Genomic DNA, 72,089 nt, shown 5'->3' on the forward strand with positions numbered 1-72,089 from the left:
ACTGGTGGCTCATCTGCAGACAAGAAAATAGTTTTGGTTGATTTAGATGGTGTGGATTTCAAATTTCTTGGCTCCTCTGAAGTGCTCCCTTTCTCATTAATAGATGCAACTCCTTGTAGTTTTTCTGTCAATATTCGCAAAGCCTCTCTAGTTTCTGCCAAACTATCCATTGTTTGCTTCTGAGTATTTTGGATGTCTTGGAAAAATTCCTTTGCCATGTCATCTGGATCAGCCATACTTTTCCCTTCCTTGGATTTTTAACTTTTACTTTCAACTGGAGGTTTGATCAAAATTTCTTTATTCTTTTCTCGCTGCAAATATCTTTTTTCTCTTTCACTTAGTTGCATGCAACCATAAATTTTGACATGCAGCTGATTAGAAGCAACATGCAACCACCAAATTCACCAAGAACTAACATGCATATGATTAGAAGTAGAATGCAAACATAAATTTTGACATGCAAGATTTGGGTAGTTATCAAAACTGACATGCAAGATCTAGGTAGTTGTCAAAACTAACATGCAAGATCTGGGTAGTTGTCAAAACTGACATGCAAGATCTGGGTAGTTGTCAAAACTGACATGCAAACTTCTACAACCACCAAATTCACCAAGAACTAACATGAAAATGATTAGAAGTAGAATTTAACCATAAATTTTAATATGCAACTGATTAGAAGAAACATGCAACCATAAATTATGACATGCAAAATCTGGGTAGTTGTCAAAACTGACATGCAAGATCTGGGTAGTTGTCAAAACTGACCTGCAACTTCTACAAACCCTCAGGCTGGCAAGATCATGGCTCTGATACCACTGAAATGTCCCTTTTCTGATTTTTTTATGATATTTCCAACCTTTAATCATATCTTTAAGATCAAACAACTAATATCACAAAGATCCTCCAAATTTCTCAAGAAACCCCAAATCGGGTATGCCAGAAATGGTGCCAAAAGCTTCACAGCTTCACCTATTATTAATAAATATGAAAATGGAATTTTTATAGAAATTTCAGCAGCATAAAAGCCTACAAAATTAAATTTTCAGATCTATATAGCCTTTACACAGCAGCTCACAAATGTAGGACAAAAACTATGCTCATCGGGCTCCCGAAATTAACACAAAAATGCTCGAAAACACCACAAAAACACTAATAAACTATCTCAGAAGTTTAATCATGTCACAATACATATATTCAGCTGTATTTTAACATCTTAAAGTCTGAAATAAAGCAGCAACCAAAACTGATATGAAATGCTCAACTGAAAACACCAAACTCATGCAAAAAACACACCCGAAAACTCATAAATCTACACTGTTCAGCACAAAGACAAACTCTGTATGAGCATGCACATGGAATGGCTTCAAACTCCCATCCTTAGCCTTCCTGGAAACCTGCAAACTCCCATTCTTGGGTCTCCCTGGAAATCTGCAAACTCCCGTTCTTGGGTCTCCTTCTCCACAGGTTTGGCAGCCTCTGAAGAATAACAAAGAAATCAGCAAAGTCAAGTTCTCCTCCCTGCCCGAAATGCCTCCAAACCCCTTAAAAGAGGCCATAACCATAACTCACATCCAAGAGAGGTTAATGAAACATATTTTAATAATAATTTCATTTATTAGTCCAACGGTTTCCAAAGATTAACCCCCCTTTTTCCGAAACTTCACTTTCTTGGGCCTGCCTGTCTTAGCAAAGATTATTATTTTTTTATTATTTGAAAAGGGGACATGACACAACACCACATATTAAATAACTTCTAAGGTAAAGGTGTTCTCCTTTTGAGGTACAAAGGGTGCACACATTTTTCATTAACTAAGCACTAAAACTAAAAACCCAAATTAACACAAGTTTCACCTAGTATAAGGTGCATAGGTATGCACCTTTACTAAGGCTCAAACATCCCTAAGGATAGTAAAGGGTGTGCACTTAGTGCACCCCATGAGGTGTGCTACGTGTGCACCCTTTTCTTTTTACACTTGGCTTACCTTTGTGTTATAAGGGTGCACACCTAGTGCACCCACTAGGTGTACACCCTTTGTATTGAGGTTTTGGTGTAGGGAGGTGCAATAGATTTTTAGGTGTTTTTAACAAGTTTGTGTAGGATTAATGTTTCTGGGTTATATTCTTTAGTAATTAGAGTTTATGTATGTTAATTTTTCTTCAGGTTTGTATAGATTCAATGGCTTCCTCCTCATCCTCCCTCACTATAAAGATGGCCCCAAAACTAATAGTCTTTAAATTGCAAGGTGTTCTAGCAAAATCATGCTTCCAAGATGAATATTCAAAAATCTAGGACACTAAACTTGGCCATATTGATTGGAATGCCTTCCTAGTTTTATGAAACAAACCAATCAAGAGGTCTCCAATGATATCTTCTCTTATCAGATCAGGGCTAGTCAACATAGAGTCACACCTGGTATCAATACAATCTTTAGAATTGATCATAGCATTGGTAGAGAACTATGTCTAAGAAGAAAGGGTTGTGAAAAGTAAAACTAGAGAGATCATGCTAGATCTGAGACCTAAGAATATAGAGAAGGCATTCCATCTTTTGAGAGTAGATCAATATATCAGATTAGCATATCATCAGGAAAAAAGGTGGTATAGAGAACATGGAGAGGAAGCATCAGAAATCATCCAATCCTCATATGTCATTGGTAAAACTCCTCTTGGAGACAAAGTAGACAAAGTAGACATGACAAGGGGCTGTATAAAAGATGATATAGGATATTCTATAATACCTTTGAGAAGAATCATGGGGTTACCGAAATTAGGACACTTGAATATATGGATGGTAAACTTCATTGAGACCAACATAACAACAAAGATGCCGATTGATTGAGCTTCAATTCTTAGTGAGAATTTGGATGAGCAACTGGTGGTGGTCAGGAACAATCAAAAGTTCAATATGGCATCCTATTTGGTGTACTTGTTAGCTGTAATAGCAACAAACTATCTAGGATTGTTCAAAAAGGGAAACATTCAAGATTCAAATGCATGGCCTTATGTGGTATACCCCTAGTTGGTAAAGAAAAAGCTTTTAGAGCATAGTAAGGAGTATAGAATAGTGAATGATGACTTTATTTTCATAATTATTTGATTCATTGAGGGGGATTATGCAAAAAGGATGTGAGATGAGACATTGACAAAGATTACAAAAATAAACACCTACTACATCTTATTATTTGAGGGTAGCAAGTACAATCATCAATCCCAAGAAGCTCCCTAGGTATCTGTGTGAGAGACTCATATTGTTGGAGAGTGCATCACAACTCTTGTCTGCATATGAGAGAGTAAGGAAGCAAACACAAGAAAACTTGGGTATGGCCCATCACTATAGGACCATTTAGTGTTATAGGAAAATAGGATATTGTGACTTTTGAGTCTAAGTGGAATCAATATCCCTTGAAGGAATATAACTCTCCTCATCCCTATTTTGATAACATTGGTAGAGTCTAGTACTTGGTAGGAAAATAGTACCAACATGAAGATGCCATAGAGGACCATTGGATGAATGTAGTGGATGACTACAAAATATGAATAAGGGATTATTGTAGGATGACTCTCTATTTGACAGGCAGTGCCTTGAAGATAAAGGTCCCTTTAAAGATAGTACAAAAAGATATTGAAGAGGTACTAGATCCATTGTACAATAGAAATAAGATATTTGATTGACCTATCATGAATGCAAAGATTGATGAAGAGGAAAATTCAAATATTAATCATAGGGTGAAGCATGACATCCAATTGACCAAGGATTAGATCAAAAGACCATTCAAGCTACATTCAATTCCTCAAAATGTAGTATTCCAAGCTACAACCCACCTAGTGAAAGGTAGAGGAGCAAAGGTGATAGTGCCCACTTTAGTAGATTAGTCCCTGATGAAGCCAAAAATAGTGCACCAACTTGATAGAGAAGTTGGATACTTTAGGTCTCATAAGGGTAAAGGAAAGAGGAAAAGAATTCCCCCCCAACAAGCCAAGCCTGTAGAAAAGGCAACTCAAGCACCACAATTACAAGGGGTAGAGAATGTAAAAAGGGCAAAAAGTGTAGAAGTTATCCAGACTCAAGATAATCCTCAAGTACCACCACCAAAACAAGGCTAAGGAGTTGAAATAGAAACACAAGAAGTTTCTCCACTTGGACAGAGGTAGAAGCCTCCCAATTGGCTACCAAGAGAAGAAAGATAAAAAATCTAGTTAAAAGGAGACAAAAGGTAATAAGAAAGGTTATTCCTTTTCCATCAATTCCAAAAGTTATTCTAGAAGAAGAAGAAGCAAATGATGAAGATGAAGAAGATAACCTTCCCTTGAGTTAGAGGACTCATCTTGCTAGGGATATAGAGTTAGAATGTAGAAGAAGCTCCACTATTACTCCACCATCCATTCCTATACAACCTATTCAGTCTACAACTTTGAAGGATGAGTTGCAATAATGGATTGATGAGCAAGAAGATGAAGGGGCTGGTGTCTTTCATATGTCAGATTTTGATTTCATCTAGTAGGCACTGAGTTGGTAGGCGATACAAAAAGGGATACTCCAACAAATCAGTCTCCACAAGAGGATTGAAGTCAATTTTTTCCTTAATCACAAGGACCCAAGAGTGTTCCACCATATCAAATAAAGATTTATCTTACTTGGATAAAGGTTTAGCTACTCCTCTCCCTCTGGGTAATGAACAATAGGTCCAAGCTGAATAGGAAGAAGATCCACAATAAATACCCACCAATGAAGTGTCAGAGGAAGGGAAAATATATGAAGAACCTCAACAAACTTCCCAAGATATAGAGGTGAGGATTGTGGACTCGACAGGGACAAAGATGCATGATGTGGATCTCTCACAAAAGGAGAAGACTCTAGAGAGGAGTGATAAGGGAAAAAGCCTAGCAGAAAAAACTCCTTCTTCTTCTAAAGGTAAATCTCTAAGGGTAAGTACTCCAAGATGGTTGAGGAAAGAAGTGATGGTTAGAAAAAAAAAGGCAGTAGTATTCTATTGAGGAAGAGGGAATGGGAGAATTAATTGAAGCTCTTAAGAAGCCCGAGCCACCTGTAGGTGATGCACAAACCATGGCCTTTGTTACAAGTGATCCAAATTAGGACTTGTTCACCCATGTTGCTATTTCTCCTTCACATACATTTATTGAAGACTTTACTCCAAAAGATTACCAAATTAGGGAGGTTGTGTTTGAAAAACCCATTATGGATACTGCCAAATTAATGGCTACAATGAGAATCAAAGAAGTGTTTAGGCACTTAGAATAGGATGAGTCTGAATTGATGACCCTTTGGTGGTAGAATGAAATCCTAAGGGTATAACTAAATGAAGTAGTTGGTCCATTGGATATTGAAAATCCCAAGGAGACTCTAAATGTGACACTTGAGAAGAGGAATAAGGAGACTATACAACTTGATCCATTTTTGAAGGCTTGTCAGAAATAGCAGGAAAGTTTTGAAGAGAAAGGTTTGTAGATCATACAAGGAAATCTTAAATTTCTACACCATATGAAAAATAATGCAAATAAGCTATTTTCTATATTGAACCAAATTTTGGGTTAATGGATCAAGTACATACTTGGGGCAAAGACTTGCAAGCGTTATAGTCAATAAAGGGTCAAAGTTATTAGATGTTGATGGATGTATATATAGCAGATGCATTAGATAAAATAGATGATTGGATAGAGAAGATTGTGGATGGAAATAAAGTAATGGAAACATTACACGTGAATATTCAAAAGCTTAAGGATCAAACCCAAGAGCAAATTTTGGAGGTAGAGAGACATTACAATGATGCTTCTTTAACATTTTTAAAGATGATTCAAGGAATAAATTGATGACTGTAGAAGCAGTTGTTGAATAATTTTGGAAGACTTTTGAAGAAGCTTCCAATGATGATGACATTAGATAGCCATTTTAGACTGAAGGGGCATTGCTAGATTTGGATGTGAAATTGGGAGATTTTACAAAGACCCCCATCAAGGTGGGAAACTATAGGCAAAAAGTGAAGAACAAATATGAATCTTTAGATTTTCTAGATGCAACCCAAGTCACTAAGATTATAGAAAAATTCAAGATAAAATACCCAGACATAGCTTTGGTATGAAGGGGAACAAAACCCAAAAGTTAGAATTTTAGTTTTGACACTTGGTAAAATTTTGCATTTTTTGGACCTGCTTCTGAGGTGTGCAAGCTTCCAAGCTTCCAAGTTGTGCTACATGCATTACTTCTGAGGTGCACTTCTTTTGAGGTGTCCCAAAAGTATTTGAAGAAGTCAGAGGTGTGTTGATAGTTAACAACTAGTTCCAAATCTAGAACTTTCCATTCACTAGAAATGCATTATGATGATAGATTAACTCCTACAAATATCTAGTAAAGGTTGAACTTCTATTTTTGGCACCTCCAAAGACTCCTATATCATCTAATAGCTTTCTTCTTCTTATTTTCTCATGATTTCTTTGTTTTAAGATATGTAAAGGCTCATGCACCCATTAAATGATATAAACAAGGGCAGAGTCCTACTTAGTACTAGTTAGAGAGTCAATTTGTATATAAATAGATTTGTTTAATTAGTTTAGAAATATATTTTTGCGTAAAGAGATCTCTTACTCTCAACACAAATTGAGGAGAAGATTTCTTATAAATTCAGGAATGTAATATGTATTCCAAGCTATTATTTTGATGCAATAATATATACTATTGGTGCTCTCATTTAGTGTAGTTATTCTTTCCTAAATGTGTTATATTTTGTGAATGTATGTTCATGGAATGTAATGGAGCCAATAGTTTTATTGATTTATTTTGATTGAGTGATATTTTAATTCTAGTGTTTGCTAAGAGTTTTCAGATTCTACTAATATACTTAGTTTGAGAAGAGATCACCTAATTGTTCATGCATAGCTTTTTGTCTCACATGAATACACTTTCTGTGGCCTTGCGATTTGATGAAAAGTGAAACATATTACAATTACTAAATTCCCATCGATGATTACATCAATGGATTTGAGGAAGCTCTACTCCTATTTTCATTGGTTACCTATCGATCTTTCCAAAGGCTTAATTTGTTGACGTGTTGTTTCCATAGCATATGCCTCATTAGGGATTTACTTTTTGAGTCATTTTCTTAAACTTCTTGTTACCCTATCTTCATTATTTGATTCTACAAACACTTGGTTAAATTAGGAATTCATATAGTTGCATTGTTAGATTGCATTCTTTAAAAAAATATAAAATACAAAAATATATTTCATTTTGTGTGGTTTTTTCTTTTGAGATAGTAAGTAGATTCAAAGTCTTATCCAAAGTCACTCAGAATGAGAAAAGGCCTCCCTGTGAACAAATACATTTATCTTCAACTGAGCGAATTCTAGTAGGTCAAAAGATCACCCAGAACCTTGGAGTTGATCCCAGATCGACTTTTCAAGAGAGGAGTTTGGAAGGATTCCTACTATTAAGCATCATGCGAAATGATAGCTCAACACTCATCATTTCCTTGTTTTTAGCCTCACATCTTAAAATTATAAATTATCTTTTAATCCAGCAAACAAGCAAACAATGCATTTCACACCATTCACCACCTTGACCTCAGGTTAGTCTTAACTCTCTGTGAAGATGAGATGGCCTATCTTTTGTCTGCATGGTGTCGCACTATTGTAGCTTAGGATATCTTAACTATTTTTCTATATGCAATGTCATGATAACCATCTGGCTTTAACTACTTCATGCTATCATGCAATTGCATTTCTTCCTTGATGTTAACCCTGCGATGGTGTAGTTAAGGATCTCACTACTTTGCAGCCTTAACTCTGGTTTTCCTTTGACCCAATGTGATAGTGTGAACAAAGGGGATTGCCACTTCGCAGCTCTAACCTAGGGTAATCGTTAACTCCTTGTGATGCAACAAAAACCACTGAACCTTAATAGAAGATGAGGCTCTTTGCACTATCACAACCCAACCTCTTAACTCATCATCTAACCATATGAGAGTCTGAAAAAAGCATTTCACATCATCATTACCTAATCTAGAGTTTTCCTTAACCATGCATGAAGATGTAAATCCTCTTAGTTTGACTACAACTCTTCATTGTCATAGCATCACAACTAAAATCACTAAAGTTTTTCGATGGAGTTATATTAATTTAATTGATTTGCTTTCATTTGGTGAACAACTTCCTTTGAAACTGACTGTCCCCTCTGACACTTGTGAAGATGTGATGAAGAGGCTCATATGCACCTAGCCCACCAAGACACGTGTTCACATGTTGCTTCCTTGCAACTCAAAACTAGAATTTAGCATTTAACCCTATGAAGCCATGAACAAGCCATTCGCAATGTCACCACCTTGATCTTGGGTTAAACTTGACCAAATGCAAAGATGCAAAAACAAATAGATAGACTATTGTTGTTAACTTTGCACAATCACAACTTGAATCTATTTAAACTTGAAGGGGCCAGTGATCAGGTGATGTATTGTTAGTCACAACTTCATGACTTGAAACTGGATGCTAGCTTTCTAAATTATGAAGTTGCACTAATTGTACTCCTGATCGTTTCACATCCTTGCAACCCATCTCATGGTTAAGCCATAAACTAAAGAAACAACGAAAAAAATGCCTTCAAATAAAAGAATTATGGATATAAAGGAAAAGTCAAAGTTTTTTCATACCCATATTAGGTTTGCATGACAATTAATGGATAGTTTAATGAACATGGTCATCGTTGTCACCCTGAATATTCAAATTTTTTGAAGGGGGGTAATAATGGCTAACAAGAACCTAGAGAAAGGTTGAGTTATTTGGTATATAAAAGGAGCACTAAGACCAAGTAATACATTGATATGATAGTGTATTATTTATCTACTTAAAGTCTATAATGAAAGATTACTTAAGAAAAGACTGGAATAAGATCAAGTAAGAAAAGTGTCCGCCAAGCCTTGTTGAGCAAATAGTGCAAGCCAAGTAGAAAATCAATAGGTGTCAAGCAAAGAAGAAAAATAATGGAAGCCAAGTGAAAGTTAGTATATATTGAGTAAATTTTATTGAGCATCAGTAAACCTTAGTGTTTGCTGAGTGAACTAGTGTTGGCCAAGTGATAGAATAGTTTAGATGCCAAGTGACAACAATCAATGTTAAATCAAAGATTTGATGAATCTAAGCTAACTAATTTGATTTCTTGAATTATGTGAGGAATGTCAAAGATTTCTATGATGAGATGGTGGCATAGAATTCAAGATAAACCATTTTGAGGTGAATTCAAGGAAGATTGTAGAGGAAGTTTCTAGAGAAACAAAAATGGACAAGTGGGTAGATTCAATGAATCTTACCTAACCCTAAAATGGATGATTGTGGTTAAGAGAAAAAAGATCTAAATTCTCTATTTATAGAGATAGTTTTCCAAAAGAAAAGGTTGTCATGTTAAAAAACCTAAGGAAGACAAGAAGTCTAGGGTGTTGCTTCATCTAGTGGCCGAACAAAAGAGACTATAGTTGGCATACAAAGAAAGAAGGCTTAAGGGGATGAATGCTTGAAGGGTGAATAGGATATCAGAGATGAAGAGTATGAATTCCAAGGAGAATGGAAGACTAAACTAGAGATCTGTAATCTTCAAGTCACTAGTAAGTTTTTATTACATCAAGTCCTATTGTTGCTTTCTAATAACTATACTAGTGTGGGTAAAATCCTTTGGAATAAGGTTGACCTAACAGTCATTTGTAAATCCTTTAACTGGGTGACATTGTAATGGAATGTGAATGTGCTAATGGTATTTCATGTTTACATTTTTGTAAAGTTATTTTGACCTAGGATAGTATCTTACTAAGTTAAGGTATTGTATGATTTAATGGATGCATGCATGTTATGGTTTTATGAATATGGATTTGTTAAGCACTGAATTTTTTAATTTGTACATATAAACCTTAGATAATTGATTCACCCCCCTCTTAGTTATTTTAAAGAATTCAAACACACATGAACATTAATAAAACATAATTAAAATATCGAGACATAAACATCAGTCATTATCAAATAAGTTACATAAATAAGAACCATTTCTTTTTTTTCTTTTTCTTTTACTCATCCTTCCCTATATTGTTGTAGAGGCATATCCATGTCATCATTAACATTTATTCTCACCCTAGACATGATCTCACTATTCTTTACAAAGGTGGGTCCTCTACAATGATAAATAAAAGGGTTAAATTTTAAAAAATTGAGACTTTAAAGAGTTTAAAGAACATAAGTGTAGCACTCTTTACTTTGTCCATCCATATGATCTTTCCCAATGGATTGAACCTCAACATGCTCATTAGGAACAACCTCTACATCCCATACAACGTCAATACAAGATATTTTCTGAATCCCAACACATATTATAGTTAAATTTGTATTAATACACCAAATTCAATTCAAAATATTTACTTGATTAATAATTTAGAAATCAAAATTCAAATAGAAAATATATACCTTGGGTACTACAATGCACATTTGAATTAACACTGCCATGATGCTCGAATGATGTATCACGATTGATAGGCTGCAATCTAATGTGAATAATTAGTGCATTTATCAACAATATATCCATATAAATACAAGACAAATATTAAGAAATGTTAATCATTCATTTTAATACATATAAATATATTCACTTGAAAGTTTTAAATAAATATATAATCATTATTTTCTTACTTAAAAAAATATAACGACTTAGATTTTTGAGAAATGTTAATAATTCATTTTAATACATATAAATAAATTTTCTTTAAAGTTTTAATTAAATATATAATCATTGTTTCCTTACTTTAAAAAATATAATGACTTATATTTTTGGAACTTAGTATCAAATACATCTATTGCTAAAGTATTCAATTTGAAATTAAAATCAATTGACTTATTTACCTAATTGATAGATCTGGTAGAAGAACCTCGTGCACTCATTGCTTGGAGTCATTCAGCCATGACTATATAGCCTCGTTTGTAGGCTATTTTCTTGTCCTCTTTAGAAGTTGTTTTAACTCCAATGCCTACATTTTTGCTTAGTATTATAAATTTTTGTAGTCAATTTCATCAAGACCAATTTTTTTACAATTTATAAATGTTTTCATATGGCTTTTCATTTACTTATACTTACAATTCATGCAACAAGTTTTGAATATCCACCCGAGTCAAACTTGTGCTGCCTGTGCTTTTGTTTTCTTGCTTCAATTGCCTTTGATGTGTTAGGCAACCTAGGTGAAGTTTGAAATATTTTAGATCACAAACTATTAAGAGTAATTACTACATAATTTTATTTTTAATATTATGACATACCTTCTTTCCTTAGGTGGTACTATTTCTCCACCATGTCTTGAACTTTTCTTTGTGGCATCCTTTTAAGATTCTCCCACTCAATAATAGGAATATGGGGGGGAGGGGTGCTCATAATAAGGGTTGCATTCCATTTGGGTCCTATAGTTGTACCTAATATACTTCAAAGCTTGGCCCACTTTCTCAAGGAGCCAATGTTTTTGAAAGACATTAGGTCCAAAAAGTGTTGTCATAGCATCAATGAGTTTATCTTTTAACTCTTTAGTTTGTAAATTCCAACTTTTAAGAAAAAAGAAAAAAATTGTTAGATTCATAAATGAATTGAAGCTATCTTTTTATTTACTTGAAGAAATGGATCAAAGGAAATCTAATCTAACAATGAAATCAAAATATGATACCCTATGCATTGGTCAGCCCAAATATGCACAAACATTCATCATTAAGATTTTCATAAAATAGATTATTCCCTACAAAATAATAATGGGATCAGTATTTATTGCAAGGGACTGCACAAGAGGTTATTGCATTTGATTATAAGTATAAGATTGTATATTAAAAGAAAGGATCAATCTTTAAAGTACCTAGAAGTTGGGCTACTTGTAGGGGAAGTCCATATTCATTGCTCACAAGAAATTGATCATAATTCTTTATTGTTCCCATACATCTAACATAGGTACATCTAGGAATGTCCTCATTGCCTCCTGCTAAAAATGAATCCAATATTACAAAATGCCCCCTAAGAAATAATAGTTCAAGTGAAATAGACACATGAAAAATAAGAGAGAAAAAGAGGAATCTACTTACCAATAGGTGTTTCCATCACATTTGTGGCCATGCTATGTGTTGTCAACATTGCAATTGACATTACCTCTATAGTTTTTTCCCTTGTAGCAAGCAATGTATTGAACATAGGAACAATGCTAGGTGCTGAAAAATAAGATTGCTAGAGCATAAAAACACAAGATTGTTAGAGCTATTAAAAAAATATCGTTCAAGAAAAACACAAGTGTAGGATAGAACATGTGATGTACTTTAACCACCTAAAGTATTCACATCTGGGACATGAACTTTTAATCTATTATACATCCTGTGTAAAAATAACACATGCATTATATTAAATGACAAAAATAAATGAGTATACTATAACAACCATTATTGTAACTTTTGTTATAATCAAAAACTACATTAATACTTACTATATAAGTCTAAACTAGGTGCATCAGCTCATCCTCTCTCATCTGTAGTTGAGAATTATGAGGTTGAATTGATGCCAACTGAGTTAACTCTCTTGGTAGTACAAAAATGACCTTTTGTAGTGCAGCCATAGGATCAACGACTGAAACAAAATCAATAATGAATAAATCCTACTCATCCTACAACTCCTCCTAGACTACTTGTTCCTTTCCCTTTTCTTGATCAACACTCATTTGTGAGAAAAATAATATTAGCACATTATTTAAAATTAATATAAAATAGTAGCAAAGAATTAAACATAATAAAAAATATGCATTAACATATTTCTTGTATCTAATTTGTACAATAACAATGAGTTTTACCTGTCAGGAAGAAGAAGTCCCATGAGAACCATCATCGCTGTGTGTATCGTGTGACTATTGATCCATACTATAACCATGTATTTAAAAAAAAATATTGAGACATGTTAAAACACGTGTTATTATTCTAAGTTAGCAATTTTTTTAAAAAAAATTAATGATCTGTTGGATCCATTGATTGGAGTTGATTTTAAATGTTCATAGTACATACCACCTTGCCCATGATAGTGGCTTTGTTTGCATCTATGTGATTCAAATTGTAATAATTAAGAATCTCTTTGCCTCCACATATTAATTTTATCATACATACAAATACATCATTTCCCTCATGCACCTCAAATATGCAATTGGGTCACTACTTAGTTGATGCACGTCAAGTACCATTTATAAAACCTGTAATATTCCCTAATGCTTTTGGATTTCCATCAATGTATATTGCTACTATTTTACTTTGTTCACTAGCTTTTTGTTATATATAATTTGTCATGAGTGCATACCGATGCATACTTCTTTTTATATCTAACAATCTGCATCCAACTACTATAATCATAGTAAGGTTCAACATACTCCATCAATTCAACAACCTTGTTGTAAGAGACCTTTATGCCATCCATGGAAAATATTCCCAAACCATGTGATGAGGATGGTGCTATGTGATATATCCTCTCTCTAACACAAAAATTAGTTTTTATTGCAAGAAGTTCATCGGAGACCCATTGTTTTAGTAGATGTTTATACCTAAAGGGCACATCAAAGCCACCTTCACTCTCATCATCATAAGAACATGCCCTCCTTGAGCAAGGAAAAATTTCATGCACTTATTGAATTTATTTCTAATATTTTGACCCTGAGTCAATCTCCTTGATTTAGACATACTAAATGTTGCACTTTCTTCTTCCATTCTTACATTTTCTTCACTCAAGGAAGACAAATCTAAAAAATACCTATTCCTTGGTACTCATACTCTAGGAAATAAGAGAGATAGGTGGAAATGAGAGAGATATTTTACAAATGGTAAAAGACAAAAATATCTATGGGGTGTATTGACTTATACCTGATGATCCACGAGATTGTGTGGGATGCTTGTGAAAGGGCTTCAAGTTTTTGCATATGTAAATTGATTTTCTTATGTTAGCTAAAAAATCCATGATACATATACTCAAAATTACATAGAACATTAGAAACACATATGAATTATAAACATTAAAAGGTACATCAAAAGTTAATCAAATTAATCATTGATCTATCAAGAAATTAACATTGAATAACATAGGTATTGATCACATAACTGCACATTTCATTCATGTCATTAATAATCAAACCTCCCTTTAATGTTATCTAATCAAACCCCCCATCATTGATATTATTCTTCATCCATCTCACCATTAGGATCAATGTCATCATCAACATCATCACCACCACTATCGTGGTCATCGTCATTGTCGTCATCATCATGATCATGATCATCATTCTGATCAGTAGAAAAGTCATTTGCATCAGGTGCATCATCAACTAACTCTCGATCATGATCCACTTCTTCCTCTTTGTCAATATCTTCTTCTATCACATTATACTTTATCAACCTTCCTCTTGGATCATGTCTAACAATAAATTACCAACCCAGTTTATGTGGAACCTTTGAGTAAAATACTTGCTCACATTGGCTTGGAAGAACATAGGGCTCATCCCCAACTGGCTCATAAATCCTTGTATTAATCATTAGAAATCTATTCTCATGCTCAATAATAGTTCTACTAGGATAATTTTGATCAAGTCATACTTTATACCATTTGATGATGAAGAGAACTAATTTGAAGGAATTAAAGTCACAGTCAAGTATATCAACCAAAATCTCATAGTATCAATTTTGAGACTCTCATGGATGTAAGTCATTTCTAGAAGAAATAATGGTAACCTGGAAGACTACACTTATCCCAGAATCACAAGTTCTCTTCATGTCATCCAACTTTTTGATGCAAAATTTATAAGCATTGCATAACATATCCTTGTGGTGTTTCACCTACAATAATGTTAGAAATGCTTTAGAATAATTGAGAGGGGTGGGGGGGTGAATCGGTTATTCAAGGTCCAAATGTCCAATTCAAACTTTTTCATCAAGTAAAGTGAGCCTATTAAACTATTCATTCATCCAAGCTTAAAATTTTATACTTAGCAAATTACTGTAAATCAACATGCAAGCATAACACATGAAAGATCAACACATAACACACTAATTTATGTGGAAACCCAATTTGGAAAAAACCAGCAATAACATGCTACTCAATTCTCACTCTTCTGAAGTGATGCCCTTGAAAGGCCTACCCTATTAAAGGCGACAACATCACACTGTTAAATGTGACCTAGTTAAAGGATTTAACCACCATGCTAGAAGTGGGCCTGGTAAGAGCACTTTAGAACATTCACTTGGAATGTCACCCTGTTAAAAGATTTACAAATGGCTATTAGACCAACCTAAGTCCATAGGATTTTTACCCTAACTGATACAATTGCTAGAGAGTAATAATAAGAGGTTTTGACCTGATTACAACATATAACTTATCTTGCAGATTTTAGATCACTCTTCAGCTCACAACATTGCCTAGCTTTTAGTCTCTGCAGCTTTGACAGCTTGTCCTCCTTTCAAGTTTTGTCTCCTTAAGTCTCCATGATCGATATACCAGTGCAATCCTCTCTTTCTAAACATTTATTGAAGTAGATTCTTACTGCTCTATTCTTCCTTCTCCTTGATGTCTTCTCCTTCACACCCTTCAACTACTTTAAAATTTTGGTAGACCAGAAACTCTTACTTCTTGGTCTATGACTCCTTAAATAGAAGTCTAGAATTTCTTTTCTCACTTGATTCTTCCCTCCTATAATTTTATTTTTAATGGATTAGGTAGGATTCATTGAATCTAACCAACATCTTGTTCCTTCTAGAAAAATCTTCAAGAATTCTCTTGAATTCACTCAAAAATGGTTTCCATAAAATTTTGTGCTTCCAACTCATCATCCTAGCTTATCCTCCAATTGGTTCACAAAATTCAAGTTAACAAACTTGTTGGCTTAGATTTGGTGAATCTTTGACTTTTGCACTAATACAATAGCTTAGCACTGTTAAAATTTTGGTGCTCGGCACATACTGTGTTACTCAGCACCAACTATGTTTTACTGATGCTCGACACCTACTATGGATTCACTTGGCATCCACTAAGATTTTCTAATGCTTGGCACTTGTTATTTTGCTCGACACTTGAACATGCTTGGCTCCTTCTTTATCACTTGACACATGCTAGATTTTTCATTTTCTTGGCTCTAACTGAAAAATTTGCTCAGCTCCAACTAGCTTTCTCAACACTCACTAATGAACTTTGTTAAGCTTTGTAGTCAACCTTGTTCCAACTTATTTCTCTAGTGTTTCTATGTATGGACAACCTCTATATCTTCAAGTATATTATCAATACATCATTTTATCATTGTCTTAACTAATCCTTACACTTCATTACAAAACCATAACTCAACCTTTCCCTTAGGTTCTTTTGTTACATATTGCTGATTAAATCCTCTTCATTAATCAACTAAGTGATAGTACTTGAATCTTATAAGCAATTTTCATTCGAGCAAATAGCAGGTTTGACATCAATGGCAAAAAAATGATTGAAAACCATTCTTTATCGACAATCTCCCTCTTTGCAATCAATCTTATTCTTGCAATGATCTTTTCAATAAGATTTTCAACAATATCTCTCTTTAGCATTGACGGCAAACCAAACTGAGCAACCATCAAACCAAACTATTCAACCAAGTTATCAAAATGCTAACTAGGTTAGAACATTAAGTCAAATACCAAAAAGAAATATGTGATATCATTAGTTTTCACATCTCCCTTTCTGATATGCTATCCTAATTATTTTACTTTTGCTTCTCCCTCTTAGTTGTTGTATCCTTTTTCTTTCCTTTATGCTATGTTTTCCTAAACATATTTTTTCTCCCTCATTTCAGTGCCTTACCACTGTTCACTTTGATCTTTTAGATTTGACATTCTATTTCTTGCTACTTCTCCCTTTATCCAATAGAATGTTGTTGATTAGTTTCTTGCTACTTCTTCCTCAACTGTCTTGTCACTTCTCCCTCAACTATTGATCAATTTTATGTTACTTCTCTCTCTCTCTCTCTTTGAAAACAATGTCAAAGAAATATTATCTCAGCATCTTAACATGCTATTGTAGCATATGCAAGTACTCCAATTTCTCCCTTTGTCACCTTGCTTGTGACTAATTTGGAACTTCAACACTTTAATTACTTCAAGAAAAATCCTGAAGTAAGTATCCTCTGCATCAATGTAATATTTCAACAATCAACTCATTTGATGCAAGGCAATCTTTGTTGTTATTTAAGTAGCCTTGGCTAGGGGTATCACCCCTAACTTACCTCTAAGATACTCAAAAGCATCTTTAGGTAATGCTTTTGTGAACATTTCAGCAATCTGTTCTTTTGAATTGACATATTCCATCCTTGTTTGTCTTCCACCAGTTCTCTTAAATAGTGATACTTAATTGCAATATGTTTTGTTTTAGCATGCATCATAGGATTCTTTGATATATTGATGGAACTTGTGTTATTACAATAGAGTATCACAAGTTTAGCTACTTCTTCCTTCATACCTTGCAACAAATGTTTGATCCATTCAATATTAGTGCAATTTATAGCAGCTACAACATATTCAGCTTCTACTATGGATTGTGAGATACAACTTTGCTTTTTTCTGGTCCAAGTAATCAATCTCTTCTATAAGAAAAGTGCTCCTTCACTGGTTCTTTTTCTGTCATCAATATTACCTCCCCAATCTACATCAGTGTAGGATCTCAACTCAAACCTTTAACTCCTCTTGTAGTATAAACCAAAGTCATCAGTTCCTTTTAAGTACCTCAGTATTCTCTTTACTACCATTAGATGATTCTCTCTTGGATTTGCAAAAAATCTTGCCACCATTCCAACTACTAATGCAATGTCTAGTCTACTCTGCACAAGATATTGCAACTTTCCAATCATTGATCTATACATTTTCTTATTCACTTCAACTAACTCATCATTCTTAGATAGCTTATGTCCTATTACCATTGGTGTGCTAACTAGTTTTGAGTCTTCTAATCCAAATATCTTGAGTATCTCCTTGATATATTTTGATTGGATCATAAATATGCCATGCTTTAGTTGATGCACTTGCAATCCAATAAAGAATTTGATTTATCCAAACATTGACATCTCAAACTCATGTTTCATTTGATCAGCAAAATCTTTGCATAGAGCATATTTTCCTCCAAATATTATATCATCAACAAAGACTTCAAATATTTACCTTTTTCTGCTTTGATATATAGGTTGCTGTTGTTATCTGTCCTCTCAAATCCTATCTTCACAAGGTATTTTTGTAGTCTCTCATACCATGCTCTAGGTCCTTGCTTTAAACCATAGAGTGCCTTATGTAGTTTACAAACCATATCCTTGTTGTTGTCATCAACAATCCCTGTGGTTGTTTTATGTAGACTTCCTCTTCTAGTATACCATTCAGAAAAGTAGACTTTACATTCATCTGATAGAATTTGAAACCTTTATAGGCAACATATGCAAGTAGTGTTCTTACTCCTTACATCCTTGCAACAAGGGAAAATATTTCCCTATAATCAAGTCCTTCTACTTGTGCATAGCCTTTACAAACTATTCAGGATTTGTTTCTTGTTATCTTACCATTCTCATCAAATTTTTTCCTAAACATCCATTTTGTACCAATTACATTCTTATTAGCTAGTCCAGGAACTAGGGTCTAGGTTTTGTTCTTTTTAATCTTGTCTATCTCTTCTTCCATAGCTTTATGCTAATTATCATCTTGTAGTGCATCTTTTGCTATTTTGGGCTCAATCTTGCTTAGTAGACATGATTCATTCCTTAGTCTATTCCTTGTCATTGGTCTAACATCCTTGTCATCAATGATTTGTTCTGTAGGGTGATATCTTCTCACATACTTGGCTAATCTTGGTTTTTTCCTTCTTTTCATGTTTAGTTCTTTAGCTTTAGAGTCACTTTGCCCATCACTGTCTGGTATTTTATTATCTCTCCCACGTGTACTATTTTTAGAATCAGAATGTACATTATCTTCATTTTGCAACTCAACTTCTAAATGCAGCTCAACATTCACTGGCTGTGACTCCACTGATACTAAGATTTTTTGTTGAATCCCAACTTGATTGGTAGCATCATCTTCAGTTGGTATTCCTTCATAGAAGTATACAAAAGATCTATAATCTTCTAATTTCCTAAATTCATCAACTTGGACTTCTGCATGCTCATCAAAATTTACATTTGCACTCTCCACAATCTTGTTAATGTTAGTGTTCAAACACTTATATGCCTTACTTCTAGTGGAGTATCCAAGGAATATGTCTTCATCACTCTTTGCATCAAAATTGCTATTTCTAGTATCTTTAAGAGTATAGCATTTACAAAAAAATACTTTAAAATGTTTTACATTAGGTGAGTGACCATACCATAATTCAAAAGGTGTTGCATTTGTTCCTTTCTTGACTTGAACTCGATTCAAGGTGTAGACTGCAGTACTTACAACTTCTCTCCAGTACTTTAGAGAAACTTTTTTCTCCATCATTAATGTTCTGGTAGAGTTTATCACTGATCTATTCCTTCTCTCAGCAATACCATTTTGAGGTGGAGTTCTTGGTGTTGATGTTTGTCTCTTGATTCCTTTATCATTGCAAAATATCTCAAATTCTTTTGATGTAAACTCTCCTCCTTTGTCTAATCTCAAGCACTTTAGACTCTTTCCTATTTCCTTTTGAACTTTGGCCAAATACCACTTAAACATTTGAAATGCATCAAATTTTTGCTTTAAAAACATGGTGGTCATCATCCTGGAGTAGTCATCTACAAATAACATTATATATCTATCTCCTTGGTAATTTTGTACTTCTATTAGACCACATAAGTCTGTATGGACTAGTTCTAGTACTTCTTTGGAAGTGTATGTTTTGCTTTTGAAACTAGATTTAGTCATCTTTCCTAGTTGAAATTGTTTGCACATTGTATTTTTAGGTTTCTTCAGCTTAGGTAAACCTTTGACTTTCTTCTTTTTGCTGATGCTAATTAGATTGTCAAAGTTAACATAACATAGTCTTTTATGCCATAGCCATACATCATCAAGTCTAACAACAAGATAGGTTGCATCTTCAATATCTAGGTAAAATAAGTTACTCCTAGTTTGTGCACATTTTCCTATCATATTTTCATTAGTGTCATAGATTTTGGCAGCTTTGTTTCCAAATTCTACTTTGCAACCTACATTGCCTAACTGTGATACACTCAACAAATTGTAGTTCAATCTTTCAAAATAGTATGCATTATCACATGAGATTTTCTCTATAAGTTTAATAAAACCCTTTCTTTTGATTTGACATGGAGCATCATTACCAAATCTAACACTATTTCCATCATAATGAGTAAAGGTAATAAACTTACTTTTGTCTCCTATCATGTGATGTGAGCATCCATTGTCTATGATCCACTTATCTTTTTTGTTCACACAGGTTATTAGTGTTGTTGCTTCATCTTCATCTAACTCATCCTTCATGGCCACATAGACTACCTCATCATCATTCTCATCAGAATCTTCTTCAACAATGTAGCATCTTTTGCCTTTGTCCTTGTAATCTCTACTATCATCTTCTCTTCTATTCTTGTACTTGTTTCCTTCTTTGTAGTTCTTTTTTTGTGTACACCTTGTAGCAATATGTCCTTCATTGCAATTAAAAAAAATGATAAGCAAATTACCTTTGATTTTACCTTTGCCTCTATGAAATCTTCTAGCCAATAATGCTTCCAATTGTTCCACATCTTCCTCATATGTACTGCTGTCATTGGATGCATGTTTTCCTTTTCTACTCTTCTTTGATTTCATCTCTTCAGTGTCTCTCAATGTTAGCTTGGCCTTGAAAGAAGATTCAAGATTCTAAGGTCTGTAGTTATCAAAATTGGACAATTCAAATGTAGTAAGTCTTCCCACTATTCCCTCAAAGGTTAGTGTGTTTCCAATTGACCACCCAAAATTCTTATTGCACTTACCACTTCTTTCATTCTAGTAGCATATTGTGTAGCATTTTCACCTTCCTCCATTTTCATGTCATCAAACTTTCCCCTAAGGCTTTCTCTTTTTGCTCTTTGAACATTTTGAACTCCTCCATAGATATCTGACAGGGCTTTCCACATCTTGAATGTAGTGTTACATCCTTTGATGTCATCAAATTCAGCATAGTTGACTATAGAGGAAATCTTTAGCATTGCCTGATTGTGCTCCTTCCTTTTGTTCAAATCATCTATAGAAAGGGGTCTAATTGGATCTACATGTTCCACTCCAATTAAGGTTTTTGCATAATCACCTATTGATCCAAGGTGTAGTTTCATTAGGCTTTTCCATGTAGAAAAGTTATCTTTGTTGAGCTTGGGAACTTCTCTCTTGGACATCTTGATCTTCTTGCTTCTAGTACCTTTAAACTAAATCAGTAGATGGCTTCGATACCAATTGTTAGAAATGCTTTAGAATAAATGAGAGGGGGGGGGGGGGGGGTGTGAATCAGTTATTCAAGGTCCAAATATCCAATTCAAAATTTTTCATCAAGTAAAGTGAGCCTATTAAACTATTCATTCATCCAAGCTTAAACTTTTTTACTTAGCGAGTTACTGCAAATCAACATGCAAGCATAAAAAATGAAAGATCAACACATAACACAACGATTTATGTGGAAGACTAGGAAAAACCACCATTAACATGCTACTCAATTCTCACTCTTCTAAAGTGATGCCCTGTGAAAGGCCTACCCTATTAAAGGCTACACCACACTCTTAAATATGACCTAGTTAAAGGATTTAACCATCTTATTAGAATTGGGCCTAGTTAGAGGACTTTAGAACATTCATTTAGAATGTCACCCTGTTAAAGGATTTACAAATGGTTTTAAAACCAACCTAAGTCCATAGGATTTTTACCCTAACTAATACAATTGCTAGAGAGTAACAATAAGGGGTTTTGACTTGATTATAGCATATAACTTATCTTGTAGATTTTAGATCACTCTTTAGCTCACAAAATTTCTTGGCTTCAGTCTCTGTAGCTCTGACAACTTGTCCTCCTTTCAAGCTTTGTCTCCATAAGTCTCCATGCTCAATATACCAGTGCAATCCTCTCTTTCTGACCACTTATCAAAGTAGAGTCTCAGTGCTATGTTCTTCTTTCTCCTTCACACCCTTCAACCACTTCATAATTTTGGCACACCAACAATTCTTGCTTCTTGGTCTGTGACTCCTTAAATAGAAGTCTAGAATTGCTTTTCCTGCTCGATTCTCCCCTCCTTTAATTTTAGTTCAAATGGATTAGGTAGGATTCATTGAATCTAACCCACATCTTGTTCCTTCTAGAAACATCTTCAAGAATCCTCTTGAATTCACTGAAAAATGGTTTACATAAAATTCTGTGCTTCTAGCTCATCATCTCTATCCTCCAACTGGTTCACAAAATTCAAGGTAAAAAATTTCTCAATTCAGATTTGGCAAATATTTGAATTTTCCAATAATGTAGTACCTTGACACTATTGAAATTCTAGTGCTCAACACATACTGTGTCACTTGACACCAACTACATTTTACTAATGCTTGGCACCTACTATGGATTCACTTGAAATCCACTAAGATTTTTTGATGCTTGACACTTGTTACTTTTCTTGGCACTTGAACATGTTCAACTCCTTCTGTATCACTCGGCACATACTATATTTTTCATTTGCTTTGCTCTAATTGAAAAATCTACTCGACTCCAACTAGCTTGCTCAACACTCACTAATGAACTTAGTTAAGCTTTGTAGTCAGCCTTGTTCCAACTTATTTCTCCAGTGTTTCTAAGTATGGCCAACCTCTATATCTTCAAGTATATTATCAATACATCATTTTATCATTGTCTTAATTGATCCTTGCACTTCATTACAAAACCATAACTCAACCTTTCCCTTAGGTGCTTTTGTATCTTGCTAATTAAATCCTCTTCATCAATCAACTGAGTGATAGTACTTGGATCTTATAAGCAATTGTCATTCCAATAAATAGCAAGTTTGACATCAATGGAAAAACAATGATTGAAAACCATTCTTTAAAAACAATCTCCCTCTTTGCAATCAATCTTCTTCTTGCAATGATCTTTTCAGTTAGACTTCCAACAAATAATGTCAAACATGTATTAATTATTGCATCACAATTTCAAAAACATATGGTTTATTAACACACTTATACATACTTGGAGAGCTCTTAAACCATATGCTAAATTTATTTCCTTTTGTGCAACATTGGGATCTCCATTACAATAATCTTGTATAATCAATGAAGACACATATTCTCATTTTAATATATGACCAAAATGTTGACATCATTCAATCTACACCGTCATCCAATCATGACTGTTTGTAATAAAAAAATGTATTGCAACCCACTCTTTAGCAACTATACAAAAGTAAATAGATGACTTACAAAATTATTTTAAAGATTAATAATTAATTAACTACAATAACATCTCATAATTTATTACCTTTCACTTTCCTAAATCTATCGGTCCCCACCAAGTACTCCCCTCCAAATTTTTGAATGGAGTTGAGATCCCAAATGTAATCTATATGGGTCTTTCTTGCAAGATTAGGAAGATACTAAGTAACGTACACCATCATTTGGTATGCTATATATCCCTCAACCATAGAACCCTCAAACATGCTCTTTGTCAAACCAAACCCTTCAAAAATTTCAAGTGTCTCTCAACCATCCACATTGACCTAGGCTATATAGGTCCACACAATTCAATCTCCTCAACTTGGTGTATGAGGTATTGTTCTTGTGCATTGAAAAAAGTTGAAGCTAAACACTTTTTCATTTCACACATTAGTCGATGAATTATTTTCTTCCAATATTTAATATCTTCTTTATGGATTTTTCTTAGATGAAAACCACCTACAAGGGATTCAAAACACAAAAATATGTAAATACAAGACTTTACAATATATTACTTGTTTGCTATTATTGTCAAAGTTGTTTGGGAGTGATAGGGGTAGCACATACTACAACACTTGTCAAATAACCATTTCATTCTTTTCTAATGAAATATAATGAAAATTGAATATAGTTTCACAAATATATTGTAAATACAAAAGACCATGACTTACCTTGATGAAGGTATTCTAATCATGCATTTATAGCCCTAGCTTAAATTCACTTTTTTTATTATATGAAATTGCTTATATTCATAGAAAATCCTATAGGAAATTGAATTTTTCATATGACTTCTTTTATGGCATTACTTTTCTACTCTATTAATAACCAAGGAAGGGCACTTGCATTAATTTGGTCTCTATTGCTATTTGATTCAATTATATTTTTCATTCCATGATTGGAATCATGAATATCACTACAAATTTTGGCAAGTTTTTCTTTGTCAAACCTTCCATCCAATATTTTCCATGGTGTCTCTATTACATTCTTTCCAATATGCATAGTATCTAACAAATGCACAATTTTTAGCTGCTTGTAGTAGGATAGCCTACTGAATTCTCTAAGCTAACATTTTAGTCCCTTTGGAAGGTGGTCAATGATGCCTTGACGACCTTCATGATTATCAATTATATAATTAGCCAAAATAATGCAATTAAAATATATAATTTCCAAACATAAACCATTAGGTGGAGTGAGACTACCTCAAATTCTATTATATTCCAACTACCATAGGTGAGGTGTCATTCTTTGTGGTTTTGATGTAGTCTCTTCTTTCCCATTGAAAATATGTTTTTTAGAACTTTGACACTTATGATTTATGTGGAGTGATGAGAATCAAATCCCCCTTCAATTTGACCATTCTCCCTATAATGTCTCTATGAGGCCTCACCATGACCCATCATAACATTGACATTTTTATTTACATTTTAATATTCAGGACTTTGATATTTTGACAACTATTCGAGACTTAGATGGACAATGGATTGTTTTATCTATTGATTTTGATACTTCAGTAGTATTTTACATTTATAATATACACTAAGAACCTGATATTATGTATGAAATGATCGAACACATATGGATGCAGTTTTATGACATGATAGTATTAGATTACAATGCGATGCAAAAGATTAAGTTGAATATGATGATTTATGATATGCAGATAAATGTTAAGTTGAATATGATAATTTATGATATGCAATTTTATTTTGATGGTTTATGATATGCAGATTTGAGATTCTAACACCTTGAATGATTTAAATGAAATGATTAGAAAAGAGAATTTAAATTGAATTATGTCAATATGGATTTTGTAAACTTTAAATTATGCATTTATGATATACATTTTATATGACCTCCTTGGACTATTGATGCTCAAGTTTAATGTGTGGGAAGTGGAACCATGAAATTTCTTGGGAAAAACAAGTTCCAAAACTTGTGAAAACAATTTAACTAAGGCGAATCTTTGGAAGATTCAAAAGCCTCATTGTGAAAGTATTTTTCTTCGTAAATGTATGGTTGCTTGCTTGTGGAAATGTTTAATCATAAAGATGCATTAGGAGCATGGCATGGTAATGTGAATGTGTTTTTATGTATCACTTGACACTCATGAACTCAGTGTGTAATTGACATGTCATGAAGGGTTTTGATCATGGTGGAAATGTACCCTAAAACTAATTACCCTGTTAATGAGTAAGTAGATCCACTTAACAAGGGGTAGGATGGATCACAATCAAAGAAAATTCGAATTTGGACTTGGTTAGGATTTTGAGGGGCCATTAGGTGGTCCCAAGATGTCTTTAATGTTAAAAGAAGTCATCGATATAATAGTATATCAAGTTAGGGACCTAATTTTGACCATGTGAGTGCCTAGATAGTCTAGGGGGCCCCTTTACCCATGCATTCTTCCATCATTTCGAATTTGGAGTTGTCACATGTGTTTCTCCCATGTTTCCACTAAGTCAAAAATGACAAATTTAGAGGAGACAAGTTCGTAAGAGGAAGCGGCCAGGTGTCTTTGCTAAAATAGTTAGTAGGAAGGCCTTATTAGAGAGTCTTGGTCAAATTAGTGGGTGGTTCACCCAATCTCTAAGTTTAGAGACAGTTAGGTTTGGAAGGAGATTAAGGGAGCTCTACTAAAACTATCATTGCCTTTAGCTTGGACCAAGGTTGGTGTCTCAAACATGTTTCTTTTCTTAATTTCTTTTAGTATGGAAAAATAAATCTAGAAATGTGGAGGATTTGTCAATGGAGCATGCATTATATTGTGAATAATTGCATTGTGAGTTTGATATTGTGCTTTGGCAATGTGAATGTGTAATATGATCTTGAAGATTTCTTGTTTTCTTTCCTTCTTGATTTTCTTGTTTGGATTTGAATGTTGAATGTGATAATGGGTGTGAAGGCTTCACTCACCCTTGGGAGGGAAGAGAAACCTTGGGTGAAGGGCTTAGTGGGGCTCAAAATTGTAGTTGAGAATATTTACCTCATGATGAGGAGTTGTTTTCTTTCATGGAGTATGGGCTCCATTGAAACCATATACCTTTTTTGTTTTGGGAGGTACAAGGGATTTGTGTGTACGAAGAAGGAGATTTTATGATGGCCTTGAGAGGCATATGCAATTGCAATATGATGTTTCATGTTGGTTATGGAATCTCCTCTTTGAAGAGTCCAGCTTCACCCAATGTGATATGATTCCAAAGGTGAATCATAGTGCAAGCCATGGGAGGGAGTTGTGTTGTGTTATGTGTTGTGCTCATGCAATGGTAAGTGATGTATGTGTGTAACCCATTTGGATCTTGTTTCCCCTGTTCGGTGGGTGGCTTCATAGAAGCCTAGGATGGGAGGTGAGCCTCCATGGTTCCTAGTTTCTGTGTATGTACAGGTTTTGTGAAGATGGGGTCAATGAAAGGATTAGGGCTTTCATCCTTGAAAAATTTGAAAAGAATCAAGTGTGTATTAGAGACAAATGTGCCATATCTTCTCAAATGTATTGTGATATCAAGCTCCCTTGTGATTTAATTGAGATGTAAAGAGTTTTGTATCATTGTTATTTGAAATTGTAAAAGGAAAGATTGAGAAGTTATATATATAATTTACTTGTAAGGAAATATTCATTGAGAGATTTAATGTAATATGAAGAAGTTATGCATTAGACATTTCTTCTCATGTCATTCATAAATTATTTGGTAGATATATTTCTTAAATGTTATGTGGAAGAATATTATGGGTATAGGTCGATTTAAAACATGGGTGTTTGCATTGCAAATTTATATGTTATGCATTCAATCACATGGAAGAAAATCATCAGGTTTGATATCTCATTGTATATGCATGATTATTAATTTAATTGGATTTCAAGTTCAAACAAATTTCTACATAGATTACACCATTCTATCATCATATATATATTTGCTTAAATTCTATGGTAGGACAAACAACAAAAAATTATAACTTGAGAAAGAAAACACATAGTTTCAAATCCATGAAGAGACTTCCTATAGGTACAAATTTTTTCTTTGGAAAATGTATGGAGGAAGGAAATAAATCCTCCTCCAAAATACAAACCAATATATTAATAAAAAGAATATTCTTGGTATCTTGTGCACCAATAATAATAAGAGAATACCTTGACTTAAAGAAAGACTCAAACACAAAAAAAATACCTAGTCCTAAATCATATAAATAAGATAGGTTAGTAAACTTGTTATGGTTAGTTAGGGTCCTTTCTTTCATATAGGGATTAATAAAATATATTAATAATCAGCAAGCATTGTAGAATAATAGGTAGTAATAACAAGGTAAGATAGATTAGTTGAGGAATGTTATTTTTAAATTTAATGGATAAATAAATTGTGGAGGTTAGTAATGATATACTTTAATTTTTATGTCCTTTATGTCACATCATGTTAAATTCAAATTAATGAAATATATATTGTTTCATTCTTTTCTTCTTGGGATATTGGTACCATTAAATAATTAATAAATAAATAAAATATTAATTGAAATAAAGTCAAATAAATAATCAATAAATAATTTCTAAAACAAAAAAAAAAGAATAAATAAAAATGTATGTAGGATATTGTTAAGGAGAACTTAGATAAATATGGTAAATCATGTATTTAAGAATTTGATCTAATTTCATTTTATTAAATCATATTTAAGATATCAAAACATATTTAAGTTATGGAACCATAATTAAAGTTATTAAACCACATATTAAAGAATTAGTGCATGGCAAGAGGAAAATATTTAGATGTAGGGTTGGAGCTATTTGGTGGCATCTCATTATTTTTAATTAATCATCACTTTATTATTATAGAATGGTAAAGCAAGATGAAAGAAGCAAGCTAGAAAAGAGATGAATAATGTTTATGTGGAGCTTCCATATTTTCTCAAATTATTTACCCCTCTAATTGAAATGGTAAAAAACTTAGACAAGATATAACTATGAAGAAATTTGAACATTTGAACATAATGAATTTTACTTATGAATGCATGTGTGACATGATGACCCGAAGGAGACAAACATCTAGAGCAATCGCAAAACCTCTTCACATTCGCATAAGAAAGGTATTAAATTCTTTTCTAAGGATAGGATATGAAGATTTGAAAGAACACATCATCACCTACCTCATAGGTTTTCAATGAATGTTAGTTACTAATTTGTTTCCCCTTGGATACATGAGATAGATTATTGGAATGAAATAGAACTCACCCATGTCAAACAATAGAAATAACCTAATAAAGAAACCATCCAATGATCACAAAGATCATTCATAGCTTGTGTGGGCTTTCACATTCTATCCTTAAGTCCATTAAATAATTTTTTTTTTGTTTTGTTTTGCCTTGTAAATTTAGGGCATGATAGTCTCTTAGATATTTAGATTTTGATTCTTCTTGTCTTTAAGACATTACAACTCTTGCAAGGACAATAAATTTTTTCATCACCTTCTCTTTGAAAGTTAGACAACAATCTAGCAATTGTCTCCCTATTTTGATCAAATTCCCTTGTATTATCTGACATGATCCTTCTTCACGTGAATAACTTATTTTTGTACCCTTATTGAATTGGTTGTACTTGCTAGATCTATCACTGATAACCATTTCAATATACACATTGACATTAGAGAGAAAACCTTGACAAAAAAATGGATAGGGTGTTCTTAATGTTTATATTTTCACATATGCTTTTGAGAGAAAAACTTTGGTGTACTTAATTTCGATATCTGCAAAAAAATTGAACATATTGTACTTAATGTTTATATCTGCACACATGTTTTTGAAAGTAAAAAATGGTGTAATTAATGTGCATACCTAAAAAATTATTGGACATGTACTTAATGTTTATATCTGCACATATGGTTTTGAAGATGGTAGAATTATTAAACAAGTTAGTCTTTTAGAACCTTCTCAAAACTTGTAAGTGGTAGACTTAAACATGGTGTTCGATTAAAATCATAAGTTTCAGTTAGTGGTAGAAATTTTTTAGTGAATTAATTAATTTCAATCAGCTTTAGCATGCCTGACATGACTACCCAAATCTCTCTCACATTGGTGCTTATCCTTGTCTTGGCCTACGTTGACTTAGTGCTCCTCCAAAGTCTTTGCAATCAGATTTATTTTATTTCAATTTGAACATAAAGTATCTATCAACATTAGCATGTATCCATGTTACAAATAATTGTCAATTTCTCTATTATTAATGACTTTCCATGATACAAATTCACTAGATATTATGTACAACCCAGTATGGTTCATTAGATAATATAATTCACATGGTTTTTTTTTTATAGATATGAGTTGGATTTCTATTGGTATTTTTTTAGATTTATTTCATTATTTTTTTAGAGTAGTGTTGATGATCAACAAAAAAAAACAAATAAATAAATTGAACACTTGTTTTAAACGATAATCACTATTCAAAGATCCCAAAAGGAATTCAAATTACAACATGGAAGAAATAAGTAACTATATTTGATAGATGATTCAACACTGAACCAAGAAGATGAAGTCCATTAGACCATTTAGTTGTCGAATATAATATTATTGTTCAAATTGTAAGACTTTGAAGCCAATAAGACTTACATCTAGTCAAGACATGGTTGGTCAAACCATGGTCAATTTTTGGTTTGTATTTTTGTGTCTAATAGTCATGTCTTAGAAATCAACTGTTGTTCATAAATATCAAGTTTGATACTATGGAAATCCCATAATGTGCCAGAGTTCTACTTTTATTGAGCATTGTACCACACAACACTCTATGTAACAAAATCTATTAATTTTTTAATGAGATAAATTTCAATGCAAGTTCATAGTGTATAGTATACTAATCAAAGTATTTGAGAATAAGGAGAATGAAATATGAGTGGCATATCCACAGAGGTACAATGGGGATGTATTCATCTATATGGAATGCAAGTGGTTGGGCTACACAAGGAGGGATCATGAAGATAGATTGGAGCTATTCCCCCTTCATTGCCAATTAAAGAAATTTAAACATAGATGCATGTGAATTCAAGAGCCTATAATACATGAGTCATTGTTCCCCATCTTTGTATTTGAGGTGGTGGGACAAGGATGAATATGCTTGTCTCAGTAGAAAAAAAATATAGCTACTGCAGAAATTCCACCACAATTTCCTTGCCTCAACCTAAGTGTGGACATTGTCAATAGACAATATAATTTTCATTTAATTTCATATATATAAATGATTGTGGATTTTCATAATCTTGCAAAAATTATGTATGAAACCCATCATGTGTATCCTCTTTTTTGCAGAGGTGGTGTCGAATTCTTTCCTAATATTAAAGGAATTTGTATTATTATTATTATGTTCATGACTTTTTTTGAATTCTTTACTAATATTTAAGGATTATATTTTTATATGTCTTTAAGGTACAAGAAATAATACATAGAAACCTACAATTGTAACAAGTCATTATTTTAAAAACTACTATTAAAAAACATATTACTTTTCTCCAAAAATTTGTAGCACATAATCCTTAACACTTAAGGTTGAAAAGAAGGGAGCCTTTGAATGGGATCCCATAGATTAAATACTAATGCTAATGCTTGCATGTATTCATACCAATTTTTGCTTTAAAGGACTATTAATATAGAGTGGCTTTTACTATTTTACTTTCATGCTAGGTTCAAACTTGGACATTTTGTTCTCTTTGCAGTTTTTTGGTATTACGTTTTATTTTCTTATAGCTAAATATATTTTTAAAAATAATATGATAGTTAATATTCTTGATAGTCTTATGATTTAAATTTAATCCAAAGATTTATTATTGGGGATAATTTTAATCTACAATGGCATTAGTGAGATTGATGTTTATCTTTTATTTTCCTTATTTTTTTAAAATTCTAAATTTAAATTCAGGTTAGAGAAAAGGAATCCAATTTCTATGACAATTTATATGTTGAAGGCATCTCTTTTATGAGATAGACAAGCTCATATTGGAAATTAATGACTTGTAGTGATGGATAAGGGTTTGAGAATTCATGGTCCTTAGATATTTGAACAGTGATTTGTATGAGATTCCAAAAAGTCAAAATTTCAATTCAAATGGTGTAAAAATGTTTTCAATCCCAACATAGTCTTTTGAAAGAAACAAAAAAAACTTGTGGAACATTGTTGTTTCAAGCAACTATTTCCCACAATCCTTTGTGGTTGTCAATAGAAGATTCTTATATTCATTTCACAAGGAGCTCAACATGCAGTGTGATTCCCCCAATAATATTTGATAAAATAATGCTTTTCTTAGACAAGAGTGATAATAATTGTGAAAGAAGAAAATTAATCTTAAATCCACTAGCACTAGGAATATCAAAATCAACTTCAAATGAGAAAAACAACCATGCAGTCATGAAAGTAGAGGCAACTGAAGAGACAGATGGGGCGACCTTTGATTGTAGTGGTATGGTAAGGAGTGATTCAACTAGTTTAAGATTTATCATTGTGGGGATTTTTTTATTTTAAATTTCATGTCCTTTATGCAGTGGTCTCCAATAGAACATAAGAACCACATATTCCCAATCATATTCAATGGAGTGTGTCATTCCCACTTTCAAATTATACAATGCCCAATGCAAACCCAATAAGAACTATTTTTAGATGTTATTTTTGCTTGTGTTGACTAAACAACCTTGTAGAAGGATAATCAAACTCATGATTATATGATTAACAATGGCTTGGAATCCCATGCTTTTTCTAGAAGTTCCTAAATAGCTATGTATTCCAAAATCCTGAATATAAAGAGATAGATTTTTGAGTAGCACATAATAGTATGCATTTTTTAGTAGCACAAGTTATGGCATTGATCTTTGTCACACTAATCTCGTAGCTACGATCTCCTTGTTACAATTTGTCACACTGATCTTGTAGCAGCAACGCCCTAGCTCCTCTTCATGCACACATTTGGGGAAAATAACACTTTAAAAAAAAAAATCATGTGGCCATCAAAATCATGATGACATCATCAATATTATGACAATGTTGGGGAAAACTACCAAAAAAATGAAAATCACATGCAAATTAAACTGCCATCACAAATTACCATTACAATTTGACCCCAAATGTTGTAGTGAAAAGTGTTAAACTCATTTGAGGTAGATTCTCCACCTCTATTAGTTCTTAAAAATTTAATCTTCAATCCATACTCATTCTCAACTCTATTCTTAAACAACTTAAACTTCTCAAATGCTTTAGAATTGTCTTTAAGGAAAGCTACCCACATCATCCTAGTAAAGTCATCAACAATAATCATGAAGTACCTATCATCGTATAATCTTCTTGTCATAGTGGGACCCCTAAGATCTGTATGGACTTTCTTCAATTGTGTTGTTGTAGTAAACTTCTTGCTAGTAAAAGAGCTTTTCTTTTGCTTAGCCATAACATATTATTTGCATACAACATTAGTAAGCTTCACAATTTTTAGTAAATCTCTAACAAAAAATGTACTACTTTCCTTAAAAATATTATCAAAATTTATAGGACAAAACCTTTTATGCAACAAAAAACTATAATCAACTTTAGAAACCAAATATCAACTGAAAAACATTACCTTTGGATCTTGTAGTAGTGCCAATCAACTTACCATCTTTCTCCTTAATAATGCATATTTTTTCTATGAATTGTAATTGATATCCCTTAACAACCAACTATCCAACACTCAATAGGTTATGTTTTAATCCATCAACAAAGTAAACATCATATGTATTATCTTTTCCATCAAGAGTAATAGATCCTATTCCCTTGATATGACAAGCTGCATTATTGCCAACTCTGACAATTCCTCCATCATGGCTATTGAACTTAAAAAAATTATTCATATCACTAGTCATATGATGTGAAAAACCACTATCACAATCCATTCAACTTTCTTCTCAACCTATGACACAAGAGATTTCTCTTCTCTCACTTCTTTTTCTAAATTTTCTTCTTTTATAACTAGAAAGCCTAACTTATCATCACTCTCACTCTTTTCTTTAGATCCATCACCATCATTTACATACAAATATTCTCTAGGCCTTCTAGACTTGAATTTTTTTTTGGACTTCTTTATTCTCTTAGGGCATTTAGAAGAAAAATGACAAAATTCATTGCAAGTCCAACATTTAAAGATTTTCTTACCATCTAGTTCTCTCTTTACAAGCAAGGCAATTCCTTCTTCAATCTTTATGTCTTCTTTAGATCTTGATGTGTTGCTACTAGCATAATATCCATTGATTCTTGCACTTCTTGAAAAGGAAGGGTGAATACTTAATGCACTAAAGGCAATTTCCACTCTATGAAAATCTCTATATTGTTTCAAGCTTACTTCCACTACTTCCATCTTCCAAGAAGAGTCTATCTAGAAAATTTCTCAAGAGAAGGTATCACTTTCTCAATCATTCATGTTGTGTGCTTAAATGATAGATTCAAGGTTTTCAAGATCTTCTATATGATCTCATATTCATCTTTAGTTCCACTACAAGACCTTATTCTTGCAACAATTTTTGACATTCTTCCAATATAACTTCTTACATATTCATCTTCCATCATTTTAGCCTCTTGAAATAAGCATATCCAATTTTGTAATATGATTCGCTTAGCATGCTTATCACCTTCAAAAGTAGATTCCAAAGCTGTCCAAATTTTATGAGATGTTGGTAAAGATTTTACTTGATTGTATTCATTTTCAGGAAGAGCTAATAAAAGTACTTCTCTTGCAAGCATGTTACACATGAAAATATCTCTTTTAGCTTGACTAGACATTATTCAAGTTTTATTTCTTCCATAATGGTCTTCTCATTCTTTGTCAAAATTAGGAAATTCTTTTCTAAAATGATCTTCCATTGATCTCATTAAGTTGTTAATATTTTCCTTTAAGTTCTTGATGCTATGATACCAATTGTTAGAAATTAAAGTCCACCAAGATAACTGGGGAGGGGGGGGGGGGGGGTGGATGGGGTTGAATTAGTTATATGATTTGTAATGAAACTCAAACACAGAAATAGCTTCCTACACTAATCTCATAAGGAAAGTATGATGCAAATCCTCTTAAAATCTTCTACACTTACAGATTCAATATCATGTAAACAACAATATTGCAGCCAACCATGCATACAGAAAATAGACAGAGAAAGGAACACATAACACAAGGATTTTTTTGTGGGGAAAAACCTTTCGGTAAAACAACCCCACCCCTTCAGAACCTGCACAATGTATTATCTTCAACATGAGGTTACAATACACTTGCAATGCAAGTTCAACATCAACAACAAAAGACTCCAGTAGCTACTCGCAGTACCAACAATACACCTTTTTCACATCGCATCTCTTTGCAACCCTAAAAATTCTTATAACATGTGCTTCACTTTAGGGCTACTCCCAAAGGTAAACTTTATTAGGGTTTTACCATTCTCCGAGAAAATAGGAACCCCAATTTTTTTTTTGGGGCGATGCTTCGAATCCCACTATTGGGGTAGAGTGTATAGTACTCAAATATCTTAGTTGCCACATGTCTTCACCTGTCATTAAATCTTCCTAACATAGCTCTTAGGTGTCATAGGAATCCATCATAACCATTTTAGTCATGATCTCCTTACACACAATTCAAGATGTCGACACATCAACATTATTTGCAAGAAATACATTTTACAAAACAAATAATAAGAATAGGAATTATACAAGGTTGAGATACCTTATTCCTAACATTCTCCCACTTGTCAAACACCTTGTAAGAGCAACAGGAACATAATAGGAACTAATTGCTATAGGTTGAAAGGCCCATAGAATCCGAACACCATCTGAACTTCTCAGTGCCCACTGGTTTCGTTAATGCATCTGCAACATTCTTCAAAGTATCTACCTTTCCATCTTCCACCATATCTCTCAAAAAGTGATACTGCACATCAATGTGCTTCGTTCTGGCATGGAAAGTTGGATTCTTTGCAAGGCAAATAACACTTTGATTGTCACACCAAATAGTAATTTGTTCTACATCAACACCAACATTAGAACACAATCTCTTAAGCCAAATGGCTTCCTCACAAGCATGAGTAGCAGCCATGTATTAAGCTTCTGTAGTGGACAAAGCAACCACAGGTTGTTGATTGCTCATCCAACTGATGGCACCACCAAACATAGTGAACACATAAGCACTGGTGGATTTCCTGTGGTCAATATCACCTGCCCAATCTGAATCCACAAACCCATGAATACAAATTGAATTTAGAGATCCAAAAGAGTTACCATGATAAATATGGAGTAACCTGATGTACCCCTCAAATATCTGAATACTCACTTAACTGCATCCCAATGTATCCGTCCAGGATTAGCCATAAATCGACTCAGGACTCCCACTGCTTGGGAAATGTCTAGTCTAGTATAGACCATAGCATACATAAGACTGCCAATTGCACTAGCATAAGATACTCTACTCATGTCCTCCACCTCACTAGGAGATTTTGGACAATCATCTACAGATAACTTTGTTCCCACAAAAATAGGAACACATAGTGGTCTACAATCTGCCATGCTGAACCTATCCAACACAGACTTCACATACTTACTTTGACTCAGCCAAAGTTTTCTGTTAGACCTGTCTCTACTAATTTCCATACCCAAGATGTACCTAGCTGCCCCAAGATCTTTCAACTCAAACTGTGCTGAAAACTGAGATTTAAAATCAGAAATCATACCCTTACCCTTCCCAAACAACAACATATCATCAACATATAATGCAACAATAAGAAGGCGATCATTCTCAACTCTGAAATAAACACAATGATCTAATTTCAATCTTACAAATCTAATTAACAACAAAAAGGCATCAAACTTAAGGTACCACATCCTAGGAGATTGCTTCAAACCATATAGAGATTTCTTTAATCTTCAAACTAAGGATTCTTTACCTTTAACAATGTAGTGCTCAGGCTGTGACATATAAATCTCTTCCTCCAAATCACCATGAAGGAAAGCTGTCTTCACATCCATCTATTCTATCTCTAAATCATATGATGTAGCAAGAGATAACAAAAATCTAATGGATGCCAACTTTGCAATAGGAGAGAATATTTCACCATAATCTATTCCTTCTACCTGTGAATACCCCTTTGCAACCAATCTAGCTTTGTACCTTTCAACACTGCCATCTGCACAAAATTTCTTCTTGAACACCCATTTACAGCCAACAAATTTTCTCCCTTTAGGCAAAGGTACAAGGTCCCATGTTTTTTTTCTCTAATGAAGCCATCTCATCATCCATAACCTCAATCCAGGAGCCTACATCTTTCATGCCCAAAGCCTCTTTCACAGATCTAGGCTCATCAGTGTTAGTAATCAAAGAAAAAGCACAACTGGAATCCAACATAGAATAACCAAACCTTTCTGGTTGCTTTCTTTCTCTTGTGGATCTCCTCAAGGGTCAAGGTTGAGGTTGTTCTTCCTCTTCTTCTAAACTATCAGAGCTGCAAGAGCTCTCCTCATCATTAGATCCAACATGGTCTCTCTGTTCAATCTTCTCAGGGGTAGGAGGCAACTGAACAACATCTTTTTCCTTTTCTTTTTCATCTGGTTGTAGCACAATAGGAGAAGATGTTAGCTCTCTAAAAATAATATTTCTACTATACAACACCTTACTAGTCACAGGATCCCAAAGCTTGTATCCTTTCACAACAACACTGTACCTGATGAAAATACATTTAACAGCTTTGTTTTCCAACTTAGATCTTTTATCCATTGGAACATGTGCATAAGCTTCAAAACCAAAAACATGAAGATGTCTAACTGAAGGCTTTTTACTAGACCACACCTCCATGGGTGTCTTACTAACAAGAGCTGATGTAGGAGATTTTCTAACCAGATAGAAAGCAGTGGCCATAGCTTCGGCCCAAAACCTTTGTTCTAAACTAGCTCCACTTCCATCAGTGTCCTATTCATTCTCTCTGCGACTCCATTTTGTTGTGGGGTATACGGAGTTGTCTTATGCCTCTCGATACCTTGTTCTTTACAGAACTGTTCAAACTCTGCTGAGCAAAACTCACCACCATTGTCAGTTCTCACACACTTAATCTTCTTACTAGTCTAATTCTCTACAAGGGCTTTAAATTCCATGAATCGACTAAAGACTCGTGTCTTACTTTTAAGGAAATAAATCCATGTCCTTATACTGTAATCATCTATGAAAGATACAAAAAATACAGACTTGGAGATTGAAGGAACTTTTACAGGACCAAATACATTAGAATGAATAAGATCCAAAACATCAAAAGATTTGTGAGAACTAGAGTAAAACTAAACACGATTTTTTTTACCATATACAAAGTGTTCACAAAAGTCGAACTCAAGATTGTAATCATTTAACCCCTCAACGAGATTTTTATTTTTCAAGGTTTTGAGACCCTTCTCACCAATGTGACCAAATCTTAAATGCCACAACATTTTCTTTTCTACAAGAAGCTTTCCTTCCAAAGTGTTCGCACCCTTAGGTACACTTGTTGCACTACCATCAGAACCACTAACCATAGTCTTCTTTACTGCTCATTCAGATGGTGGGGATGAAGTGATAGCTACTCTCTTCTTTACAACAGAAGAACTATTACACTGAGAAATGTGTGCATCAAGCTGAAACAAAGTACCTCTCCTAGTACCCTTAGCAAGCACCATAGCTCCTCTCATCATCTTACATCTATCTTCAGAAAAAAAAACTTGCACAGCTACATCATTCAGCATACTTACAGATAATAGGTTTCATGCCAAACCTGGAATGTGCATAACTCTATTGATTCCCTTTACTCATCCATCAAGAAATTTGATAGTGACCCTTTCACATCCAACTATCTTTAGGTGAGAATCATCACCCAAGTACACCTTTCCACCATCAAACTCTTCATATCTTGAGAACCAGTTTTGATGAGAGGTCATGTGAAAAGATGCACTCAAGTCAACCAACCACACATCATCAGATGATTGGGCTGCCAAAGCTATGATGAATGCATCACCATCTTCTTGAGATTTTTTAGAACCAGAATCTGAGGCTTTCTTCTTCTTCTTAGGCTCTTTACAGTCGTTACAAAAGTGCCCAGTCTTATCACAGTTCCAAAATTTTTCCTTGGACTTATTGGAAGTCTTTGACTTCCCACGAGATTTGGATCTACCCTTATTCTCAGACTTATTGTCATTTTTCTTTCCTCTTTTCGTGGATCTCCCACGAATAGCAAGGGCTTCTTTTTCCAAAATGGAAGCCTTTCTTCACATCTCCTCTGATAGCAGCGAAGACACCACATCATCCATTTTGAAAGTGACTAATGTGCTTCCAAGAGCCATTACAAGATGGTCCCATGAATCTGGTAAAGAACACAAAAGTGTGTAGCAACGATCCTCCTCCTCTAACTTGACACCAGCTGATGTCAACTGTGCAGCCAATAGATTAAATGCAATTAAATGATCCGTTAAGGATCCACCTTCCTCCATTCACAAAGAATACAACTTCTTCCTCAGGAACAACTTGTTCACCAAAGATTTGGCCTGATACACGGCCCCAAGTCTCTCCCACAAACTATATGCAGTTTTCTCATCTAGAACATTTAGAAGGACTGCATCGGTTAAACAGAGTCTTATGAGACCCTTAGCTTTATGATCTTTGATATCCCAATCTGCTTGAGCTATAGTTGTGGGTCTTGTAGTGCTTGTATTCACTTCCCATAGGTCACGATCTTTCAACATGTCTTCCATTTTGAGTTTCCACAACTCAAAATTAGTGCCATTAAATTTCTCCACCTCCATTCTTCCATATGATGAACTCGCCATCTCAATCTACAAATAAGATTCAGGATGCTCTGCACAAGACTCCCACTCAACTTGAGATTAGCTCAAAAAACCCTACCCAACAACTAGGATCAAAAGTTGATAAAGCTTTGATACCACTTGTAAGGAAACTCAAGTGCTGAAATAGCTTCCTACAGTAATCTCATAAGGAAAGTATGATGCAAATCCTATTAAAATCTTCTACACTTACAGATTCAATATCATGTAAACAACAATATTGCAGCCAACCATGCATACAAAAAATAGATAGAGAAAGGAACACATAACACAAGGATTTTTTGATGGGGAAAAACCTTTCGGTAAAAAAATCCCACCCCTTCAGAACCTGCACAATGTATTATCTTCAACACGAGGTTACAATACACTTGCAATGCAAGTTCAACATCAACAACAGAAGACTCCAGTAGCTACTCGCAGTACCAACAATACACCCTTTTCACATCGCATCTCTTCGCAACCCTAAAAATGCTTATAATATGTGCTTCACTTTAGGGCTACTCCCAAAGGTAAACTGTATTAGGGTTTTACCATTCTTTGAGAAAATAGGAACCCCAAAATTTTTTTTGGGGTGATCGAATCCCACTATTGGGGTAGAGTGTACAGTACTCAAATATCTTTGTTGCCACATGTCTTCACCTGTCATTGAATCTTCCTAACATAGCTCTTACGTGTCATAGGAATCCATCATAACCATTTTAGTCATGATCTCCTTACACACAATTCAAGATGTCGACACATCAACATTATTTGCAAGAAATACATTTTACAAAACAAATAATAAGAATAGGAATTATACAAGGTTGAGACACCTTATTCCTAACATGATCAACAAAATTTTTATCAACCTTATTAAACTTTTAGCATGTGATCAATATAATCAACAACCATAAGAAGATACACATACATAATAACATCAGATATGTTAACTAGGGAAACTCTTGATCAAATGGAAAACCCTAGCGGAGATGTTACCCTCAAAATGACGTACTAATATATAAGTTCCTTGTAAGAGGATGAACTCCATTAGGAGCCAATGAAATAAATTCAATACATATTAGTCCCTATTAGGAGAATTTGAATCCCTATGATGAGAATTTGACCTTGTTAGGAGTTGTAGAAGGCAGATGGACCCACTATCCAAACAACTGGCAAGACCATTGAAATCATTGTCCAACTAGCCTTTGTATTGTTTCTTTTAGAATGATATAAATGCAACTGATCTCATAAAATCAAAATCTTTCTCTATTCTCTTACTATGTCAATACTCCATCAAATACCTTCCAAATATCAATACTAGATCTCCAATTTTGCATCACAATGATCCCTTTGATCACTTACTCACATTTAGCAAATTCACATAACTTTCTTCTTTCACATACTTCACACATTTTATCACAAGGAAAATAACTTTCCTTTATACCATGTCCTCAAAATAATTTATTGAGTCGACCTTGAGGCTTTCTCAATTAGTTATAATAGGACCTCATTAATATAATATAATTCATTACATCTTTTCATAAATAAAAAATACTGTTAGCTCACAGTCTTCATAAATTTTCACATGTGTGAACTTAGACCTTGTGCACTCACTAACATCATCATCAAATTATGTTCTATCACTGTCTAAATTTTCTCATCACAATTATATCCCTATCAAGAGATACAATCCAAACACCAGAAACCACTTTTTAGGTGTGTTGTCTACATAGTATCTTCTGTAAATCACAAATAATTCTCACATGTCTTTGAATTCCTATACACGAAATTGTCCATGTCATCAAAAAACATTGTAAAACATATCCTCAATTGCACTTGACCTTATTATCAATACTTAATCAATACGACCCTATTCTTTGTCTATTAGTCTTGCAGTCTATACAGAAACAATACTATGTTGACATCAATGACAAACACATTCATGAATGCAACATGTTAATCTCTCAAATATTCTAGCAATGCTTAGGATACTCCTCCAAAGGAATAGCATTAACATTCATGCTAATAGGATCTCACACTCAAAATAGTGTTGGTGTTAGTATCCTCTTCATTACACCCCATGGCTATACGATTCCTAAGTCATACAAGTTGTTGTTCCCATGAAAAATAAAAATATAGCAGAATATGAGGCTCTTACCAATGGTACCAAATTAGACATTGAGTGGAGGATAAATGAGTTACACATTTATGGAGACTAACAACTTGTCATAAACTAGATTAATAATGACTACCAAACCAAAGATGACAAGTTGGTGTCATATAAGAAACTAGTTGATGCTCTAAGGAACTACTTTACTTTTGTCACATTTCAACAAATTCCTATGGCTGAGAATAAGGTTGCAGATGCTATGGCTACTTTGGCATCTATCTTATAGTTATAAGAGCATGAATCTCAGTTCAATTTCCTAGTGGAAGAGTTGTATTTCCATGCCTATGCTTCCCTTAAAAAACAAATCATCTGTATTATCATCAGTCATGACTCTTACCACTATGTTACCATATACTCTTACCTACATGATCAAGTTATCCATAATAATCTTACCAAAAATGAAAAATCCCAACTTATCCACAATGCCTCCCATTATACCTTTGTCTCTGGTGACTTGTATAGGAGGGGTCTAGATGGAACACTCCCTAGATGCTTAGAGATAAATGAGTTTGAATGGCCATTGGCCGAAGTCCAATATGATATTTGTGGGTCACACTCTAATAGCCTTGCACTTGCTCAAAAGATTCTTAGGGATGGTTACTATTGGCCTATCATGCAATAAGATGTCATACACTATGGTAATTCTTGTAAGAAATGTCAGCTAGATGGAAACCTAATTCATGCCCAAAGACAAGAATTGATTCCCTCTATCACACATTGACCTTTCTAGAAATGGTCCTTTGACCTAGTTGGAAAGATAAACCATAGATCATCAAGTGGACATAAATTTATCATCAATGTGATATACTACTTCACTAAGTGGATTGAGGCTGTACCATTTTCTGCTATTAAAGGGAAACATGTTGCCTTCTTTATTTTGAATCACATCATCTATCACTTCAGAATTCCTTCTTTAATAGTCACTGATAATGGAGGGAAGTTCAAGAATAAGGAACTTAGGCAACTATGCAAAAAGTTCAAAATCAAGAAACATTGGTCCTCTATCTATTATCCCCAAGGGAATGGTCAAGCCAAGGCTTCAAATAAAACACTACTAAAAATATTGTATAGAAGTGTACACAAGTTTGGGAGAGATTTGCATTTGTAGATTAATCCCACACTCTGGGCATATCAAACTAGAATATGCATCCCCATTGGGCTGCTCCCTTTTCTCTAGTCTATGGTTCTAAGGCTATTTTACCACTTGAGGTTGAGATTCCATCCTTACGAGTCTCCTTGAAAGGGTTGATCACTGATGAAGATTATAAGGCTATGAGTATACATGAGCTTTGATGCTCTAGATGAACATTGTAAGGATGATTTTGATCACATGACAACCTACCAAAAATGCATGTCTACCATCCATAATAAGAAGTTCATCCTTGAGAGTTTCAACTTGGAGATCTTAACTTTAGAAAGAATCTAAAATTTAGAAAAATAGTGAACAAAAGGGAAAGTTCAAACCTAATTGGATAAGACTCATCACCCTACATTGTTACTACTACATTTGGATCTAGTGCATGTCATCTCTCTCTACACTTGAGGGAGAATATCTCCTTGAGCCCATCAATATATTACAGCTCCAAAAATTCTATGCTTAGTGCCTTTTCTACTCAACACTTGTACATAACTTATGATCCTAAAAAAATACATTTTTTATATTAAAATTCTTGGGAAAAAATCTTGCCAAGTGGGGAAAACTCATAAACACGCACTACTTGAGACCTTGTACCTATGTCTATCAATGTCTCACTTTATCCTCACAAACTATTTATTCCATAATGCTTATTAATTTTCTGAGCTTGGAACTAACTCTTGTACAGGTCTAGGGGGACACAAATTGCTTGGCTTATTAGGGTCTCTTGGTCACATAAGTGTTTCTTTGGAAACTCACTGAACAATGTTTTTCAACACTTCTTCTTGACATTGAGTGCTACAGTCTAAGATGTTATGATACTTTTCATTGGAAGACTTGGGTCCTAAAGAGATGGTCATGTGACTCACACACATGCACTTAAACATTGAACATTGGCTAAGATGTGTTGGCTTTATTTTACTTTGTGTGATATCTATGAATTTTTTTTTTTCTCAATGTTCCCTCCCTAATAGTCTCTCAAGGATGTCATGGAGGCATGGGGCATGTTTTCTTTTTCTTTCTATTTGTGGGTATACTTTGTCAATCTTAGGTGTCTTGAGCTTCTTACTTGTCCCACTTGACACTTTGGATTCAAAATGTATCATCCTTTTCTATTTTTTCAAATGTGTGCTTATGGCCATCTTGACATTTTATGTCTTAATGCAAGCACAATTTTCCTACATTAAACCTAGGAATCTAATTACACTATTAATCTTGACCTTTATGTCTTTGATGCATAGGTTTGATTCCCATATTTCAATCCAATATATATCATATTCATATTCTCATAGTTAATGCTAGTGATGACTGTATAATCTTTTGATGTCCCTAATAAGGCTCAATGATAAAAACTAGGACCTACTTATATAACCCTTGCACTTGCACCTTTGAATACTAGTTTGTATTGTAGGGTTCTTTTTTAGCTTAGCTTTTCATTTTAGATGTTGAGATATCCTCTTTATCTTTTGTGGACATGTCAGCTAAATGAGTTCATCTTCTATTGCTTCTTCTCAATCATACCTTGTCACCTTCTCTTGGATCTTGCTTTCTTATTTAATTCCTATCATCAGAAAGGGGCTAATCTCATAATCACATTTAAATCTATCCAAAAGCTAAGTTTTAAAATCATGAGTATATATCATCAAATAGAGATAAATATATGAGAGATATATCCATACATCCACAAGATTATAAACATAAACATGAGCATACCTATCAACATTCAATGAAACCATAAACATGAGTGTTGAAATATAGATACATTCATCACATGGGCATGAAAAGATATATATATATATATATATATATATATATATATATATATATATATATATATATATATATATATATATATATATATATATATATATATATATATATATATATATATATATATATATATATATATATATATATATATATATATATATACAAGTATACATCCAACATGAGTACACAATTAAGATAACCATCTCTCAAAATGATACATCAAAACTGGTATAAGGACATCAAGCCTATGCTAAACCTAGACCCTAGGATTGACTCCCTCCCTCATGGGTTGTATGTGGACAAGGAGGAGGCACATGTGTCCTTTCTGGTGGCTATATGGATCCCTCTAACCTCTTTGGTCTCTTTGAGTATAGGGGCATTGGCTGATCTACTAGCATCACAACTATATAGACATCCTGGTAATAGGCTGCATGTGCACCCCACCGCTATGCCTCTCACCTAGATTATGCTAAATCCTCCTGTAGGGATTTCTCTCATCATTTTTTCTCTTCTCGTACATCTAGCAATTGTTGATATCTCACAGCTATAGTGGTCCTAAATTGCTAAACCTCTACCTCTAGAGCCCAAATTCATTAAACTTGAGAATCCTCTCCTCCACCCACCGCAAGATACTCCTATCTATACTCTCTACCCTGCTCTCACTTCATTCAAGGACATCTTTCTAGCCTCTCTTCCTCCACTATCTCTACCTCGTCCTCCTCCTTCTCCTCCTCCTCTTCTCTCTGTGTCTTTGTCCTTGATCTTGTCTGGTTACTGGACAGACCCTTAGACCAACTAGCCCTCTCTCTCTCTCTCTCTCCCCCCCCCCCCTACTACCCCTCCCTCCATCTCCCTCCTCTCCTTAGTCTCCCCCATCTCCACCATCACCTCCCTAAGTGCATCTAGAACCCTTAACCATGGGAATGGTCCCCTCCTCATCTCTCTAGTGTAATTCGAAGATACCCCACATCTATCACTCTTGGAAGATAATCGTAGACCTACCACTATAATTCATGTGTTGGTGTTTGAAAATTTTGGAGGGTTTTCAATTATCCCATTGAGAATATGATATATCTCGGGGTAGCTAACTCACATTTTCAACATGTCATTTCAAACATTGGGCCAACTATAAGGCATGACCCTTCTTCTTCTTCAGGCTCTGTAAAACCTAGGCGGGTGGACCTATAGATTCTTTATATTGTACCAGTTATCAAAGCATACACTAAATCTAATGTAAAGTAGATGAAAACCCCTAAATCTTCTATACTCAACTAGGAATCACAAGCATTAAATAGCTAAGAACATAACTCATGAAACTAGCAAGCTAAGTGCGGGTGAACATTGAATAACTTTCAACATAAAAGGGAAATTTGATTTAATATGTTGATAATAGCAAGACCCAAGTATGAGCAATAGAACTTAATGATCCTATCTCTGACTAGTGCCTTATCTATTGGGTAATTAAAATGAATTACAATAGTACATCTCCTGGAAACCTCTGACATAATTCCTACATCAAGATCCCTGATCTATCTTTCACCTTGTGAATAGACATTTGCTTCATTTTAAAAATCTCATACTCAGACAATCCTTTCATGAAATCAGTAAACCTTGTGATAAACACCAAGAAATTACATGGCTCTTTGTTCCATAAGCAAGATATTTCAATCACATACATCACTAAATGAGATGCAACCTAATCTATGGTCTTTGATCACAAACTAGAAAAGGTTACAGATCCACAAATAGGAGACAAGATTCAATCTGAATTTGAAACCATTGCTGCTCTTTATTTGCTTTCCTTGAAAAAAAATACATGAAATGTATAGAAATTAACTCATAAATCACCTAACAGACTAGAAATATCTGCATAAAACTTAATTGTTGTTCATACAAGAAGAAATGTTGAAGAATGGTATCACAGTCAAGGAAACACATCAAAATTGGAACCAGAATATGGTCTCACAATAATGTGCAAATTTTCTCCCCAAAATTGGAACCTATTGGTTTCTTAGTCACAAAAAACTGGAACCCTTACAAAATATGAGAGAAAGAAAGATATAGGAGAAGAGTGCATTCTCAGATTTGATCTGAACATTACACCTGTCCACTTGGAAAACCTTCTCAATAGGTTAAAACATCCTTCAAATCTTTTCCCTCAACTGATGAATCAAATCTTCAATCATTTAGTTTCTACCAACACAAAAATATCTAAGATTTTTGCAAAGAAGAATAACTGATTTGATGCTTGATCTGGAACGACAAAATTTGGTTAAAATGAACTCAAGAAAGGTAAAAAACATTTCAAAATTTGTTTTAAGCTTCAACAAACATCAATATACATTCCCCAACTGAATCTGACACTCCATGATGAATTCTACCCTCTTTTATTGATAATGCCCTAGAAATTGCAAAATTTCTTTTAGACTGAACCAATGGACCGCTGTGCAAAATTTGATCCCGAATCTTGAAAATTTAGCTTCTCCTAGTTTCAATGGTATACTGTACTGCCCATTTTGGACAAAAAATGCCCCTGTTATGGTCTTTTGGAAAACACGCTCCTGGACTGAATCAGAACCTTTTAAAATGAAATTTTTAAAAAATTATATAGTCTTAACTATATAAAAACTTTTAATAATCCAAATATTTCATCCTTTTGAAAATTTGATGCATTTGAACTTTTTATGAATTTTCATTTTATATTCATTTCTCTCTCTATTGATTCGCCACTTGTCAACTCCTGATTTGCTATGCAATATCTAGGACATTTTAAATTAATTAATATTTTAATATTAATTAACTTCCTTAATTCCTTCCCTAAATATTTTATTTATATCTCTCATATCCCGTAGCCTCGGAGCCTCTTCACATTTCCATTTACGCCTATACACTTTCAATGAAATGTATCATTGGGAACTTTGGAAAATTCTCTTACGTTCTCACGACCTCGACCTCCATTTTTGCCTTTACACTTTTACGACTTGAGCGGAGTACCATAGGGATTTGAAAATTGACTTATGGGCATACACTTCAATGAAGCCTTCACGTAGTATCGAAGATTCTTAAAATTTTGTTTACACTCTTACACGAGCAAATTCCCTTTATGCTCCTATGCGTCGAGCGTAACACCAGAGAAGTTCAAAAATTGCCATTTGCTCATATGCTTTATCATGAACATTCACCAAGTCAAAATGCTTTGACTTTAGATCCCTCATGCCCCTTCACAGGCCATGGCTTCAAAAACCACATGGCTTTGAGACAAATCTTATGTTAAGCGCTTTTGTATTTAAAGGTCAAAAGAAACCCTCATATTCCCAATGTGGGATAAAAGGTTTTGACCATGCTTTCCTTTTACAATGTTCATCTTCTACCTTTGACCTGCATTTTGACTACCCTATGGCTTCATAATGGGTGCCTCCCTATTCTTTGCGTGAGGCTCCTTCATGCTAAGGTGGGGATGCCTTACCCTCTTTGTTTTTTAACATGGCGCCTTGGACTCTAACGTGGGCCCTGGTGAAGTTTCCCTTCATAGCACTTTAAAACCAAAGCTGCCTCCTCCTTCTCACACTGCGTGGATTTACTCTGGCGTTGACTGCCTCTTTTGCATGCGGCTTCTTCTTTATTTGGTGTGTTGTGTGCTCTACACCTTCTTGCACTACTTGTAACTCCTTTATTGCATGTGCTCACTGCCTTTCCTTCCTGCTTACATGGCTTATTTTTAAAAACTTTTGACCAATTATACCATGCATTACAATAGCATTGTCCTGAACTTCAACATCATCAAGAATGATGCACTTGCTCAACCTAACTCTAGGACCAATTCTAGCATTTGCAGAGATTGAGACATTTGGTCCTATCTTAGCGGTTGGATGAATCTTTGAGGAAGGATGAACATGATAGAGGGCCACACCACTCTAACAACTCACAACCAAGAAAGCAGCAATATAGAGACCAAGAAAAAAAATTGCTTCAAAATTAATTTTATTATACTTGAAAAATCCTTACAACACCCACAAGATGATATGATAGATATGACTTCTTCAAAAAGAAGTTTACAAATTCTTCAACATAAGAGAAATCCCAAATAAGAGCACACCAAGAGCTTCACCAAGAATTTCTACTTCAAGAGCTACACCTTTAGAGCTTTCACACCTTGAAGTCTTCACACCTTCTAGCTTCTACTTCTCACGCTTCTACTCCTCGAGCTTTTCCTTCTCAAGCTTCTACTCCTTGAGCTTCTCCTTGAGCTTCATTTAGAAATGCTTATATGCCTTGCTTAAATAGGCAATTACCACCCCATGCATGACTTATCCACAGCCTTCTAGAATTCCTCCACAACCTTCTACAACTTCCATAACCTTCTAGAATTACAACTAAGCACCACCATGTGGCCCAATTAGAAAATTATATTTCCTTTATGGATCGCAACAAATATTAAATGCAAGATTTAAGAAACTTTCCACAAGCTTCTAAGATGCCACCTACACACCTTGATTAATGGAATGACAACTAATTTCTCATTTTTTTATTTTATGCCACCTATGCACCTCAAAAATAGAAATTCCTCCTTTTTTCTTTTTCTCCTTTTTCCCTTTTTATTTATTTATTATTTCTCCTTTAATTTTCATCACTTTCTCTCTCCTCCAATTTTTTTTTTTTTTTTTTTGCCAATAATTTTTCCATGCAAGATGCTCCTGCATCAGAACATTAACATCACCAACAATATTGTTAGTTACAGAGGCATCACCATTAGACAAAATTTCAGGTGTGTTCATGCGATATTGTTTTAGGTACAATGAAGAGCACTTCAGTGACATCCTGGGAGTCTTTATTTGCTCCCAAAAATCCAAAGTCTCATATGTGTATATCTTCTTCTTTCCCACCAATGGAGTGATAAGATCTTCATCCAATTTGATAAACTCCTTTTGAACTGACTGTGATGAAAATTCCAGAGATTCAAAGCTGGATAAATGTCAGAAATATCCTCATTGTTTAGAAGGTGTCAGATTCTACATTGTAAGAAATATACCCAGAGTGAAAATATAAACTCTGTAGTTGATGTAATCACTGACATGAGTTTCTGGCTTTTTTGCAAAATGTAGTAATTCCTTGGTCTCTGTGTCTGCGACTAATTCACCAAACTCCCCTATAGCTTCATTTGAAACCTTTTTGACAAGAATTGTTTCAATACCTCCATATGTACGATGTGCCACCTGCATTTCTCCCAGAGGAAAATTGTAGCAAATATCACAACACATTAAAAAAATCTCTTTTGGACTGTCCTCCATTAAAAGGTCACGGACTTTAAGCCAAGCACTTGCTGAACCATGGGGTTTATCCTCACAAAGGTATCACTCTGATCAGGAAATCCTATTATCTTCCCTCATTTATTTCCATTATGCCTCTCAAACTAGACAACAACACCATCTCTGTTACACTCCATCACAATAGAATGTATAACTTCTGCATGGACAAAATCTCCTTTTGTTAAAATACTCTTAATCTCCACCTTTCTATTTAGTCTGATGTAATTAGTTGGGCCCTCAAAGTGGGTCCGACTAAAAAAAATTTCATTTTCATACAACTGAACTATCAAGTTGATCTACTGAACATCTTGAACTAATTAGAATCAGGTTCAATCACTGAATCAATAATTAAAACTCATTTTATCACTTTCTGCAAACTGTCAAATTTGCGTCTAAAGGTCTATTGACTGGCCTTAAAAATTGACTAGAACAACTAATCTGGCTCTGAGAACTAGCACACTAACTCTTTGTTCTGTATTCTTGTACCATGTCGAATCTCATCTCATGATGGATTGGGGGTCAAAAGATATTGACCGTCAAAGTTGACCTTTCAGAACTGCCTGCAAGAAAACATGTCAGAAAGCAATAAACTGGGTTCGGATTTGGTTTTGAAAGGTTTCGGCACATGGGGAAATGAAAATTGGGACATTGGTTCTTTGTCATGAGGAAATTATAGATTTGTGATTTGGGCTCATGACGAATAACTGGGCGCAAATGGCGATTGGTCAAAGTAGGCTACTTGGATTTTGCAAAATGGAAACACTAACAAGAAATCAATTTGTGCAAATGGAATTGACCTGGAAAAGTGTGCAAATGGATTTGTCATGAATTAAAAATAGACACACTCAAAGTATTTTTAGAGTACAACACATTGGTACAATCCATTCAATCTCACCTATCACGGATCAAGAGTTATATCATCATGAACAGGGGTTCCAACAAATTTACAAATGCTGACACCAGTAAAAAGATAAAAATCTTATTTGGAATCGCATTTGAAAACTAATCAAACGGATTTGTCATGAGCTAAAACTTGAAACATTATAATTTTTTGATGTCTAAAAAGCAATGCAAAAGGAATTTTAGCATTTTTGTCACTTGGTCAAAAGTTATAACTCATTAAACAGGGCTTCTCAAAAATGTGTGTAATTTGCAAATGTGTGAAACCAGTAAACTACCAACTTTGAAGGATTCAAAACCTAGTCAAATGAACTCGAAATGGCTTGAAATCTAAAATATAGGTTCTTAGCTATGGATACTATACACTCCCAAAGTGGCGAGTCCTAAAACATTTCTTGGTGTGAGATATTCAATGGGAAACATAGTCTCCTGTCACTTTTTGACACTTTGGATAAAATGCAGATTCGATGGATGCTCAAAACGAGACTTCACAAAATGGCTCAGAATGTCAATTTACCATTATGAAATGCTTAGGCATGCTAAATGAAAGGTGATAGAAGCATTGAACACCTCTTAGGCCTCAAATGGGCAGCCAGGTACAAATGCACTTTAAAAGCGTTTAAGGGCTTGATTTTTTCAATGGTTCTCAAAATTGACCATGCAATTTTTAGTCCCAACACCATGTATCTTCCATAGACACACCACATAGTCTAAAATGGGTAGCCAACCCATGTCTTACTCCTCCCACTCCCAAGAATAAGTAATTGTCTCTATCAAGACCTGTTGTTTCCTCCCAAACTATCTCCACACGTGGCTAATGATAAATTGCTCCATAATCTTGACATGTCCCCCCACTAGAGGCCTAATGTAAAACATGTATCTGAGCTCGCCATGTGCCTCCTACCATCCCTTATAACCCACATATGGCCTACACTTAATTTCATATAACTCATCAAACACACAATTGTAATAAGTCACATTCTTACTTTAAGGTTGCATGATAAACCCTAAGTATTTGTATATATATATAGGTATCTCCTCTCATGTGGCTACACTTGTGGTCAGATCATAGTGATGTGCTCCCATGTCCAGACTTGTGCCAATATGGCTTGACATGCCTAGGTCCTTCCCTCCCTATACATGATCTCATGGAGCTCATGGTACATATTAGCTAAGATGGCTAATCCCCATGTCATTTTCCTTAGTCACTGATGTAAAAAAGATTTCAAACAAACCCAAATCTACATATCATCGACGTTAAACATTCAACATAGAGGCAAAATCAAAGTTTTATGTAGAGCATCCTTACAAAAAATCAACAAGTGGGATATATTCTTATCCCTTCAACATCAATTAAATAACTTCAATTCTTAGAGGCATCTCATAGGCAAAACATAACACTTTTCAACACAAAACATCAACCTTTCTCAATTTGCATATCCTAATTTCTATATCTAATTCCATTATTCATAAAGTTTGTTTCCAAAAATTTCTTAACAAACCCTTTCGAGGAATTATTTAAAATTAATCCTTCTAAATAATATCCAAACTTGAGACCAATCCAATAACCTAATTACAAGTTATGATCTCTACATCAAAACCTAATTTTACTGTTAAAAACTAGAAGTAAAACCTGAAACCCTATCTAGGGCATCTGATATCTTTTTATAAAAAAGATAAAAATTAAATAAAACTAATCCAATTGACCATTTGTGAGTCTAGTTTCTGAATCTATAAGCCATTAATTTTTCCAATTCATAAAGCATTCTACAAGAACAAATCTTTTACTGTAACTTCAATGAATATCTTTAAAAGACAATTTTCACCTAACTTATCATAACTTTCACATATTTTCATAAAACCAATGAGACAAAAAAGCTAGTTCACATATATTTCCATTGAGTATAATTAGATGTTTTGATTCATCTAAATGTGTTCGTACCAAACATTTGAATCTGACTGTAGTCAGATATCCTCATATCTGCAAATAACAATATTTACCAAAATTCTCATAACTTATTCATTTCTCCATGAACTAAACTAAACCAAATCCAAAATAATTATTATTCACTAAAATATCAAAATACATAGATTAAACATTCTTTCTAGATTTTACATGACCATACAAGACCTGGAACCACCACAAAAATTGAAAAACTAATCAAAATAACAACTTAGAATTACTTCAAATTGATTTCAAGTGTATCTCTTTCTTTCCATTTATTCTTTGATTTGACCATACATTAGTTGTTATAGTGGTTGTGGTTAGTTATAAATTCCAAACCACATTTATCTCCTTACATTATTTTAATTATTATGTATTTTAGACAATGTTTAATGCCTTTTATGCCTTTTCATTACAACTTTTCCAAGTTTAACTTTAAAAGTGACAAATCTTTGCATTGACACTGTAATCACCTTAATATGGAATTAAATGGAAATTTTACATAAATTTTAGCCTTTATAAGGAATTATTTTATATTTTGACCTTCTTGAGCACTTTAAGACCTCCATGCACAATTTTGACAACTTATTACCAATGGCTTCTCTAGCCTTTACATTTCAACTTATGGACTCAAATACATTATAAATGGCTTAAAAAATTTTAATATCTGATATAAGGACTCTTAACCTCCTTGTTATTTTAATTTAGGTGCTCCTGCACCATACTCTCAACTTTGAAAATTTTTCATGTCCCATGGAAATGCCTTTGTGAATAATTTGTAAACAAGCTTTGCTACATGCTTCTGTTATGCACTTTATCTTGCAATTGATTGTCATGAATATAGTTTGAATGACTACTAAACAAAGGTTCCATAAATCCATCGATCTTCTTGCTACTAAAAAACTACCAAGATACTACCATCTTATCCATCCAAGACTCTGGAAGATACACTACCACCTTCTACCCAGCTCCAGCTTGATGGAGACTTAAGACCCTTTCTTAGGTCTTCCACACACACACACACCTTCATAAAATTTCTTATTGCAACTTTGATTGATAGGAACTCTACAACCAAAACAATAAAAATCTACAAATAACTTTACCAACCCAAATCTTTTGTTGGGCTCTAATACCAATTTTATATAAGCAAGATTTCAAACAAACCCAAATCTACATATCATTGACATTAAACATTCAACACAAGGAAAACTCAAAGTTTGATGCAAAGCATCCTTACAAAAAATCAATAAGTGTAAAGTAAAAGAACACGAGGAGGTTAATAATTCTTAAATCAAATATTAAATTTTATTTAAGCCATTTATATTGTATGTGAGTCCATAAGTTGAAATGTAAAGGCTAGATAAGCCATTTGTAATTAGTTGTCAAAATTGTGCATGGAGGTCTTAAAGTGGTCAAGGTGGTCATTATGAAAGAATTCCTTTAAAGGCTAAAATTGATTCAAAATTTCTATTTAAGTCCATTTTAGGGTGATTAAAATATCAATGCAAAGATTTGTCAATTTTAGAGTTAAATTTGTAAAAGTTGTAATGTAAAATGCATAAAAGGCATTAAATGATGTCTAAAATGCATAATGGTTAAAAGAATGTAGAGAGATGGTTTCAAAGGTGGTTTGGAAGTTATAACCAACCACAATCGCTATAACAATTGATGTATGGTCGAGTCAAAGAATTAATGGAAAGAAAGAGATACATTTGAAAATATTTTGGAGCAATTCTTAGTTGTTATTTTGATTAGTTTTTCAGTTTATGTGGTGGTTCCAGGTCTTGTATAACCATGTAAATCGTAGAAACCATGTATAATTATCTATTCAGCTAAATACCTTAGTAATAAAGGATTGGAAATCCTTCTACATTAACTCATGACTAAATAGAATTATGTATTTTCCTAAGTATAACATACTAACTTCATTCTATTTGTACAACCCAGGAGCACAAGCTTGAGAGGGTGGCTGCAAAGTATATGCTCTGATTCCTCTTTAAGTCATTATAACTACAATAGGAAAGAAATGGTGAAGGAAACTAAGCTAGGAGCTAAAATGACATTTTCCTTAAAGCTTAGAGTAATGTTGCAAACAATAAATCTATTCAAACACCTATGCTATAGGAACCGTCCAATAATTCTATTATTAGTGGTTGTAGGAACAACAGAAGTCTACTTTGCAAGGAAACAAACTAAGAAAGATAATACATTCTAACAAAATAGTTCACTCAACAAGTGGACCCCCTTAGATGAGTGAATAGGAAAAAATCAAGTCTAAAGGTGTAAACTTGAACTCTGAATTCTATTCAATCATAATATGAAATTACATTTGAAAAAAAGATTCTACTCAATCTACTCTATTTACCTTTAGTCAAAACTACGAAAAGATCAAAGTCTTTGAAAAATTCCTTTTCAAGGTTACAATAGAATTTATTTAAAGGAAAGCTTCTAACAACTTCTCACTCCTATGATCACTCCATCAATGAGGATCAATAAAAAATAATAAAGTTTATAATAGAAATGCTATTAACTACATTTTAACTTGCCCAGTAATATAGCAGGTTGAGGAAGCTATCTTGGTGCATCGTCCTAACAAAATTTGTACCATGATTTACTGTTGCAATGATCCATCAATCATCTGGTTGGCTTTGATTTCAATATGCACAAAAATACTTGTAGAGCATTAAATGCAATAGCTTCTACATACATGCATTTATTTCATCATCAATGTTAGAAAAGGTAATGTTTAGATTATCACTCTTGCAAATCCTACGACTGCGGGAAGGAACCTGCCCAAACATAGCATGGATGAGGAAATACTTATCAACATGTAATATCCTTCATTAAACCATAAAAAAACCATAGATTCAAGCAAACACAACATAACTGATCTATCTATACTTCAATCTCCATGTCTTAACATATAGATAGTAAAACATAAGTCCTTTTTCTTAAACCATAAAGTCTTAAACTATTTCTTTGCAAGATAAATGCTAAAAACAAGATAAAAAGTAATCAAAATAATGGCCTTTTAGAGTCTCATCAATAATCTATATAATTTTTATATTTTAGTGAATAATATTTTTTGGCTTTGGTTTGAGTTTAGTTCATGGAGAAATGAATAAGTTATGAGCATTTTGGTAAACATTGTTATTTGCAATCTGAGGATATCTTACTATAGTTAGATTGAAATTTTTGGTATAGAAATATTTGGATGAATTAGAAAATCTAATTATACTCAATGGAAATATATGTCAACTAGATTTATTTTCCCATTGGTTTTATGAAAATGTGTGAAAGTTACGATAATTTTGGTGAAAAATGTATTTTAAAGATATTCATTGAAGTTGTAGTCAAAGATTTGTTCTTGTACAATGCTTTATGCATTGGAAAAATTAATGGATTATAGATTTGAAAACTATACTCACAAGTGGTAAACTAGAAATTGGTTTGGTTTCATTTGAATTTTTTTTATAAAGATGTTGGATGCCCTAGAAAGGGTTTTGGGTTTTACTTTTGGTTTTTATAGTAAAATTGGGTCTTGACACAAAGATCATAACTTGTAATTAGGTTGTTGGATTAGACTCAAGTTTGGATATGATTTATAAGGACTAATTTTAAATAATTTCTTTGAATGGTTTGGAAAGAAAGTTTTGGAAACAAACGTTATGAATAATGGAATCAAATATAGAAATTAGGAGATGCAAATTGAGAAAGGTTCATGTTTTGTGTTGAAAAGTGTTATGTTTTTCCTCATGAGATGCCTCTAAGAATGGAATTTATTTAATTAATGTTGAATAGATCAACATAACTCTAATGTAAGGAACAAGTTTTTCTTATTAACCCTACCTTCTCCTAGGGTTTCTTCTAGGCCACCTCTCTTGCCTATTGGGGTTCTTTTACTAACCCTAACTTAGAAGGAGTGAAATCCCTATCCTCCCTTCTTTCAACTTTTCCAAATCAATGTAGAACTTAGATCCATCCAATCAACACTACCTAATTGTCTTGCTAGCTCATCCACGCCAAAATGTCCACACATGAACACAAGCTACCCAAAATGACAAGAGAGAGTGAGAGAGTTGTTCCTAGGGAATTAGGGTCATTCCAACCATCATCAACCGAGGACCCATAAGAATCTTTGTCAATTTCATAAAATTGCTCCAAATTAGGCCTAATAGGGCTACAAGGAATTAGGCCTCCAAACTAACCTTTTTGCCCCCAACTTGGAAAAAGGCTTAATAAGGTGGAAAACAAACTTCATATCTTGATACCCTTTTGTAAGACCTTTGAGATTCACCTAGTCTCACTTCCCCAACTCGTTCATATAGTGGGATACTGATTTTTAGCCTAAAATTAAGGGTTTACCAATTTGCTGACAGAAATCATAAGGGTTTGTTCAAATCCCCATTAAACATGTCACCTGGACTTCACCTTGGGCACAAATCTCTACCTTCATATCCTTCTCTCCATCCACTTGGACTAAAGAATTCATCACACTAGATCCCATAAATGTTGTTTCAATCTCTATGATGCCTAACCATGCTCACTTGGCTTGCCTAGGACATTGTTACCTAATTTTACCCCCACCAAAATTTGAATTTTGAATGCAAACCCCACCCAATGGCCACTTACCCTCTTTAGTATTATTTAAATGCATGGAAATATCAAAAAATAAAACATTTAAAACTCTATGGTATTTCCTATTTCCCTAAGTTATTTTCACTGGCCCACAACTTTCCACACTATCAAATATTTCATGATCTATGGTGGGTGCTTTCCGGCATCCTCAAGATGCATGAACTTTACATAATGTGGGGAATCCCCTTCACAACGTGTGGTAGATGGGTCCATTTTCTTCTTGTGGGCCACAGAGGGAAAGAGCTAGTGGTGAGCTGGCAATTTGATTGGCACCCGCTTTCCTCCATTTTGTCTTTTGTTAGACTTTCCGACAATGTGGGCAAGTGCCCTAGTAACACATGTCCTAGTGACATCACAAAGGATATTCACGAAAGTTTAGAGGGCACATTTTATGAACGCCGTCCAATGCAATGAGATCGAGGGCTGGCGCTTGCCTACAATATGAAGATGTAGGGATGTTAAGGAATGCAGACAAGTGCCTCACTTTCGCATGTCCTTGTGGGGTTGGGTTTGTTCCATATGCCATAGGGTGATACCAAGGTCGTGGTAGGTTGCTGAGTTTGATGCCAATTTGTGCTAAGTGTTCGTGGGCCCAAAATTTTTAGTAGGGCAGGCATAGTGTAATGAGGATCTTCACGATCATTGATCTTGTAGAGATCAATGATTGAAAATATTCTACAATATGGAGATGCGAGCTAATTAAGAAATGTGAGGAAGTTCCTAAAGGACATGTTTCCTTATGGGCCCGAGGAGATACATTATAGCTAATGCAACACAGTTAAGGCTACTAGTTGGGAGACCGCCATGGTCAGGGTTTTGAAAAGTTGGCACAGTTAGTTGGTTTGGAGGTTAAACTTAGGAAGACCTTGCGAGGTGGCAAAAAAATAAAAGGCTATTGGCCCACATCGCTCATCCTGGTGGCAGAGTTTGGTTGACTTGTTGACTTTGCTAATTCACAAGCTAGAAACGGAGGGGATTGAGTTTTATTGTGCAATTTGATCCTCATGATCAATTCCAACCACTCCCAAGTGAATGTTGAATTTAGTAAATAGTAGAAAAACACTCTGCCACCTCAATTCATCCACCTACTTGGTTAGAATGGTTAATGACACCATTTCTATCAGGGCCCTGTTTCAACAAAATATCAGGTTTCATTGTATCTAAATCTGTACCCAGATCAAATTTTCTCCAAATCTTTATCAAGATTTAATGGCAGTGGTTGTGGAGTAACTTTAGTTAGAGAATATCTTAGTTATGTCTGAGCTATAAAGGCAATTTTTGTAGATTTTGTACTAGTTGACTCTTCTCTGACTTCTCTGATATTGCTCTACAATTTCACTATAAATTCCCTTTGCCTTTGAACTGTATGACATTCTTATCTCCTTCAGCCATTGTTGTGAAGTGCAAGAACTATTTGCCTCTCATTGGTGTATTGTAGAGATCTGCAATCTTGCATGACTGTATCTCTTTTGGCCTATGAATGGTAGATAAGTGAATCCTCTCTTTCCTTGTGTCATTCATTTGGGTTTTTTGATCTGCATCTGATTGTTAGATTAAAGAAATTTTGAATGTGTATATCTCTTGGTGTCATGATGGTTCAATAGTGCATGTATGGGCAGAGATTGGTTTGAACACTCTATTTTGGTGCATCACCCCCTTAGGTTAGAGCAGGTAGATTTTCTTTTACGCATTCCTTCTCCCTTTTCCTCTCCAAGAGTAATTAGGTGCACCCTGATAGTAAAGGAAGCTGGCCTTCTCCAGAGACTCAACCTCCCAATTCAAGTCCCATAGTTTGGAGATTGTTTCCATGTTTCACAAGGTTGTCCTTAGGTAAAAAATTTGTACAAGGGTGCAAACCTTTGTGACAATAGTTTTTGGCATGCCTGGTGGGACAATATTCAAAAAACTTCAAGTCTACTAGTGTCAAAAGGAAGATTTCAAGATTAATACCGAGGAGATAGTACTGGCTTCGATGTTCAAGCCTTCAAGGGCTCATTCTTCAAGCACTTGGCAACTTTGAGTTTCAAATACATCTGGTTCCAAACCAAAGTTGTAGTAATTCATGCCCAAAGCTGAAACAAGGGCATCTTCTAGAGGTAAATTTCATTATCAAGAGCTTTCATTTTCAAATCCTAGAAGAAGGAAGGCTACAGTATCCCTATCACCAGTTAGGAGTGCAATAGTAACAAATACACCTGCAAGATCTATCTCTACTCCTCCTGCTGTTAGATCTCAGCCTAGATTGCCATCGACACATATCAATAGATCACTTATCTATATGGCACAACCTAGGGCTCATGCTTTTGCCACCTTTAATGGTGGGAGTCCTCTTTTATTGGCCCAAAGACATGACATACCAATAGCTGCACTCAAAAGTATACCAAAATTTACTGTAAAACTTCTATCTCTCCCTCAGAACACATTCAAGAAGTTGAAAATTTCTATAATATCCATGGTATTACAGAGGATGATGTTGCAATTAGGCTTCTAGCCTCATCCTTGAAAGGAAAAGCACTACAATGGTGTAGAAGTTTTGCTCATGGTTCTATAATAGATTGGGATGGATTAGGAGCAGGATTATGCAAACACTTTGAGGATAAAAGTGACCATTTGTCACTTTTGGAATAGTTGACTACTATAAAAAGAGCCCCCCATGAATGTATGACTAATTTCAACTATAGATTTTGAAAGACATGGGATAGAATACCTACTTCAGTAAAACCTACCCCTGGTAATGCCTTCTTGCATTACCTCAGAGCTTTTAACAGTGACATTGCCACTACAATCCAAACTATGGGAGGAGATACCTTGCCTAATGCTTATGACATAGCAATAAAGTCAAAAAACATCCTAATACAAGTAGGTAAGCTAGCTCCAAGGCCTCCTATGCCTTTCTTCCCTAATGTTCTAAACCACCAACTAGCAATGGCTCCTCTTCCCACAACTTCCACATCACAATCCATTGCTCTAGTCCCTCAAGCTTCCACATCTTCAAATGGAATGGATGAAATCAAGGAAATGATCCAATCTATGATGTTGAACATAGATAAAAGATTGCAGGGCCAAGAGAAGAAGTTGGAGGATAGCTTCTCTATGATGTAGAAAGTGAACAATAAAGTGGTGACTTTAGAGGGATAGCAAGTTCAAGGTAGTAATCTCATCAATTGCAATATCAAACTATAAATAGTGGTAGGCCTTCAAATCATAATCATGGTAACAGTTCTTTTGAACAAAATAGGCAAAATAGTCGTGCTTCGACCTCAAATGTAAACCAAAGTAGGGCCATAGTTCCTCAAAACAACATGGCCCAAGATCAAGATTTGTGTCCTTCCTATAACTACTCCTATGCTCGTTGCATGTATTAGAAGGCTGAATCTTATTTGGCTTTGACAAGAGCCTATAGCTAGACAATCATACAAGGAGGACCAATTTAGATGCCTCATATATGCAAGGACAAGGTGATTACTCCTTTATGAATCATCAAGTGGAGGAACATTGTAATATAAACTAGGATTCCATTGCTCACAACGCTAGGAGAAAAAGAAGAGCTATTGAAGATGCTACCCCTCCTCCTCCCAATTAGGCCTCAACTTCAAATGGAATACCTCATGAGCAAGCAATAAATGATCAATCAAATACCCTTCAATAGCAGAGGCAAAATAATGGAAGAAAGGATGTAAGTGATCCTCAAGTTGTTCCATCTCAACCTCCTACAAATGTAGCTCCCAAGGCTTCTACCAAAGTACCTACTATGCCATTTAGTGTGGTAAAAAAATGAAGAATACAAATTTGAATATTTCCATGTGGGATGCTGTTGCTACTATACCCACATGCAAAATAGGTTGCTATAGCAAGAATTGGAAAATATTGAGCCAAAGGATCAACAACCCAACATAGAAAATGCCACAAGTCTAGTACAGCCATCAAGGGAGGAAGAAACAAATAAAAAGGTTAGACCCCCTCCATTTTATGTTTCTCTAATTATAGGGGATAAACTAGTCCATAATTGCATGATTGATTCAGGGGCTAGTAGTTCAGTGATGCCTAGGTGTGTTGCTGATACTTTGGAAATGAAATATGAGCCCATTGTTAGAGATGTGTTACAGTTGGATGGTAGTACTATCAAGACTATAGGGATCCTTAGGAATGTGCAAATGGCCCAAAATTCATGCCCTAGTTGTACTGTAACTCAAGATATATTTGTTGCTAAAGTCAAGCCACATTTTTCCATCTGTCTGTCAAGAGACTTCACTACTCAAATAGGTGGTTACATATCTTCTGATTGGTCATATATGTCTTTTAGGACAAGATATGGGACCAAAGCTTCAATCAAAGCAGAGCCTCTAGCCCTCCATCATACTAAACCCTACACCCCTAATCTCATCAACATGAATTGCACTATCCTAGAAATGGATGAGAATGACATAATGAATGAGCCTAATACTTCCCTAGTAGAGATACCTAATTTTCTCTTAGATGAATGGGCTAATGCATATCAATTTGATCCTATGCCAGAAACCCTTGAGAAAAGTCTCAGTACATATTGTATATTAGAGAAGGATTCTCTAGTTCCCAATCTTGTGGAGACAAAAGAAGATGTGAGTGGAGCATGGAGTATGTACTTTGATGGATCAAGGAATAAGAATGGATCAAGGGCTGGTGTGATTTTAATTTCTCCTTCACAAGTAAGGTACTACTTCTCCTTTAGGTTCCAATTTAGTTGCACTAATAATGTGGCCTAGTATGAATCCTTGGTTCAAGGTATCCTACTTACTAATAAAAGAGGAATTAAAGCTTTAAGTGTATATGGGGATAGTGAGTTGGTGGTTAATCAAGTGAGAAACTAGAATATCACCAAGAACAGTTTTCTCAAGTCTTACAAACATAGGGTATGAGATTTTCTTGAGGGTTTCGATGCATTTAATATCCAAAGTATCCCTAGAAAAGAAAATAGATATGCTGATAGACTTGCAGCAATAGGTGCATCTCATAATGTGCCAAGGAATCTTGAGGAGAAGAAGAAGAAACAAATCAAAATGGTAGTAAGGCCTGCCATCCCTGACAACAACATCCATTGGCAATTGTTTGAATCTGATGAACAAATTGTAAGCTTCTTGCAGAATGAAGCATAATTTTCAAATAGAAACTAGTCAAGACTATAGGATCAGTATGGTGATCAAATCATTAATCTTAGTTCCAACAAATTACCTAAGGGTCTCATAATCTTAGAGAGTGTTTTCAATCCTGATGACCAAGCAAGAGGCATAATCATGAACCTAGCTGCTGACAAAGACAATCACACCCCAGTCACAATTGTTAATGGAAGATCCTTAAACATGGGGAAGGTGTGTTCTGAGATTGAGCAAGAAAGTTTTATTCATCTATGTCAAGAGTTTAATGATGTTTTTCTTGGACATATGATGATTTAAAGGGTTTTGACCCAAGGTTGTTTCAACATACCATAGATTTAATTGATGATGTCAAACCAATAAGACAAAAACAGAGGCCAATGAATCCCAAAATTGAACCCTTAATGAGAAAAGAGCTATCCAAATTGATTGAGGCCAATATAATTTTCTCCATCAAGCACTTGTCATGGGTAGCAAACCTTGTCCCTGTTAGGAATAAGAATGGAGAAATTAGATTGTGTGTGGACTTTAGGGACCTTAACCAAGCTTCCTTTAAAGATCACCATCCTCTCCCTTCCATGGAGCAAATTTTTTCCAAGGTTAGTGGTTCAAAGAGGTTTTCATTTCTTGATGGATTTTTTGGCTACAATCAAGTGCTGGTCAAAGATTCTAATAGATACAAGACTACATTTACTACCAAATAGGGTACCTATGCTTATTGTAAGATGCCATTTGGGCTAACCAATGCAGGTGCTACATTTCAGAAGACAATGGAGATGGCCTTCAAAAATGTGATTGGAAAGTTTGTATTAGTTTACTTTGATGATATCACAGTGTATTAAAGAATGTAGAAGATCATTTTGATCATTTAAGATAGGTGTTCTCAAGGTGTAGAGAGTTTGGGGTATCCCTTAACCCGAGCAAGTGTGTCTTTGCTACCAATCAAGGAAAATTATTAGGACACATTGTATATGAGGATGGTTTAACCATTAATCCAGAAAGAACAAAAGCAATACTTTCTCTCCCTTTTGCTAAACATAAGAAAGGGTTGCACAGTTTCCTTGGTAGGATAAATTTTGTGAGAAGATTAATCCCTAATCTTGCTACCATGGTAAAACCCCTTACGGCTATGCTCAAGAAAAGTATAGTTTTTGCATGGACCAAGGAAGGGAAGGAAATTTTTGAAGAGATTAAGGTAGCCATAGCCTCAGCCCATACTCTCATTAATCCAAATTTTGAAAATGATTTTATCCTTTATACCCTTGGTGGTGAGTCAAGCATTTCTGCTATCTTGACTCAAAAAAATGATAAAGATGAAGAGTAGCCCATAGCCTTCTTTAGTGAAGGGCTTAAAGAGTATGAAGACAAATACAACTATGTAGAGAAGCAAGCCCTTGCAGTCATCAAAGATTTAAAGAAATTTAGACACCTCCTGTCTCATAATAAAGTTCATCTGTTAGTACCCCATGCGAGTGTGAAGGATTTCCTTTTGAGCAAAGATATTAGTGAGAAGAGAGCTAGTTGGATTACTAAAGTAATGAAATATGAAGTTGACATCTAGATCACCAAGCTGGTAAGAGGGAAAGGGTTGTGTAAATAGATGATATCATATCAAGAACCAAATGAGGAAGTCACTATGATACTAACAAAACAACAAGAGATAAGAAATGATGACCCAACGAATTGGATGGATGATATGAACAAGTTCTTATTAGGTAATGGATATCCTCAAGGATTAGATAGAACTAAAAGGAGATAGTATAGATTACAGTCAATTCCTCATGTCATAGTTGATGGTATCTTTTTTAGGAAATATTTTAATGGAGCCCTACTAAGATGCATTGACATGGACCAAGCTGAAAGAATGATCAAAGAACTTCATGATGGTCTTGATGGTGGTCACTTCTTAGCTAGGACAATTGTAATGAAGATCATGAGGGCTAGTTACTACTGGCCATCCTTGTTCTATGATTGTCATAGGTATGTGAGGAAGTGTGAAAAATGTGCCTTCTTTTCTGGGAAGCAAAAGCTTGCAACTCTTCCTCTTCATCCCATTCAGGTGGACCAACCTTTTTCTCAATGGGGATTGGATTCCATAAGCCCTATCAATCCTTCTTCTAGTTCTAGTCACAAATGGAGTTTAACTACTATAGATTACTTCACCAGATGGATAGAGGCAGTTGCATTGAAGGATGCCACAAAATCTTTAGTTGTTGAGTTCTTGGATGGAATTGTGACCAAGTTTGGTGCCCCTTCAACCATTATTTTAGATAATGCAAAATCTTTTGTAGGAGCTCAAATTTGTGCATGGGCAGTTGACCATAATATCTACTTGAGCACATCCTCAAACTACTATCCTCAAGGCAATGATTTGGCTGAGTCATCCAACAAAAACCTGATCAGGATTATGAAAAGAACTATAGAGGATAACCAAAGGTGTTGGCATCAAAAGTTAAGGAATACACTATGGGTTGACAAAATAAAACCTAAGAGGTCAATAGGAAATTCACCATTTATGTTGGTATATGGTAGAGAAGAAAGGCTTTCAATTTCATTAGAATTCCCATCCCTAGAACTAGCTCATCAGCTGGAGCTAATTGAAGATGATTCCATGACAATAAGAATGGCAGAGCTGATGGAGCTGGAAGAGAAAAGAAGTTAGGCCATACAAACCCTAGAAACACATCAGCAGCAGGTGAAAGGGAGCTTTGACAAGAAGGCTAGGGTCAAACTCTTTAGATAGGGTGATTTGGTTTTGAAATGGGATGAAGATAGGGGAAAACAAGGAAGACACTCAAAATTTGATGCACTATGGAGTGGTCCCTATGTGATTTTTAGTTGCAAGCAGGCCAATGCTTTTCAATTAAGCAAGCCTGGTGGTGAAATTTTGCCTGTCCCAGTCAATGGGATCTATCTCAAACCATGTTTCTAATAGGGGTTGAGGTTTCAAGCCTGGTTTTCTTTTTGTTGATTTCCTGCTTTCCAAGAAGTGCATGAGCACATGTGTTTTGTTGAGTTTGCAAAGTTGCAAAAATAGGGTTTTCCAAGGTTTTGTTCCCATAGAGGTAGGGTTAGGCTTTCACAATGCACTGATCCATAGTTTTTATAACTCTCTAGCCTGATGGATGCATAAGGCCACTGGTCATACACATAGTTGGCTTGTGTCCCCTCTGAGTCACCAGAAATGTTACTTAATTTTACCCTTGCCAAAATTCAAATTTTGAATCCAAACCCCACCCAACAGCCACTTACCATCTTTAGTATTATTTAAATGCATGGAAATATCAAAAATAAAACATTTAAAACTCTATGGTATTTCCTATTTCCCTAAGTTATTTTCCCTGGCCCACAACTTTTTGCGCTGTTAGATCTTTCATGATCTACGGTGGGCGCTTTCCCACATCCTCAAGATGCATGACCTTTACATAATGCAGGGAAGCCCCTTCACAAAATGTGGTAGGTGGGTCAATTTTCTTCTTGTGGGCTATACAGGGAAAGAGCTACTGGTGAACTGGCAATTTGATTGGCACCCACTTTCCCACATTTTGTGTTTTGTCAGACTTTCTAACAATGCGGGCAAGTGCCCTAGTGACACATGTCCTACTGATGTCATAGAGGATATTCATGCAAGTTTAGAGGGTACGTGTTATGAATGTCATCCGATGCAATGAGATCGAGGGCTAGCACTTGACCGTAATATGAAGATGCAAGGATGTTAAGGAATTGTCCAAGCACCTCATTGTCATGTGTCCTTGTGGAGTCGAGTTTCTTCCATATGCTGGAGGGTGATACCAAGGTGGTGCTAGGTTGCTGAGTTGGATGCCAGGTTGTGCTGAGTGGTCATGGGCCCAAAAATTTTAGTAGGGCAAGCGCAGTGTAATGAGGATCTTCACAATCGTTGATCTTACAAAGATCAACGATCGGTGCTTTTTCACAATATGGAGATGCGAGGTAATTAAGCAATGTAGGGAAGCACCTGAAGGACATGTATCCTTATGGGCCTAGGGAGATACATTACAGCTAACACAACATAGTTAAGGCTAGTAGTTGGGAGACCACCACGGTCAGGGTTTTGAAAAGTTGGCACAGTTAGTTGGTTTCGAGGTCAAACTTAGGAAGACCTTGCAAGGTGGCAAAAAAATAAAAGGCTATTGGCCCACGTGGCTCATCCTAGTGGTAGAGTTTGGTTGACTTGTTGACTTTGTTGATTCACGAGCTAGAAACGGAGGGGATTGAGTTTTGTTGTGCAATTTGATCCTCATGATCAATTCCAACCACTCCCAAGTGAATGCTGAATTTAGTAAACAATAGGAAAACACTTTGCCACCTCAGTTCATCCACCTACTTGGTTAGAATGGTTAATGACACCATTTCTATTAGGGCCCTATTTCAACAAAATATCAAGTTTCATTATATCTAAATCTGTACCTAGATCAGATTTTCTCCAAATCTTTATCAAGACTTAATGGCAGTGGTTGTGGAGTAACTTCAGTTAGAGAATATCTTAGTTATGCCCGAGCTATAAAGGCAATTTTTGTAGATTTTGTACTGGTTGACTCTTCTTTGATATTGCTCTACAATTTCTCTATAAATTCCCTTTGCCTCTGAATTGTATGACATTCTTATCTCCTTTAGCCATTTTTGTGAAGTGCAAGAACTCTTTTCCTCTCATTGGTGTATTGTAGAGATCCGCAATCTTGCATGACTATATCTCTTTTGACCTATGAATGGTATATAAGTGAATCCTCTCTTTCCTTGTGTCATTCGGGTTTTTTGATCTACATCTGATTGTTAGATTAAAGCAATTCTGAATGCGTATATCTCTTGGTGTCATGATGGTTCAATAGTGCATGTATGGGCAGAGATTGGTTTGAACACTCTATTTTGGTGCATCACCCCCTTAGGTTAGAGTAGGTAGATTTTCTTTCACGCATTCTTTGTCCCTTTTCCTCTCCAAGAGTACTTAGGTGCACCCTGATAGTAAAGGAAGCCAACCTTCTCTGGAGGCTTAACCTCACAATTCAAGTCCCATAGCTTAGAGGTTGTTTCCATGTTTCAAAAGGTTGTCCTTAGGTAAAAACTTTGGACAAGGGTGAAAACCTTTGTGACAATAGAGATCACTACAAAAAGGCCAAACTTACTTTCTATGGCACACTTGCATGCATATAGTAAAACAAGTCACCTCACACATTCCAAGAGATTGTACAACTACCATAGTGGAAAGGTAAGTTATAACCCCATCTTCAAAAACTACTTGGTTCAGACCAACAATAGTGTTAAAATAAAAATATTCACAAAAGTACAATGAAATGGAACCAATAGCCCAACTAAGCACACACAGAATTAAGTAACTACATCTACCAACTTATAAATAGGCTACAATATAAAGTTTAATCCATTAAATGGTCCAATGAAGAAAAAAGGCTCTGATTGCAATAAAACAACATAGAAAAATGCCTCTTCATTAATCAAAACACGGGAAGCCCTTCTGGCTCAAGTATGTGATCAATTCTTGAGAGGTTACTGAGATCACTATACACTCCACTAGATATTGATCCCCATATCTTTGATCAACTACTCCCATACAATGTGCCTATCAAAGATGGTAACATAATGGAATAACTCCTATAATGCAGCTCTAACCTATGTTGGGGTTTGATGGTAATAAACCTATAACACATAATGTCATATTAATAATCACATCAAAAGAGATGAATAAAAGCATATGTAATGAACATGATCATCCCACTCAGTAGGTCTCCATGACACAAAACTCATAGGATATGATACATATCCTGTAGTGTAATTGTGGCCACTTTGGTGGGTAGATGAAAGGTGTTATGCTCATTATTCCATCTCTCTTCTAGAATTGTCAGGATGCCATGGCCTACCTAGATATGTGGCAACTGTAATAGCCATCCAAGTCTCATGTTCTCTAATCTCCCTTTCTTTGTGTCATCTAGTTGAGGCACCAGTCTCAACCCAACTAACACAAGTGCCCTAATTATGAGAGTTGGACACACCTCTTGCATAGTTAAAACATGCCCAAATGTAAAAAAGGATCACATAAGAATCAAAGTGAAACCAAAAATATCGTAACTCAACTACTGGAACAAGAGACTAAGATGCAAAAATGATGCAAAACACAAAAATTACATAATACTCATAAGTGGTTGAACAAGTATTGTATGATACTTTGCATTATACCTATAAGATATTATCTTCTCATGCAATACTTCACACAATATCATGTGATTTATGGGAAGTTCACATACGATATAGCTCACAAAAGGGATGTGATATAATCCAATTTCCATAACTAGCATACGATAGTTCTCGTAATAGTGTTATGATACTTTATAAAGTATTGCATAATATTTTTGAAAACCCACTAGAAACCCTGCAAAACATGCTAAGATTCTCACAAACACTCAAAAATATACTGGTGTGTCAAGTACTTACTGGTGAACCATATTATGGAGGTTGAATATGCATTTGACTATGCTCGAACCGATGTTTGGTGGTAAAAAAATCCTCCTTGGGCCATGGCTCTTCCTCTCTATGCTCTAAGCTCTCAAAACTCAAATAGAACAAATGATTTTAAAATGACCCCTTGGGCCCCTTATAAAACCTTTTGACCCTATTTTGACCTAATTAGCTATCTCTCTACACTTCGTTCTTCAGAGTGAATTTTTGTTGCTCACTTGCTATCTTTATTCTTTGACATAATGTGTTCCCAGATCAATCACACATTAGTCAAAGAGGCAAAAATGTAATAACCCAAAAATAGTCATCTAAACTATGAGCCCCCTTTCTATCATTTTTTCTTATTTTATCCATTGCTTATCTTTGATCAAATCCTCAAAAATCTATTTATTCAATTATAATATATGGTTTGATCACTTTATCCTAAGTATTTTATTTAAATAAAAGAACACGATCCATTGTAATTAATTAAAAAGTCCTAGTTCCAACTTATCCTAAGTGTGCACACATAAAACATTATTCCTATTTTTAAAATAAAAGAAAAGATTTTTATCTCACATGAGGTGCACACTTTCCAAGATGAGTGGAATCTTCATTTTCCTCCATAAAAATCTCACCTTTTTGAACTCCACCATTGATCTTGATTATGTGAGATTCTTGTGCACATGGATACCTCAAGATGCATCCTCCACCCTTGATTGAGCCTCTCTTGGTTTTTAATCTCAACTGTCTATTTTTCTATAAAAGAGAAGGCTCTCTCCCTATTCTCATATCTCATGCTTTCATACTAATGTTACGCTATAGGTTTTCATATAGGTTTTTGAGCACTTGGAGCATTCACTTTGAACTTGTTCTACAATTTCATTCTCTCATTTTCATTCATCTTATATGTCCTTTATGCATAGTATAACTCACCTAGTCTAATTAGGGGATCTTGTAATTCTTCATACTTGTTAGCTTAATCTTACATCTTGAATCTCATTCTAGATTACTTACATTTACATTTCACTCATCTTGATTATTGGATATTGGCATTCTTGCCTCTACTCTTTGAATCTTCTGTTCTATGATTCACCTTGCAAGGGTTGCATAAGCTAAGTCCATTTGAGAGTCACTCTCATAGCTCTTGCATGTCATAGATAGGAAGCTATAAGATGCTTCTTGAGACTCCCTCTTCCATGGATTCTCTCAAGTGTAATGGTTTATAGAAGTGTGCTAAATTTTGGTACACATAAGGGTTAACATTTAGGACGTCACCCCTACCTTATTAAGTCATTATTTTGGTAAACAAAAACAATCCCTTAACCAAAATGCCTCTAATCTGTCATTTTCTCTGTTCTACCTAGAAAACTATCCGAAATTTGTTTTTACCATGAATATTCTTGAGCACATATAACAATGTCCTTTATACACCCTGTAATAGCTTCCCTTAACTGTGCATAGCCTCAAGTGCTTCCATTAAACCACTCTAAAGAAAATACCTCAATTGTTTATTATTTTGTTGAATATCACTTAGACAATTTTCTAAGTACAAGTATCCAAAACTCCATAATAAGTTTTCCCCTCTTCATAGTAGGTATATATTTCCATAAATGAAAACTCTATATAATCCTTTTATGTCAAAGCCAAATTTCCAATAGGAATAACTCCTTGCATGTGATCCAATTTCCCAGTATGACGTCGATAGAACTTATGGTTGGTTTGAAGAAAGTGTTGCACTAAAAGAGAGATCCACAAAAGAGGAAACACGAGCCATTGAAGAGGATACTTGAGAAATAAATTTTGTAGTGGGGTTGTAAGGAGGGGTCCAAGTGCACGTAAAAGCCTTGAATTCATGGGCCTAGGAGAGATTGCAAGGGACATGCAAGCGGTGGAGAGAACCAGAGTTAGAGCTTCTATTTCAATAAAAACCTTTGCCTAGTATGGCCAAAATCCTTTCTTACTTGGAGGTAATGAAAAAAAATGTTTGTAGAAAGTGTTGTGCTAAAACAAGAGCCAAAAAAGGAGGGTTCCAAGTGCACCTAAAATCCTTGAATTGATGGGTGTGGGAGAAATTTCAAGGAAAATGCAATCAATAAAGAGTACTTGAGTGAAAGCTTCAACTCCAAAAAATGCTTTGCCTAGTAAGACCAAAAATATTTTTTACTTGAAGGTGAAAAATATATAGTTTGTAGCATGCTAATAACTATTTGGCCTCATGAATAAACACCATAGTACCCTACAAATAAACTAAATATCAAGTTTGGTTGTCATTAAGAAAAATGTGCTCATACCCTACTATTTATCATTAGTTCCATCAATAGAGGCACCATATTCATGTTAAGACAACTTTAAATCAATTTTCATGATAGTATCATTGATATTAATATGTAATTAAAAATACTTTTATTAAGAAATGAAGATAGTGTTCTCATTGACACATTTATATACCTATGGAACAGTGCAAAAAACTACATATTAGTGAGATCCATTTTGTAATTCACTCTTTAAAATATAGTTATTATCTTTTCTACCTATATTAGAAAGAGATAATCCACATGAAAATTTAGAATTATATTATGATGACTCAAAACCTTGAAAAAAAGGTGTAACATTGTAATAAGTTCAATGAAACTTAGTTTGATAAAGGTTTTTTAATTTTAGGCACACCATAGCTTGGTACCATTTAGAGTCCATGTTAGGTTGTTACCAATGTAATTGTTTTAGACTCATGGATAACACAACCTCTAGATTTGGGGTTGAGTAATGATAAATTCCTCCATTTATTCTTCTTATAAGAATGCATTTTTTACATTCATTGAATGAGCCTTTCACTTTTTTATACAAAGAGAAAGAAAATTTAACCAAGTATGTCATCAATTAGTAGAAGTAAAAATCCTCCATTTCAATGCTTTCTTACAATGGAAAAAATTTTACAAAATCACATGCCTTATAATTAGTGTTGGATCCATGAGTTGTATTCATATTGTAAGATATCCATGGTTAGTTATCACTTCAAGTGGACAGTCTACAAGTACCCAAGTATTATTCTTAGTGATGTTAGTATTATATTCTTGCATTAAAATCTTAAGTCTTCTATAAAAACAAGCCTCATTAGAAATATGAGATTATAAATGAGAAGCTACAAGGAGATAGTCCATACATATGCATTTGTTTGGGTCAAATGTTGGCAATTTCATCGTCTTTGATATCAAGAGAAATTTGTTGTCCTCATTTTTTATAATGAGAGACCAACTTAATGTAATATAATTATCCCTTTCTAAATAATCCATGACTTGGAGGCAAGGTTATCTTAATTGAAAAGATAGTTTATCCTTCTAATTGTTTTATTGGATTCATTTTATATCTTATAGTTGATAGTGAACATCATAGCTCTTATAAAACT

The 72,089-nt window shown here is 34.5% G+C and overlaps 1 pseudogene; it reads right to left on the bottom strand.

Moving 5' to 3' along the window:
* Positions 1-14,208: 14,208 nt before the first annotated feature.
* Positions 14,209-49,603, bottom strand: LOC149531755 (uncharacterized; annotated as a pseudogene).
* Positions 49,604-72,089: the final 22,486 nt, after the last annotated feature.

Source organism: Cupressus sempervirens, chromosome 11, assembly GCF_028749045.1.
Source record: "Cupressus sempervirens isolate cs-2001-9-10 chromosome 11, ASM2874904v1, whole genome shotgun sequence".
Taxonomy (NCBI): Eukaryota; Viridiplantae; Streptophyta; class Pinopsida; order Cupressales; family Cupressaceae; genus Cupressus; species Cupressus sempervirens.